This window comes from Lotus japonicus, chromosome 1 (genome assembly GCF_012489685.1).
Source record: "Lotus japonicus ecotype B-129 chromosome 1, LjGifu_v1.2".
NCBI classification, from domain to species: domain Eukaryota; kingdom Viridiplantae; phylum Streptophyta; class Magnoliopsida; order Fabales; family Fabaceae; genus Lotus; species Lotus japonicus.
The window spans coordinates 105,394,038-105,465,601 of NC_080041.1; the positions used below are offsets into that span (position 1 = coordinate 105,394,038).

Consider the following 71,564-nt stretch of genomic DNA (forward strand, 5'->3'; position numbering starts at 1 on the left):
GCAGTAGTTTCTCCAATTCTATTAAACAAAGATTCTTTAAATCATCATCATTTATATGAAGATCTACACCAAAAAAAACCCCAATAATTATCTCATGCAAATATATACATTAACATAATTTCGATAAAAAAAATTTCCAAACCTGAATTGCGCAGCTTTTTCCTCCTTTCATAAACTATACTGTCAGACAAAATTCTCCAAGACTTTTCCCACACAAATTCAGGTTGCTCATTGTGTTTGTTGTAAGCACATTACAAAGAACTTTCGGCAGCTGGGTACCTACAAAAATATATATGGTAATTAGATAATACTATCATGAACAACAGAGGAAGTTGATATAAATTTCGTGCTGTATTTTATGACAATAAAAGACATTAATTGGATGTTACACCACCTGATGCTATTCATTTGCTTCCGTAATTGCATCTAAGAATTCCTTATCATCAGCTAATAATCCTAAGGCGTAACATGCGTCACGAAATGTAGGATATTCAACATCATCCACAGTGCGAATGCTCTCCCAACTTGTGCAACCTTTCTGTAGAGTCAATAAAATTCTCAAGTAATAAAGTTCACCAACTCCATGAGGAATATATTGGAGTCTTCCAATAGATGTCCCTTTCTTCCTTGGATGCCATGAATGAGTGTCTTCATCATATACAAATGGGATGGGACTCTGCATATGTAACGCTTTTCCTTCACCATACTTACAATTGGCTTTCATCCAAGCTATAAACATAGTGTCTTTTTCAGTAGCCTTGTCTACCACGCGCTTTAAATCATCATGATCTTTAAAACAAACACTTGTTTATTTGGAAGATGAAATGTCACTTTTTTAACCGAAGGCCATTTGACATGAATAAATAATTTCAATGTCCTCCAAACTGCTTCACACGGAGTAAGGTATCTACAATCATAATATTGTTTAATTTCATCTTTGACCTCAGTCTCCGTGCAATCTTTGTTCTGATTGGATATCTCAACATTTACTCTATCCGGCCTTTGCTAACATATTTGAAGAGATATTTGATTGCATTTGACTTGTTGCAATATTCAACATTGATATGACCATTGTATAACATGAGTAATTGAGGATTATAAGGGACAACAAAACTATATCCATGCGAATACCTTTCTTGTCCACATAAACTCCAGTGTCTCTTCTTTTATAAACAGGATAACCATCATCATCAATTATAGTGCTTTCTTGGAATTTTTTCGGAAAAAATTTACTGCACTTTCCATCTGTCATGCAAGGAGATTTGTAATGTCCCGAACCACAAGGCCCATGCAACATGTAAGTAGACACAACGTTGTTTAATTTAGGATATAATATTGGGTCAGGAATCTCAGCAGAAATGCATTTATCAATGTCAGAAGTTGTTACTAATTTGTTCTCTTTAGAAAGCCATAACAAAATATGAGCATGGGGTAATCCTCTTTTTTGGAATTCAATTGTATACATACCTGGAAAAAAAACATACAAATAACTATATATACAATAAGTTATAATTTGAAAACAGTAAATAAATGGAACATACCTGCATCCAAAGGTCCGAAGATGATGCCACTCTTCAAGGTTGCTATTAAATGGTCAAGTTTGATTTTAAACACTCGACAACAACATCAGGACGTTCGTCAGCACGAACATTTCGTGGTCGCACAAATCTATCAATTTCTTTCCATGCAGAATTGCAGGTGACAGTAATGAAAAGGTCAGGATAACCATAACGCTTGCATATAGCCATTGCATCCTGACAACAATCAAACATATAGCGTTTTCCACCAATAAAGGATGCTGGGAGCACAATACGCGTCCCTAAAAAACTTGGATCAGTTTCTCCTCTAGACATTGCTTCTTCAAGGCCATTGAGAAAATCTGCTCGAATCAGTTTTTGATTATTTCTAATAAATGAAAGCCTTTGTGATTCAATCATAGTAAAGCAATCAACCACAAATTGTTGAAAAAGCCTTCTGCATAAAACCACATTCCCATACTCATTATTCCTTTCTTGAATTCTGAATGTTATGAATTCTCTCAATGTGACGCGAGGTTTCAAGCGAGAGCTAGTAGTAGCAGAAATACCAGATAAAGGAATATCTTCTTGCCAACCATCTTCGCCATAAGGAAATATCAAAGGATATTGTAAAGGAATAAACGAAGTATGAGTTTCGTGAATCCTAGAAAGGACACCATCTTTTTTGACAATAATATCACGACCAACTTCAACTGTATCAAAATCTCCTACAATAAGTGCTGCAATCTCGTCAGACGTAGGAAGGTTATATGTTCGGGGGTCCTTACCTCGCTTCCGAAAAAGTCTCAAAGCAAATGACGAAGATTCTTTCTCATTGATATAATCTCGCACTTTGCGAAATGATTTTGCTAAAACATTGTTCTCATCAATCATTTGCTTTAAATCCTCAACTAATGATATATCCAAATTCTCCGCTGTGTTCATTGAGCTGCACATGGGCCAAAACACTTGTTAAATTTCATGCCAACATATTACATGTAAAAATGATAAAAAAAGATAAATTACTATATAGAATATAAAAACTTACTTAAACGGCTTCATTCTATTGGAATTTTCATTCTGTGTGTCATAGATATAAAGTTGGGCAAATTTTGGTGATTGACCGGCTTGAGGTAATAGAGTACCAATTCTGTGATAATTTTGGCCACTCAACACAAATTGAGGGGGGCCTCCACCATTGTTCAAAGAGGATTCAACCTTCCCACCAATTGAAGTAAAGGCGAACATACTATTATATGCTCTAATATTATCCTTAAAGTGTTTTGATCGGGAATCTATACCATGAAGCAAATTATACAACAACAGTGGCGGCTTAGATATAAATGGTAAGACCACCTTTCCTTTCATACAACACCGATAGAATTCGGGATTATTAGACTGCTTACTTTTGTCTATTCGTTCTTCATACCACATCTGAGCATGGCAAATTCTGCACAGAAAAGATGCATCTCCAAGGTCTACCTCGTCTGTAAACACACAAATGAAACGTTACATTACAGCTCGGTTGAACTTACGCATGGAACCTCTATTAGATAACAAAAACTAAACAATTACCTATTAACTCAGCATCGTCGTATATGTTTGGAACATTAAGTGGAGAATTAGCAGCTGCATTGAACTCAGAAACCAGTTTCCGACACAGAGATACACCTTCCCCAGGCTTAGTCTTAACAACAGAACTCTTTGAGGAACTTGCTCTAGACTGTGCTATATTCGGTCTTTTACCAATATTTCTTTTCTTGACCTTCAGTCTGGGGGAATCACGTGTTCCTACTTAACAACATTTACACATGTTATTAACTATGAAAAGAAAATAAATTAATCATTAGCAATTCGGGACGACATACCTGTGTTGGAATCACGTTGTGGAAAATTTTCTTTGTCCATGACCAAGCAGCTTCTTTTGATTTTGACATGTTGTATTCTCCTTAACCTTGCAGCTGCACTCTGCTGGGTTATAATAATGTCTTCAGCTGCACATATTGAACATAAAATCATTTCAAAATATAACATTTATTGTCAATCATCAATCATTTAAATCATAGTAAAATGATTAGATACCAGTTTTTAGGGAACCATTGGAGTGGACATCTTGCAAAATCGAAATGTGAGTCAAATTGGAAGAAGATGTTGAATGAAACCCGCCTGAATCAAACACGGATTTCTGTGAATAATACACAATACTTCCAATTCAACCTCAAGGATATAACACGAAATTCAGATCTTACAAAATGTGCTTTTTGTATATCCCTCGTTAGGAGTGGCACCTGGAATGTTGATTGCTCTATCCAAACGCATCCCACTGGATCTTCCATCATTTGGAACTGACATGATATTTGTTATATTTGATAACAATGGACTGCAACTCATCTTCCTAGACTTTGAACCTGTTTCATTGAAATTAAGAGCATTATATAAATTAGTAGACACAGGATAGGAAATGACCAAAATTTTAGCCATTTCACTTAACACTAAAGTGGAAATCACAAATTAGAATTTATAGCATAATAAAAAGTGCATAACAACTGCAATGCTTGCCTTGCCCAGTGCTCCCACAATTTTCATTGTGAAAAATTTCTACAGAACTTCTTTTACGATCCATTATTTGCTTCCTGATACTTCTGGATGCTTTGCATAATAATGCTGCTAAATTTAGACCATTAAACTACTTGGCATGTACAAAAGTGTCTTCGTTAAACGAAAAATGGTACTAATATTAAGATGAATTCAAAGGAAGCTTATATAGCAATATGACCAAATTACCTTGGACCTTATCTTCGCCAGGCGTGTCCCTATGCACAGATGAAGAGTCCATAACAAAACTTTCCTGATTGTGCCCAGGTGAAGAATCCCCTTATAGTAATACCAGGGTATGTTGATACAATAGCCAAGAGCAAACTCCTGATGAAAATACATACACTAAACTACAATTACTATCTCCAAATTCAGAAAGTTCAGCAACAGGTGGTATGGAAAATTCATGATTCAACCTTGAAGGTCAAATATGAGTTTGTGGTTTAGATATTTATATCCATTGCCACCAATAAGTGAAACACATGATACCAAATACCACAATAGCATAGGCGAGAATATCACATCAATTGGATTTGAATAATGAAATATAAAAGCCTTTATTAAAGTGGTTTGGTAAATTACATAAAAAAAAATGTGAATGGAAGTCAACATCAAAAGTAACTCGAAATGGGCCTTTGATAGCTTAATAAAGACAAAAACTTACACTTAAGATTTAAATATACTACATAAGATTATTTAGGAGCCATTACTCTTTAAATAAAATCTGATATAAATGCTACCCCTTATATACACTGTCTTGAAGTGATGTTCTCTTTGCCATGTAAAGATACTTTTCTACTCCAAAACAACCATTTGCATGGTTTTAAGAAGAGAGTGAAATCACTTTTTCATAACACAACTTGACATTAATATTAATAATATTTTACAAACATATCTTGATTGGTAAACATAGATGACATATTCATATCGTGAAACAAACGTAGACATAAACCACTAAACAACACAACATCCTAATTCCTACAATTAGGCCAACCTAAGCCTTTCTTGAAATGTCCACACTGGACCAGATCTGGCATTAAAAACCATGCAAATAAGCAACCCAAATCCCCCTAAAAGCGTGTACAATGGCCAACAACAATCTCTACTTGAAAATCTCCACATCAATCAACCTGGATACACCATCAGTGAAGTGCATTGACATCTTCTGACCATGCTGAATGTCATGAAGTTTACAAAATTTTCTCCAACCCTTTCCAAGTTTAGTGTAGGTTTTATCTGGCCTGAAAAGGATGTTGATGTCCTTCTTAATTCCAGTTGGTCCTCTTATGACCCAGGGCTGACGTCCGTTTTGGCGAACATATTCAGCCACCTTTCGAGGTAAGTTCTAGAAAAAAAAATGAAAAAACATCATATACTTAAGGGGAAACGAATGGTATCAATAAGCCTTAGTTTTACAATTTAAATCAAACTTACATACTGACTTCCGTACGCACGGTACGGGGTCAGAGTCGTGTTGAGGTGCATGCGATACTGAGGTGGCCCTTCATTTGCTTGCACAGTTGTTCCTCCCAGGTGAGCCACCATTTCAAGCTCTTGCTCGGCCTCAACAGAAATATCAGTGCTAGAGGGTGGTGGAGCATATGGCACAAGGGCTAAAGCTTCTGACAAAGCATCTTCTTCAGAGCGGTCTATCCGGACGCTCTCGACTTCATCTTCTTCCCCCCTGACAGACCCAGAACCTTCTACAGGTGCTCGAAAGGGATCATAGCTAATCTCATTGTCCAATAAGTCAAAAATCCTCATGTGGAAATGAGATGCAGCAACCATTTGGAGGACACACCAATGTGTCTCATCCAAGCCATAGAATGAAACAACTGCACCCCAACCTTGAAGGAGAGTTGGTGTTGTAAAATCCATATTAAAGTCCACAATGTAAAGCCTCTGCAAAGGGTCTTCAATCAACCATTTGGCCCCAAGAACATTAGCCCAGTTAAGCACGAATTGTTGGTCAATCACAGCAATTTCCTAGATGCAAAAAATAACCAGAGTAAATAAATTAAAATGAAGCGTTATAATAGTTTAAGAACATGTGTTTCCCAGTAAATGCAAGGAAGCATAACGTGCAAAAGGAAACTATCATGAAGCGTTAGAATAATCAATATTTAGTATGTTCCTTAGGCACTATCATGAACCAAGCAGGTCTGGGTTAAGTCTTGAACCAAGGTTTACCAAATAAATGTCAACGTTTCAATAACAGTTATATCATGGTTTGTTTACCAAATCCATACTGAAAAAAAAAAGACCCAAAAAAATGTGTTTTGAGGTCTAAAGTGGAAATAGCATACTTCATTCTTGCGCGGTATGATACAAAGGGTACCCATGTAACCACCAAATGGAACAAAGTGAACCATGACTTGTGTGAAGATTTGAAGCACAGATTGAAAAGTAAGACCAAAAACAGCTTAATGATGCATGAAGTTAAAGTCCCTGGAAGTACCTATTTATAGGATGGTGGGCAAGTGAGGCAAAGTTTTTCCCACCAAAACGAACATAGATATCTTTAATGACTAAATCATAAGTTTTTTATAAAATAAATTATAAAGAAATTCTTATTTTGTAGATATATAATTATATAGTCTAAAAAAGATACTCATACATGCTTGGAGGATCGGATTAAGTTATTAACAATGAAGCTAACTTTTTTGAAAAAAACATATTTACATAATGATTTACTTGGAATTAATTTTGTTTCAGAGAAATATAATCATTCCACTTAAATATATGCGGCAGATATTTTTTGGGCATGTGCTATTGCTTGTGAAAAAAAGAACGTGTATAGTAAATATCAAAGATACAAAGAGTAAAGACATGAAACTAACATTCTTGCAACGTTAAATGCTCCTTTCATGTCAAACTTATCTGATACACCTGGCCAGCATTAGCAACTCTGTGAACTGATCCTAAAACATATTTTATGAGGACTATGTTCTACCCAAACCATTAAATATGTTAATCCTAAAAAATGTGATTAGATTACAAACTAAAGTAGTTTAGTGTTTGCACCGGAACCCAACCCTCTTCTGAATGTATTTATTACAGATTGTATATGCCATATACAAATTTGGAAAATAAGAATTTCAAATGAACAAATGTACAAAAGGTGAGGTTTTATCGAGATGGCAACACCTGTACATGAGCAAACTACTACTATGTCCTGTCAACAGAATAATCCCAGATTTGGGTGCTCAAGATACAGGGGTAGAGATCAAGTTGTTTGCACAAAAAAAGATCTTTCTTATGTTGATCAACAGTAGCATAGCAGAGGTATAATTACAGCCAGATCTCACCACATGAGCAAACTACTACTATGTCCTTCCAAACCGCTTGAGCCCCGTAATTTATTAAATGCTTCCTTCTACAAATAACCTTTCTATTACTTGCACCATTCTTTTAGTCTTTGCCATGATGATTATGATTAAGGCCGGATGTGATGTGAAACTTATATATTTAAGAGACCATGAGGTAGACAACCACCCACATTTATTGCGCCTGAACTACAGTTAGTGAAATTGAGAGTTTGTAATAATATGCTATCCTATTAGCGGTCCTTTAATTAAAAAAAATACACTAAGCCCTTCCATTTTACATGCGTCCTACATCCAAAATAAGAAAAGTCACTGTGCCCTTATATTACATGCTAACGTGAACTCTTGGTTCAGTTTAACATCATCACCAAATGCCAAGGTGGAAAACTCTCAGTATTTGAGCTTCCATTTAATTACTTGTTCTGAGTAATTTATAAATATAACAACAGATGTAGACATGTAGTCAAGTAGTCCATTAACAAAGTTGTACAACTAATTAAGTTCACTAAGGTCTCGTTTGGAAAAACAGCTTAATCAAGCACTTATGGTCATAAGCGCTTATGACTCATAAGCAAATTTTAAAAATCTATTGAAATAAATTAAACTTAAGCTATATATAAGCATAAGCTGTTTTTCGTAAGCTATCCTGAATAGCTTATGAAAATAACCTGAAAATAGCTTATGACAGCTCATAAGCTGTTTGCATAAGCCCTCCCAGACACGGGCATAAGAGCTTATGTTGTCAGCTAAACTCAAATAATCTCTACCAAACTGGGCTAAAGTTGGAGTCTATAGAGTTAGTGTGTGTTTGGATTTAAGTTTGCAAAATATAGTTTGAGTGAAAGTGAGTTTGCAAAATAGAGTTTGAATGAAAGTGAGTGGATTGTAAAGTGACTTATGTTTGGATGTTTTGATTTTAAAAGTCCATTTGATAAATGAAACTTGATTGGGTAATAGTAATTAAAAGCACTTATAAAATGTGTAATTACAAAAAAGGATATGAGTCAATGGAGTTAATATCACTTATATTGATTCTTTTCCTTTTTTTTTATATCTCCTCTATAGTAATAATATATTTTTAAACTCTTCCCAGTAATAAAATCTGTTTAGGTTCATGTCTTGACTCATTGTATCTCCTTCAAAGTAATAATATTTTTTAAAAAGAAAATAAAATGCATTTTAGTAGTTGAAATTTGTAAACTTTAGATTAATCAATTAATTAAGTCTTAAGTATAGTAGAACCAAAATACTTGTCACGTTTAGTGTTGGAGGTTAAAATAAATTATAAAACATATGAAAATATAAGGATAATGATACATGTTAATAGTTATAAGTTGTAAGTGTATTAAAACAATGCATGCGGTGATGATAGTGGGGCAATAATGTCACATATAAAGACACGTCAAATTTTTAAATATAGTATTAGAATTGCAACCAACTTTCATTCAATTGAAAATGGATGCTTTTTTGTCGTTGATAAAACTGGGTTTTAGGAACATAACTTGGTTGAGACAACTGAGATAAAAGTTAGCCATACAAAAGGGCACTGCGTTTTGTGCAGTCTGGAAGCACATTAAGAGGGGTAACCAGTAATATCTAGTATAACCATAGGAATTGGACACACAATGCTCCCTCTATTTGCAAATTAGTCCATCAAAAGTCTTACAATTTTGCATACTCTTTGGAGACATCATGAAATGAATTTTTAAGGACTATAATGCAATTCTAATTTGTGGACAGGGTGAATTGAAAATGTGTTTAACAATCCACAGCAACTAAAAGTGTTATTTTGCCCACACAAAATTCATTATTATCTTGTCTAGTATAGATGAGTACATGTAGTATCTAGTATATCCATAGCAATTGGACACACAATGCTCCCTCTATTTGCAAATTAGTCCATCAAAAGTTTTACAATTTTGCAAACTCTTTGGAGACATCATGAAATGAAGTTTTAAGGACTATAATGCAATTCCAGTTTGTGGACATGATCAGTTGAAAATGTGTTTAACAATCCACAGCAACTAAAAGTGTTATTTTGCCCACACAAAAATCATGATTATCTTGTATAGTATAGATGAGTACATGTAATATCAGGATGCCACTAAGTTTCATCCAGCCTAACTAAGAACAACAAAATAATCCACTGCAAGGTTCAAGCAGGAAAACTCAGTTTTCACTTGAAAAACACAACCCTTTATATACCATACCCTTGATTCAAGAGTATCTAAGTTTATAGTATAAATAATAGGCCACAGCAAGGTTCACTTGGATGGTATTAGTAGATGCTTGATTCTACTGCATACATCTCAATTTTTAATAAACCATACACTTGATTCATGGGATCCTAAATTTTTCTTAAACAACAAAACCCATTACAGTTAAGTGTGAAATGGTTTGATTACGTTCCAAGTATGATCTACATGGATTTTAAGTGTGGAATGGATATAGTGGTGTATGTAAGTACTTACATAATTGTCATCAAAATAAATTAAAGTAACATAAATCAACCATGTCCACTACAAAAGTACCTAATTGACGACGCAAAATACTACTTTCATATTTATATTGATGACCATGTCCATGGGAACTGGTATTTCTTGGAACAAACAACAGCAATTGAAATAGCAGACTGGAATTTAAAAACATAACATAGATAATAAGGTGAAAAAAGACACTGCAACCACATGTTGCTTCTTAACAACTTAAAATTACACCAAATACATTTAAAACAACTGCATCGTCAATATGATAGGTCTCAATTCTTCTACTTCCTCATCTTTGGAAACACCTTCTTCTTCCTGCCCGTCAAAACCAACACACCATCGTTCTCAGGTGAAGGACTCCTCTTAGGACTGATGATGTCTTGAGTATTTCCAGCTAGATCAATCGCTGGAGATTCCAATGACATAGCAGGTTGATTCGCAGGACCTTCCAAAGATTCTTCAGTTTGGGTGGCTTTCTCATTGGACACAACAGCAAAGTCTTCCAACAAATCCTGCAAAAATATCAATTAATACTTAATTATAACCTTGTCTATATAATGTGGTAAAGAAGGAACAATAACATACTTCTAAAAATATAAACCTTCGCTAATTCCTCATGCTTCACAGCTTCTGGATTCAGAGTAGACTGAGGGGTGAGCAGCAAACGACTTGAAGAGGCACCAACCTTTATCCCGTATTCATTAAGATCAGGACCAGCATTAGGTAAATAAACATAACAAAAATAAGGTAGAGAAACACCTACACTGTTATCTAACTGCAATGTTTTGAACTGCTCAATAATCGATTGATCAGTGCAGACACGCTTTACACGATATGAAGTCTCAAATCTGGACCTGTCAAACCTCTGACCTTGGAAATTTTTAACCTCAATCTTGAAAAGAGCAGATCTCCCAACAAAGCTAGTTAATTCAACAGGAATCCCCATCCCATTATCATTCTGAAAGTTATATACAACCAATAAAAATTTTAACTTGGCCACAGGTTGTTCGTTAAAAAAATATAATGTTGAAACATACCTTGTCACAAGCATCAACCATTTCAGAGCAAGTTTTCCCAACCAGTGCAGTGGCTTCTTTATCAAAGAGGATAAAGTTTGCACTGCCAGAATTATCTTCCACCCTGACTTGAAGACGATACCTAAACCAAATGAAATATACCATTACTATCTAACCACCCAACGTTACCATGAGAACATTTAAAATGAAGTCAACCAAACCTAGGATAGACGGCCAGCACGTGACGGTTACATCCCTCACAGAAAAACATCCTTTCATCAGCATACACCTTGCGGCTACATCTACAGGCAGTGTACCACCAATCAACACCTTCTTCAAGAGGAAGAATGGTACCATACACAACACAGACACAATCCTACACAAACAAATAATATTATCATCAAAAGTCTGGCATATAACGCAAGAGTTATCAACATTTCTCATTTGATAACAATGAGATGCAATCTCAAACCTTCTTGATTTCCCTCAAATCAGCAATAGACTTGCTAATTGTCAGAACCAGGAAATCATCCTCGCCAGAAACGGTTTTGGAATCAGACAATTGGCTAACAGAGTGCGATGCACTTTCATTGGCTTCCAAAAAACTGCAAGGAACATTGGGCAGACAATCAAGTACACAATTTCAATGACTAAAATTTAAAGTCCAAAACATAGACGCATACCTGGTTTTCAAAACATCAGCCATTGGTAGATCTGGGTCAAACAGAATTTTAGTAGTCCCATGAACATTTTGAAGGCTGTTGTGCCCCTGAAAGGATTTGACTTTAGCAAACTGTATGATCACGACAGGGTTGTTGAGTTCACCACCGCCAAGAAAATTAGCAAGCTCATCAACATAAGCTCCGAATAGGGCGCACTCAACCCTGACCCTGGAAGTAAATGTGAATGACTACATTATAGGTTCAAACGATGAAAATCAAATAATCCAAAAACTTAAGGGAAATTACCCTGCAGAATCAATCTCAATCACATTCATCTTTGATTTCTTCCCATTAGTAACAATCTCCCTCTCAACTCCAACGCCGGTTAGAATGCCAATCACATCTGCAAAACATAACCATATGGAATACGAAATTGTTAAAGGGGTGGAACACATAATTGTCATAGGCAGATAAAAGTCTAAAATGATACCAATTAGGAAAGAGGAATCATAGGTAGGAGCTAAAAGGTCAGCTAGAGGAACAAAGCTGTAGGGGAACGCATCAATAGGAAACTGGTCCATTGGGCGCACTTCAGTGTTATACATGAAACATATCTTGTAATTATGACGTGTAGTTTTATACTCCCCACTACTATCCACTAACACAAATGAGGACACACTGTAAACCTTCCCCTCAACCAGTAACTTCTCAAACTTGTACATCAGAGTCTTTTTAATACTGGCATGGATCTTGGTACCCTTCAAAGTAAAGAGGCATACAACCATTACCAACACGGAATATTTAATATTATTCTGGAAAATAAATGTATAACATAGACAAATAGACAAAACGATATCAAGCCAGTACCTTATCATCCATCAGGACAAGCTCAAGAGAAAGGGGCAACTTCGATGTGGCAAACCCTTGGCTGTACCAAATCCGGATCACCTTCACCATAATCCTCCAATGTTGCTTCCCAGAACGAAGCTCAGCAACATTATGGTAAACAGACTCCATCACAAATCACTCAGAAAGGAAGTAAAACGTACAGGGAATGGTAAGCAAATCAACGTTGGTGGGTGGGTGTGGTAGATACAATGGCCTTGTACTAAATTTATAGTTGGAAAAAAGTAGAAACCGGGAGAATCACAGAATTGGAGAATGTATTTTTTTTTTTTTTCAAATTTGAAAAGGGGGAGAAACACATGAATCACACAGAGGTAGGTAGCAGTGGGAAAATCATGGTATTTGAGAAGTATGGTGTTAAAACATCTGCTAAAGATTTTTTCCTTCAGAGGGCTGATAAGAACCCGGGGAACGGAGACACGTGGCAAACTTCTTAGAGAGCGACACGTCAAATTTTGTCCTGGTAAACGGCTTGTGCTTTGTATCTAGTATAGATAGAAGAGCATCGGCATTCTAAACCACTAAACGTTCTCTTCTCTGTGGAAACCAAACGGGTTCACCTTCTCTATTTTCTCAGTAATGCATCTTTCATCTTTCAGATTCTCTCTGACCTCCCTATCTCTAACGGGATCCACCACAATTTCACATTAACAAGCCTCCAATTCGGCTCCAGAAATTCCGAGGCTCCCTTCCATTCGATTTTAGGGATCATTTTCTTCTCTCAAGTTCCTATTCCCTAACCCTAATCAACCACCTTAATGAAATTGTGGGTTTGGTCACCACAGAGCAATATGTTGAGAAGGTGAATTCATGTATAATAAACCCTTTTCAAAATTCCATTATTTTTAATCTTATTCTAATTATTGTCCCTAACATGTTCATTGTTCCATTTCAATGCATAAAGGTTTATACAGATAGATCAAAATAGAGGAGTAAGAGTAGGAGAAGCTTCAGTAGCTACAACAAGAGTATGTTTTTGAGGCGCCATGGAAATCGAGCCACTCATCACCTCTATTTCTCTCTGATCAGGTAGGTAATCAATTCCGTTCCTCGACCTTCTACCATTAAATAGCAAGTTTGATCTGCATGATTATCCCAATTTGATGCCTACTGGAACTCGAGAAATTTGTGCCATATTTAGTTTGCGGGCACCAAATTTCAATTACAGTTAAGATCTGAATTGAAAACCATGATTCCTTTATTTGGAAAATAGCTTGCCATTTGTTATTCTATCCCTATCATTATATTAATTTCTTTTCAGTATGCAGGATATAGTGAAGGAGGCTCAATAGGTGATTCTTAAATTCTGAATGACAAAGGATTTGTTTTACTATATCTCAGCATTCAACTGTTCCTCAAGGAGTTTTGGTGAGCTTTTATGCTATCATTCTATGGTCATAAAATCCTTCCAAGTGATAACTTTTTTGTTTCAGTCCATAACTAAATTGGGAAAAATAAAACTTCCCTCAATTGTGTAACTAAATTGGAAAAAAAAACTACCCTCAATGTTATTGCAATTTGAAATTTAGTATGCCAGTTGTTAAGGACTTTGGTATATATTTCATAATGGTGTTTCTATGGCAAAAATATATTAATGTGGTCATATAACTTCTGATTTTTCTCACACACACGCTTTAGACACTCGCCCCCACAGTGTTTTGCACATACCTGTGGGCGGAGGAGGAGAGGCTGAGAGAGTTGTGGTTTACCTGTTCTATTTTCACTTATCTTCTTTTGTTATCCCTTAATTTGAAAAATAGCTTAAGATATGTTATTCTGTCACTATCATATATTATTATGGTCCCGTTTGGGAAAACAGCTTAATTAAGCGTTTATGACATAAGTGCTTATTCAAAAGCTATTTTAAAAAATTTATTAAAGTAAATTGAAAATAAGTTATATATAAGCATAAGCTCTTTTCCATAAGCTATCTTGATTAGCTTATGAAAATAAGCTCAAAACACTGGCCTAAGAGCTTATGCTATCAGATAAGCTCAAATAAGCTCTTCCAAATGAGACTTATATCTATTAATTCTGAAGCTCAACTTGTAGAGTTGCCACCTTAACCCTATTCTTCACAATATTTTCACCATGTATGCATCTTTTCTTAGTTGTCACTTCATTCATTTCCCAATCTTCTTTTTACTGGACCATATGTTAGACAATTATTAGTCCTTATTTCTATCATAGCTGGTTTTGTATTTTGCTTAGGCATATGGTATGTGCTCAGATCATTTAATGTGAACTATGAAGGCATCCCTTCTTAGTAACTTCTTCTAAACCCACATGTAAACCAAGGTGTTTCCAGGGCAGCCTCCTCAGTGATAGGAAAGCAGAGACAATCTCTACCATTTGTGCTGCTCTTTTGTACATGCTATTTCGTGCAACAATATAAAGGAATTTATGTGTTAGTAGTTAATAGTAGTGAGTGATAATGGGATGTGTATATTTTATATGATCTACTATGTTTGTGTCAATAAATTGACTTACCGTGGACCCTTTGAATGGGTGGAGTGATATATTAGTCTGTGTAAGAGTGCTCACTTTGTTGTTGACTCTCTCCATTTTGTAATGTGTAGCTTGTGTTATTCTCAACCAAAAGTATCTAAGGACAAAATTCTTTTGGTGCATCTCATTTTTTATGGAATGATGCATCTCATTAATAATATGGTGTCGGTGTTTTAAATATTGATTGACTTAACATGGATCCGGTTTTTGTATTAGTTATTGATTGAATTGTTGTACAATGTCATTTCTTTTGTTCTGTTTTTTAAGTTTGCGGAACTTCTCTTTTATATGTTCTGTCATTATTTGCAGCCGAAAGATTTTTAATTTGGTGCACCAAAGAAGGAAGTGATGGTCTTTGCTTTGATTGAGAGCCTGGTCTTGCAGAGTTGGTTAGGGACATCAAAATCCTTTTTCACATTGTCAAGGAGTTTTTCCCTTATATAAATTTTCTTAATCAATGATCAATTGTCTCTAGCAATCTCATGTTGAACTGTAATATCTTCCTCTGTTGTGGTTTTTTTATGATACTCCCTTTAAACTGTAATAGAAGATAATTCTTGCTCATAGTGGAATTGAGTATGTATAATATGTTTGCAAATTAGTTCTAAATTTAGCATAACCAAATAGTTTTACAGAACCTTTTAACACTATTTGCATTTGGATTATTTTTTAAGGAGATAGTTTTAATGGTGTTTGAAGTGAAGTTCGATTATACATTTTGAGTGTATCTGCATCCTCTTGACTAACATGTACTCCCTCCGTTCCAGAAAGTTTGTAGTTTTGGGCGTGATTTCAATATCCCAAATAGTTTGTTGTTTTAGGATACCAATGAATTTTTCCCCTTTTCTTTCCACCTATACCCTCATTTAATACATTTTCCCTCACTTATCACCTTTCATATTAACCAATCACGACTCTTCTATATTAATTACATTCTTCTATATCTAAGTATAATTTAATAGTTGCACATCATACTAGTAAAATTAAATAAGGGCACTCAGGTTAAATTATACTATCAATAATTGATTTCTTACTCCTTGTGCCACAACCTTAAACTACAAACTTTCTGGAACGGAGGTTTATGGAACGGAGGGAGTACTTTTTTTACTCAAAAAGAGATCATTTATTTCTCTTACCTGTATGTCAAATACAAGTTGAACTTAAGTGCAGACTTTAAGGAAAAGGCTTCAGATATAGGATTGAAAATTTAATACTCCCTCCGTTCCTGATCTTTTGTTGTTTAAGGTTATGCACATTGTTTAAGAGTGCAATTATTGATATATTTGTTGACATAAACACCCTTATTTAATGTTGAATTAGACTGAAGAGAGAGAATGATAGTTATTGGTTAAAAAACTTGTTAATGGTTTTGATTGGTGAAAATAAGAGTGGTAGGTGAGAGATATAATATTAAATGAGGGTATACATGGAATAAATTGAGAAAAAATGCATTGGGTTTGTAAAACAACAAAAGTTTTGAAATTTTAACCAAAAACTAAAACAACAAAAAATCAGGAACGGAGGGAGTACATCCTTATCGATACCAATTTGATTAAGCAATCTATATTGATGGATGAATGCTATACAGTTAGTTTAATTTGTTTGAGAATGAAATGAGTTTATTACTACTTTATTTTTAATGCATTTCTTTTGCAATTTGTGCTTTTTGCAACAAAAAAATTCTAATGGAGAGAGCCCTTTAACACTGCAACTATTGTAAATGTTTCTGGCTTTTGATCCAAAAAAACAGGCCCACTGTTAAATGAGTTTTAGTCGTACTATATTCTATTTCTTGAACTTACGTATTCCTACAGGTAAAGGGGGTTCGGATAAATATTGGTTGTGTATAGACCGAAATTCCCTTATGGTCCAATTCTGACTGGTAATAGATACCAGGGCTTTGCAATATTTGATTGATTACAATTTTATATATTCCATTTACTATAGAAGTTCCCAGGGAATTCATTAGAGGAATGTTTCCAATAAAAATTGTTTGTTCTTGGATATTGACAAAGAATATAAACAAACGATATATAGATAAGATATATTAAAAAATAAAAAAATTCAAAATAATAATAAATCTATTAGTATTATTATATAATAGAAATAGGATTTCTCATTTGAACAATAAAAGGGCTCGTGGATCATTAACAGGATATATAGATGTCTTTCTCATTTGAATTCTTGCTTGAGAATCATAAATGCTTTGGTGTCTCATGACACTGGTTGATCCTTACTTCAATGGACATGTAAAAGTAGAGGGAACCATTCATAATTTCCATTAGTTATCTATAGATTCAGGTCAACTAAACACAAGTGCAGGTTGAAAATGAAAGGTAACTCAACTTATGTCTTTTATCAAGTGCATCTACAAGTAAAAATGAACCAATTTTAATATTGAAATAATTGTATCCGCGCGTTGCGCGGGTCTTAGTCTAGTTAGTTTTAATTGCTGCAAAGTGTTTAGACTTCACAATTCAAAAAAATTAGTTAATCAGCCACTAATAGATTATGACACAATTGGCCAAACGAATTCGGACCATAGCACAAATAGTCGTTGAGAAGCAAGCATTTAACTAACATCCTCAAAAAGAAAAATATATTTCGTTGGCTATGATGAACACCGAGTTCAGGTACATTAGTGATGATCAGGATTGTTCTTCCTACAACTCGGAGTGTTCTCCTTGCTGTGCTTTGTGCCGGCTTAGGAGAATTGTGAAATAATAAAGCTGCCTTAAGGGGACACAAAATCCTAATAGTAGAATAATTGTGAAATAATAAGTATTGCGCGCATATAGCATAGTTCCTACATTGTTTTAACACAATCTCTAGATACACAATTAGCATTGATACAGAGAGAAAACAAATGGTCGGACAAGAGGCATAAGCTTAACCCATGACAACATATTACTGATTTGAAATATGATCGATTCGATGTCAACAATAATGAATTAATATGATAGACTTCTGCATTCAAATAAGAGCAAAATATGGCAATGCTCAGAGTAATACAACTATAACAATCAGAATACTTTTACTAAGATTGAAAACAAACATTAACATCTTCTACAATCGCAATCTAAAGTCTGATACCCCAAACATAAAAGGTATCTTGCCCCAAACACAGCAAAAAGAAGAAAGCAACTCCAAAAATGAACCATCAAAATGTGTCAACCATCTAAATAGTCATCCAAAACAATTACCTCAGGACTTCTTTCACGCTTCCTCTTGACCGTAATTGACTCAAAAATGCTTTTAACCTTTTGGAGACAGTTCTCATACACATAGGCTTCTGCTTGTTGGTTGTCATCAAGCAAATTTTCAGCTTCTACAATTGCAGCCTTAATATTCTGCTCATCTATTGGTACAATTTTAGAACTGAGATTAGTATCTTTCATAGCATTCTTCATCTTGTACACGTAATTATTCAAAGAATTCATTGCAATGGCCTTCCTCAGGAACTTCTTATCTTCAACCTCGTAATCCTCAGCTTCTTGAATTAATTTTTTAATTTCTCCTGTTGGCAGTCTTACTATGTCGCTGGTTATGGTAATCTCATTCACATTGCCATTAGTACTTTCATAAGCAGAAACAGTTAGAATACCATTTTCGTCAAAAGCAAAGCATACATCCAATGGGTGGCCACGCGGAGCAAGAGGAAAGCCAGAAAGAATAAAAGAACCTAACAAATTGTTATCACTTGCTCTTGGTCTTTCACCCTCATAAACCTCGATTTGGACCCTGGTTTGGTTATCTTCACTTGTACAGTATACCTTTGTCTTCTTTACAGGAATAGTAGTATTCTTAGGAATCACAACACTCATGATATCTCCTTTTGTTAAAATACCAAGAGACAGTGGGGTAACATCAAACAACTCCAACTTAGGAACATTCTTAATGCATTCGCTCATCAAAGCAGCTAGGACAGCTGCACCATAAGCAACAGCTTCATCAGGGTTGATTCTCTTGCACAGATTCTTCCCCTTGAAATATTCCTCCAATAACTCCAGCAATTTGGGAATCCTAGAAGAGCCGCCAACAAGGACAACATCATGTACACTATTCTTTTCAATCTTAGCATCAACAAGACACATTTTCACTGTCTCAATACACTCTTCAAATAGGTCCATGTTAATTTCCTCAAATTTTGCACGTGTCATTGATGAACAGAAATCAGTGCACTTAAATAAACCATCTACCTCAATTGTAGTAAATAAATTCCATGAGAGTGCCCTTTTGGCCCTCTCGCAAGCACTTCTCAACCTCCTCAGGGCTTTTGGATTTCCACTTATATCCAATTTGCTCTTCCGTTTAAACTCTTGAACAAAGTAGTTCACCATTCTGTTATCAAAGTCCTCTCCTCCTAGGTGAGTATTTCCAGCAGTGGCCTTAACTTGAAAGAAAAGTCCTTTAATTGTAAGGAGAGACACATCGAAAGTACCACCACCAAGGTCAAATATGAATATATTTCGCTCTCCTGCACAATTAGTTCTCTTGTCAAGGTCATATGCAATAGCTGCAGCAGTGGGTTCATTGATTATCCGCATGACATTAAGACCAGCAATGGCACCAGCATCTATGGTGGCTTGGCGCTGAGAGTCATTGAAATAAGCTGGAACAGTAATGACTGCACTCTTCACAGGTGACTCCAGATATGCCTCAGCAGTCTCCCTCATTTTTGTTAGAACAATAGGAGATATTTCCTCAGCACAAAGTTGCTTCTCCTGACCCTTATACTTAACAACGATCATGGGTTTGTCATTAACACCCCCAATAACCTTGAATGGCCATAACATGATATCATTTTGAATAATGGGATCACTAAACTTCCTACCGATTAATCTCTTAGCATCTGCATAAACAATAACAAACTGTCAACTATGTATCATTTGTTGTGGTAATTGTAAATATCTAGAGTAGGGTAGTAATAAAAGCAGAAAAAATTACCAAAGATGGTGTTTTCAGGGTTTGTAGCAGCCTGATTCTTTGCAGCATCACCAATCAACCTGTGATTATCTGTGAAAGCAACAAAGGAGGGAGTATTCCTGTTTCCTTGTTCATTGTGAATGATCTCTACTCTGCCATATTGCTCCTGCCAAACTGCAACACAAGAGTAGGTGGTGCCAAGGTCGATTCCTACAGCACATCCCTCGTCATTTTTGGCCATTTCTTTCATTCTAACAAAATAAAGTGGTCAATAGAAATGAATTGTTGCCTGGGAAGAACAGAATGGTGAGTAAACTCAAGCTCACTTTTATATCTATCAGTTTAAGGGAAAATGGAAAGGCGTGTGATAAATGGGAGTTGGGTTGGGCACCCGATCTATGGGGCTTGGCACCCCCACTTTATTAAATACGGAATTTAAAGTTCCGTATTTTCCATATTGAATACGGAACTTAAAATTCCGTACTGTATTTAAGCATGCGTGTCACATTTTCAACCACTCATTGTATACTAAAACAGATACGGAATTTTATTTTCCGTATTGATACGGAACTTTAAATTCCGTATTTAATAAAGTGGGGTGCAAAGCCTAAGGGGTGGGGCTCCAAACTCAATTCCCGTGATAAATGTAACCCATGTTTCGAGTCAGAAAGCAAATCTGTTATTTAAAACTATTTAGTAAACTCCACCCTACCTGTTTCTTTGAAGAAATTGAATCTTAATTAGTTGATGAACATTTATATCAGTGACTATTAGTATATCGAAAATAATAATGGCCAGCTTGATAAATGCATTAATTGAAAAACTGAGGCTCTTTCAATAATAGGGGTGACATAAATATTAATGGGTGAAATCCCATTGTTTGATGCATGGGATTTGTTGCAATGATAAAAATCTTAGAGCTTCACTGGCACGGCACAGCCTATTAGCTAGGAGGAGCCTTTTCTTACACTTGATTGGACCTTTTGGAGGCTCAAAAGTTGATTTGTGTCTCAAGTCCCATCTCTCACTCTCTCCTTCCTTCTTTCTCTTTTACTGATGCACTTTTATCTTTTTCTCCATTCTTTCACTCCTATTTTTTCTACGCAGCCTATCTCTTTCTTTCTTTTTTCTTTCTGTTTCATTTCTTTTTCATGGGTCACTTACGTGACCTGTTTGAGCAGAGTTTAACGAGAGAGAAATGGCATAGATGGAGTTAGAGGAGATTGTGCACTACCACCCGCGTTTGGTTTGGAGATAGTAGGGAGAGAGAGATCTGAAATTGTGGGGTCCACCCACTTTTATCAATCTTCTCAATTTGAGAAGAGAAACCGTGAGACCCAATACAATGTCAAGTCATACCCTTTATGCATTAATTGATTGTAATATAATAAATAGAATAAAAATATATGTAATGGCTTTAAATGTCAATTCACATAAAATTAATCTTCTCTCTATTCAACCAAACGAAAGGAGAGAAATTCCACATCATTATTTTTCTTCTCTCTCTCATTTATCTCTACCATAACAAACAACCTCTAAATCTACTCTATTTCTCACTTATTTCTCTCTCCTCAACTTCTCTCTTCTCTACTCTCTCTTTTTTATCTCTCTCTTCTCTACCAAACAAAGCCTTTCTTTGCCTTTCCTCTTTTTGTTTTTTTAATAATAATAAAAATATGTGAAAATAAAAGTAATGGGATAAAAAATAATAATAATAATAGAAGAAGAAGAAGGTAGAAAGGGGAGGACAAAATTGAGAATTTAGACTAACCCAACAAATGGGTGCCATTTCCAACTCCCTAATTCAAACTATATAATAAATTGACAATTAAGAAATGTTAGCTAGACTGACAAGAAGGATTAGTGATAAAGAAAGAAAGAGGTTAAAAATAATAAATTTGGGGAGTACAAAGTTATATATAAACATTTCAAGTTTCTTAAATTAACTACTAACACTGAGAAATAATTTCAGTTTATAATTGTGTTTTTTTTTTTATCTTATACTCTTATCTATATTATATAAGTAAAGCACACTTGAACCATTTTTTTTTTGAATGGCCAAAGCACACTTGAACCATAATATTAAACACATTAGTAAAAATTGCATGTATTATAATGCATTGAATAATAACAAATTATCTTTATAATAAATATATTAAATAATAAGATTAAATACTGAAGAAAAAAATTTGTATTGTCAAAAGCTATTCAACTACCTATATTAAATACTCACAAAAATACCTATATTAAATAATAATAGTTATAATTTTAAAAAATTAACTTTAGGCGACAAATATTAATAATTAAAATTAATTAATTATAAGTAATTTTTATAAAATAGATTTAAAATTAATAAGTATTTGTTATTAAATGATTATTGATAGTTAAAATTATCATAGTGTAATTTTCTATTTAACTACATATATGGTGATAAATAAATTAAATATATTAAAAACTAAGCTAATTAAATTTGGAGATATATATTAAATATGTTATGCATGTCATGTTAGTTATAAAACATAATAGAATAATTAAATTAATTTTATTTGTCAAAATAGTTTAATTTTAGAATTTTCGGCCGATAATAATTATAATTTTGATTTAAAATATGTTTTCTAATAATATTTAATATGAGTTTATAACCTCCTAAGAGGTTTATCATTGTTGCACACATCTACAATAGACTAAAAATGTATATAATATACAGTGAAGTATTTAATAAACTTCCTAAATGAAATTATATTTGATATAGTTACAATATTTCTTCATGATAAAAAATAACAATCGTTCTTAACCAACTTTCACTTTTGCACATTATTATAGTACACGAGTTTAAGAATCATTTTAACTAAGTCCTTATAATTTATTTGTGTTAACCACATGTATCCTTTACTAAGGGAATCATGTTCTACTCAAGTGTAGTGAAAGTTAAAGGTATATGCATTCCTTAAGGACGAAATCTCATCCAAAGAGTTAATTTTAACCACTGTAATAGACATTCATTAAGTTGAATGATTTGTGTTTGCAAATTGTTTTATGGGGTTTTATAATTTTTTACTTTCTATAAAACTATAAAATTTATCGAAAAAGATAAATTATTATCTTAATTCATAATAAGTTAAAAAAATATATGCTTTTACAAATTGCATATTAACTGATTAAATGCTCATTGTGCAATAAATAATATAATTTTTATACGTGTCACTAAGAATATGTTTCGACATTAAACTTTCATTAGCACACTTCCCATAAAGTTTCAACTGAAAATACTAATTTCATGGCAAAAACATGAAAGCAAGAATTAAATACTACTTGATAAAAGTCTTTTTACTTTTATAGATGATTTTACAATAAACACGGACTAAATTATTCAGCTCTAATTATCTATAAAAGTCTTTTTACTTTTATAGATGATTTTACAATAAGCACGGACTAAATTATTCAGCTCTAATTATATATTTTCATCATTTTACTTAATTTTGAGAGTGCATTACTATTTAAACATATAATCACCAAATAAATTGAAAATATTTTTTATTAAAGAAACATTAAATATAAAATATGTGCTTTACTATACTAAAAAATTAACCCAAGAGGGGTAACTCAGTTGACAATACAGACTGAGTGCGTGTGAAGAACTCTCGAGTTTGATCCCCACACAATACACTCCGGAGGAGGAATGAGGAGGCTTAATTGAGACTAAATCTCGAATCTTCTTAATAATCTACTATTCAATAATTTTTCATATTACATAAATTATTCTTACAAATAATAGACACATGACTTAAAAAGAAACCTGTATTTGAAATGTAATTTAAATATTTTCTTTAGACTATTAGAGTGTATTGGGGCCATGAGGTGATTGAGCGTAAAATATATTTAATGTTATAATTTTCACATAGAGATTATTTTCTGTTTGTTGGTTTTGACAACAGTCCTAGTTTTTCTCTGATTTAAGAGTATTCCAAATTATATTTTTGTGTTGTTGATTGCAGCCCTGCTTATTTTATTTCTTTAGTTGTATTATTTCCTAACACCTCCGAACTAAGTAGGCACAAGTCGAGAGGTTATTCCTTGAGCATTTATGTATGGTAAAAGCCAGAATCAGCTTGGTAGATTTAGGCCCCGTTTGAAAGAGCTTATTTGAGCTTATCTGATAGCATAAGTGCTTATGTCAGTGTTTGGAAGAACTTATGCAAACAGCTTATGACTTGCCATAAGCTATTTTGAGCTTATTTTCATAAGCTATTCAAGATAGCTTATGCTTATGTATAGCTTATTTTCAATTTATTTTAATAATTTTTTTAAAATAGCTTATGAATAAGCGCTTATAACATTATGACCATAAGCGTTTAATTAAGCTGTTTTTTCAAACGGGACCTTAACTAATATAAAGGAGATGAGATGATGAGTTATAGTCTTATAGATGATTACCTAAGCCGAGTTAGACAAATGAAGGCAATGTGTTTTATACAAGGGTTTGAACACGAGTTAGATCGAATTGCTGCAAAGTGTAAGTGTTTAGACATCACAATCCAAAAAAAAAAGTTAATCAACTACTAATAGATATGACTAGGGTTGGGCACCGGACGGGTTAGGTCGGATTAGGGCCGAAAACGCGGGTTGCGTCGGGTGGAAATCACCCAACCACCAGGTCCGCCGCCGACCGTCCAGTTGCCACGGGTTGTTTGGGTTCAGTTTTGGCGGGTCGCAGTTTTGGCGGGTGGGTTCGGCGGGTTGAACAATCAAAAAAAAAGAAAAAAATGGAAGATGAAGATCAAGATTCAACATTCAGAAACATTCAGAAAAAATGAAATTAAAGTTTACATTTCTCACTGGCATCCCATTACAAAAGAAAATCACAAATAACATGGAAGAAAGATTAGGATCGTTTGCATCTTCATCTTCAAGAGAGGAACCTGAGGCGGTGGTGCGGCGGCTGTTCGTGTCAACATCACGAGGGTAGGACGGACTCCGGTTGCGGCGGCAGCGTTGGACCTTAGTGAAGGAAGGGTTGCGGCGACGCTGCAGCTTCACGGTAGTGGTGAAGGCGCACGACGTCAGAGAAGGAGGTGGTGGTGTGGCGGAACACGATCAGAGAGGAAGAGAAGGAATAATGGATGGTGGTGGCTCGCGGTGGGTGGTGGCTGTGGGAGGTGGTGAAGAAGAGAAGAGAAGGGGACGGCTGAATATGTTAGGGTTTGAGAAGAAACTGAAGCTTTTAAACCTAGGGTTGAGGGTTGAGACTGGACAGGGTTGGGCTGGGCTCAATTTTTTTTTTTATATATGTTCAACGGTCGGGTTCGATCTTCATTGGGTTTTATTTCCCTGGACCGAACTCGACCGCCAAAAACCGCCCGGGCCCGTTTTTTCTCACCCGCGAACCCATGGACTGATGCAACCCGATCCGCATGACTCGGTTTGGGCTGGGCTGGTCGGTTCCGGACCGGGCCGGTTTTTTTGCCCAGCCCTAGATATGACACAATTGGCCAAACGAGTTCGGGCCATAAAACAATTAGTCGTTGAGAAGCAAGCATTTAACTAATATCCTCAAAAAGAAAAATATATTTCGTTGGCTATGTGCCTGGTCTGAGACGGCTTAGGAGAATTGTGAAATAATAAAGCTACCTAAGGGGACACAAAATCCTAACAGTAGAATAATTGTGAAGTATTGCATATAGCATAGTTCCTACAGCCACACTACATACAATTGTTTCATTTTCATAAATGCTATCTTGAAGGCTATTAAAGAAAGAAGTTTAAGTTAATTAGCTAATGAGACCTCGACTTACCTTAAGATAGATACAGATCCTTTGTTCTTTGGAGAGAAAGAGCAAAGAATGGTTACGTGACATTCCAATTTTTAATTGAAACCAATCCATGTAATGGCAGATTGTTACCATGAACAAGCAAATATGTGACCTTTGTAATTGCAGAATCAATCTTCTCTATTTCTTATGAGCTAAGCTCTGAACTAAGCCAGTCATTCTTCAATGCCTTCCTCACCTTGTAAATCTATCCAAAGCATTAACACCATGAGCATGTTCATGTTGAATGACACTAGTTACATCAGTGGCAGTGGTAGAACCCATATTGTAGCACATAGTTAGCATCAGTGTATAGTGTATTGTCTTGGCTGTCCTTAGTCTTTGACTTGATTTTTGCTGCAATGCCTGCCTCCATTAATGACAAGAATTTTTAACCCAAAATCTGAAGATACTCCAGTAGCTTAGGAAAAGAGAGAAGACAACGTTCATACTACAGGCATAAACTTAACCCAAGACAATGTATTACTGAGTCAAAATATGATCGGTTCGATGTCAACAATAAGGTATTCATACTATAGCCACCGGCATTAGAATAGGTTAAGAGCAAAGATGACATTACTCAGAATACAAATTATGACAATGTAAATACTTTTACTAAGAATGATAATAAACATTAACATCTAATTATAATCTCAATCTGAAGTCTGGATCCAGAAATATAAAAGGTACCTAGCCCCAATTACAACCTATGTTTTTCAAAATTAAATAAAAGGAGCAATAGAAGAGAGCAACTCCAGAATTAAGCCATCAAAATGTATCAAGCAAAGCGAATTTCTCAAAAGTTATATTAGTCATCCAAAACAATTACCTCGTCATTTCTTCCACGCTTTCTCTTGGCTAAAATTGGTTCAAAGATGTTTTTCACCTTGACCAGAAAGTTCTCAAACACATCAGCTTCAGCTTGTTGGTTGTCATCAAGCAAATATTCAGCTTCTATAATTGCAGCATTAACTTTCTGCTCATCCGTTGGTAAAATTCTAGAACTGATATTTGTATCCTTCATAGCATTCTTCATCTTGTATGTGTATTTGTCCAAAGCATTCACTGCATTGACCTTCCTGCAGAACTTCTTATCTTCAGCCTGGTAATACTCGGCTTCTTCAATCAATCTCTTAATTTCTTCTGTTGACAGTCTTCCTTTGTCATTGGTTATGGTAATATCATTCTTATTACCAGTGGTTTTTTCCTCAGCAAATACAGTTAGAATGCCATTTCCATCTATGGAAAAGCATACATCAAAAGGATGGCCACGAGGAGCTGGAGGGAGGCCACAAAGACTAAAAGAGCCTAACAAATTGTTATCACTGGCTCTTGATCTCTCACCCTCATAAACCTTAATCAAAACAGAGGATTGGTTATCATGAATTGTTACATAATCCTTTGTCATCTTTATAGGAATAGTAGTATTCCTAGGAATCACTACACTCATTTGATCTCTTATTATCCCCCACCCTAAAGACAGAGGTGTGACATCCAATAATACCAATTTCGGAACATTCTTAGTGCCTTCGCTCAACAGAGCGGCCTGGACAGCTGCACCATAAGCAACAGCCTCATCAGGGTTGATGCTCTTGCACAGATCCTTACCCTTGAAAAATTCTTCCAATAGCTCCTGCAATTTGGGAATCCTTGAAGAACCACCAACAAGGACAACATCATCTACACTACTCTTGTCCATCTTCGCATCAAGAAGACACTTATTCACTGTCTCCATACACTCTACAAAGAGGTCCATGTTGATTTCCTCAAATTTTGCACGTGTGATTGATGAACAGAAATCAATGCCCTGAAACAAAGAGTCTACCTCAATTGTGGTAAATGAAGACCATGAGAGTGTTCTTTTGGCCCTCTCGCAAGCAGTTCTCAACCTCCTTAAGGCTTTAGGATTTCCACTGATATCCAATTTGGTCTTCCTTTTGAACTCCTCTACAAAGTGGTTCACCATTCTGTTATCAATGTCCTCTCCTCCAAGGTGAGTATTTCCAGCTGTGGCTTTAACAGTGAAGACCTTACCTTTAATTGTAAGGAGAGACACATCAAAAGTACCACCACCAAGGTCAAATATGAATATATTTCTCTCCCCCACACAATTAGTTCTCTTGTCAAGGCCATACGCAATAGCTGCAGCAGTGGGTTCATTGATTATCCGCATAACATTGAGACCAGCAATGGTGCCAGCATCTATGGTGGCTTTCCGCTGAGAGTCATTGAAATAAGCCGGCACAGTGATAACTGCATTCTTAACTGGTGACTCTAGATATGCCTCAGCAATCTCCCGCATCTTTGTGAGAACCATGGATGATATTTCCTCAGCAAAAAGATGCTTCTCCTTACCCTTATACTTAACAACAATCATGGGTTTGTCATCAACACCCGCAATAACCTTGAATGGCCATAACATGATATCATTTTTTGTAACGGGATCACTATACTTCCTACCAATCAACCTCTTAGCATCTGCATAAACAATAACATTTCTCAACTATGTATCACTTGTCTTGCTAAATTTAAAAATTTAAAGGGGTACAGTAATAAAAGTATAAAACTTTACCAAAGATAGTGTTCTCAGGGTTTGTAGCAGCCTGATTCGCGGCAGCGTCACCAATCAACCTGTGATCATCAGTGAAAGCAACAAAGGAGGGAGTAATTCAGTTGCCTTGTTCATTGTGAATAATCTCTACTCTGCCATGTTCTTCCTGCCAAACTGCAGCACACGAGTAGGTGGTGCCAAGGTCGATTCCAATGCCACATCCCTCATCATTTTTGCCCATTCTTACAATCTAACAAAACAAAGGGTGCAAAGCTCAACTTAATGTGTCACATGAGAATCAGATTCAGAAAAATGTTTCTTCCCAAAAGCTAGCTTTGCTTATAAAAAATAAGTAAGTTTGTTCATAACAAGTGATTAGAGTTTGTATGACCAAGTGATATTAATATAACATTCAAACATGTTCACATAGCGAAATCAAACCCCAAAGAATGCAGGAAGCAACCACATACACAGGGGAGGGAGTGTCTGGCTTGCGCACTTGCTGTGATCACTCGACGGAGTGAGGGAGAATTTTGAGTTTGTGAGCGGGAAACACAGAAAAAGAAGGGAAAGAGAAAACATACAGGGGAGACTGTGGCTTGTTGGTGATTTTAGAATCATCAATGTATTTTAGTAGTAATGTGATCTACTATAGGCTGATGCAATTACGCGTTAGGCTCGGAATCGAGTCAGGTTAGTGCGGAGTGCACGCTCGGTGAGCCAACGCATAATTGACCGCGAATACGAACCGGGGTCCAAGGGGCGGAGCCCCTGGCTGCAGCCTAAGGTATCGACACAGAAAAACAGAAAACCGAATACAGTAACAGATATTCGAAAACAGAACTCTCTACTTTCTTGATCTGTTCTCTTGTGCCAAGAAGCAGATTGATTGTCAAGTATTATCCCAACAAAGATTTCGTGAACCCAGGCAATCATAGGGTCGAAATAATTTGTTCGGAAAGTGGACGCTCACGATTCTTGACTTTATCCAGGATTATCACACCCAGATTTCTAACATGGCTTGGTTAGGGTTTTTCTTTTAAAGATACATCTTTTTAAATTTTAATAACTTTTTAATTTTATCGAAATGAACGATAGTATCCATTCAAAACAAAAATGATTGGTGGACCACTCAGGCAAACATCCCAAACATCTACTTTTGTTACGGTTTTAAACCAACACAAAACATAATTTTTTATTTTTTTTTCTCGTTTCCAATTTGAGTCTGTTTAAAACAGCCACAAAAGTGGGTATCCAGACACCATGCGTGGTCTACGTATCACCACTGGATTGAAAATAAGGGTATAATACTCTTTAGTTCTTTTTTAAGCATACAAATGACATTGTAAATTTAAAAAAAGATAAAGTTGTTCTCGAATGATAGTTAAAGTGATAAGAGTTGTAAAACATATGAGTTGGATGGAGAGATCTAGGGATCAATTCATGTAGGGGGTAATTTATCTTTTCAAAGTATAAAAAAAACATGATTAAAGGTACAGAAAACCTTCACTTTTAGAGGGTATGAAAGAAATTACCAAAAATAAATTTCCATATCAGATTACACTTCTATTCTTTTACATGTAGTTTTTATTGAAAAGATTATGTAAGTAATAGAGATAAGTAGATAACCATTTTAAGTTTTTTTTTTAAAGACCGGTGACCTCCTTCGGAGACAATCTTGTTTGAGCTAGGAACATCCACATCATAGTGGGGCTAACTCTCCCAACGAGAGTTCTAATTTTAAACTCGATGTTTTATATTTGGAAATACTTAACTACTAGATATTATACCAGTGCATTGCATGGGTTTGTTTTCAACATTTTTAACATTAAATAACAATTGTTATAGTTTAAATTATTACATAAATATTAAAATAGTTTTTATTTTAAAATAAATAATAATAATTTCCCTAAACATTTCAATAATTTCAAAAAAAAATACTTTTCAATAAATAGTATTGGAGTTCTCTTTGTAAATAATTGATATTACTCAAATTTAATAATTAATATTTAATAATCAACATTGGTTCATTTTTAAAATTTAATTAATTAATTATTTAATAATGTGAAAATAATACACTCCAGTTGAAAAAAATAAGCAAATTTTTTTTAATGACATCAAAATAGTTGTTTTACCATTTTTTACCTTTTACCGAGAAAATCATTTTTTTGGAAGGGCAATCACAATTTCCCAAACAGGTTTACACATGTTAAAATTAAGAAAAATAAAGTAATTTCATCTTTTTCACCTATAATAAGATATAGATTAAGTATTATGTAGTAAATTTATATTTATTCAACTTTGGTCATAACGTTTTTTTCTCTATTAACCTTGCTCAAAATCGTTTTTACTAATATATAATAAGATCGTAAAATTATATTGAGATTGTTTCTTCAAATAAATCACACATACGTTATAGTTAATAGTAAAGACCTTATAGCTTCATTTTTTAATTTAAACAATTTTATCTAAATTACTTATTGATAACATTATTTTGTCATTAATCAAGTTTATTTTTAGTTATTTTTCCCTAATGCAAAATTCAAGTCAATTTTTATGTTTATGAATATTATTATTCAATTTAGATAACTGAATTACTTTTGAAAATACAAATTTTTTCAGTTTTTAATTTTATTATTTAATATATTAATTACAAAGAAATTTGCTATGACTTCCTTTATTTTACTACAAAGGTAGGAAGATTTTACTGCTTAATGCATTTAATTAATTTTTTATGATAATTAGATTAAAAAATAAATGACTATGACTAAAATATTTAAAAAAAAAATTATCTAATTAAACATTTTATCAAATCGTTGTATTAACTCGTATTAACCTTCCTACCTCAAATAAAAGTGTGGTTTTTTTATATTAGAGTGTCTTGTTTCATTTTTCTTCACTCTTTTTTAGAGAACTAAAGTGTTAAGTTTCAGGGGTCTTTTGTCATGTTCTATTCTACCTTATACAACAAACATGAAAATTAATTGACTAACTAATTGATCTAAAAAATGTATTGATCAGTTTTTAGTTTAGTTTAATGTATATATAATACAAAGAATTTTTTTGTTTTTTTTTGTTGTATTTATAATAAAATTTCAATTGAGTTATACATTTTAGTGGGTAGTTAAATAGCTAATGACTTAGACAAATTTATTCATTTTTAATATCAATCTTTTTTGCTTTAAAAAAACAATTTCTATAAATTATCTAATTTTTTTTAGGAAGCACAAATAAATCAAAAAATTTATTAATGTAAAGTTAGTCAATTTCAGTTATTATTATTATTTAAAAAATTTCTCTGGTAGTAATTAAAATTAAAATAATATTAATATTTAGTTTAAAATATGAGAAATTGAAAAGTTTAACAATTACTCATTAATAATTAATAATAAGTGGTTATATATTGAAAGTTGAATAAAAATTTATTTAAATTTCATTCTTTAATGCATTTAATACTTATAGCTCAAGTGAGCTTTACATATATATAGAAGATAATATTGAAATGAAAACTGAAATAGATATTTAGAGTCTATTTTATTTGTGCATTTCTTATTTTTATTTTAAAAAATAAAGTTAAAAACATTTAATGTTGATATTTAAAAATCTTTTCTATCAAAATATTTTCAGAAGTATCATCAAAATAGAAAAAGAAAGACATTTTAATTTTCATTAAAATGAAAACGATTGAAAATAGTGAGATGAAAAACGATTGTGGTACAGTGGAGGTTGGTGATGATGGTGGAGGTGGCAGTGGTGGAGGAAAAGGAGGTGACAGTGGCGGAGGTGATAGCAATGACAGTAATGGCAGCGACAGCGGTGGTGAAAATAAAAACAAAAAATTAAAAAAACATATTTCCTTCATGATTCAATATAAAATAAAATGGCATGTTTCCTCAGCAACTTTGCATGGCATTAAGATTGCGCGTTCCGCTCCTGTTTCATACTTAGCTTGCTGTTTGCATATGACAGTGTTATCTTTGCTCGTGCAACGACGCAAGAAGCACTGAAAATTAAGGCTATCCTAGCCTCCTATGAGCAAGCTTCTGGACAAGTCATTAAACTTGACAAGTCTATGCTCTCATGTAGCCGAAATGTGCTAGAGAACTGTTTTCATGAGCTTAAGCAGCTATTGAATGTAAAGGCGGTGGAGTGTATTGACAAGTATTTGGATCTTCCTACCATTATAGGCAAGTCTAAAACCCATATTTTCTCCTTTGTTAAGAACCGAGTTTGGAAGAAGCTCAAGGGTTGGAAGGAAAAGTCTCTTTCGCGGGCAGGTAGGGAGGTTCTGGTAAAGGCTGTGGCCCAATCCATTCCTTCCTATGTCATGTCATGCTTCTTATTGCCTGATGGTATTTGCTCGGATATTGAGGGTATGATTAGCTGGTTTTATTGGGGTGGTGACGTCACTAAGCGTGGCATGCATTGGTTGAGCTGGAAATCTCTCTGTAAACCAAAAGCTTGTGGTGGGCTTGGCTTTTGTGATTTTAAAAAAATTAATATGGCTTTGGTAGCCAAGAATTGGTGGTGCTTGATAAATTGTCCGGACTCTTTGCTTGGGAAAATATTCAAGGCCGTGTACTATCCAAGGAACTCTATTTTTAGTGCAAAGAAGGGATGTCGCCCTAGCTATGCATGGTCTAGTATCTTATGTTCAGGAACAGCTCTAGAGAAGGGGGGTATGTGGAAGGTTGGTGATGGAAGAAATATAAGAGCTTGGACTGATAGATGGGTGCCTGGGACCTCACCTTTGGTGTATAGTGAGTCTCTCGCAGAGGATCTTGGCATAAAGTTTGTATAAGATTTAATGGTGCAAGGTAATATTGCTTGGAATAAGGATTTACTTGAGTTCATGTGTTGTCCACCTACGGCTAAGTCTATTTTGGCAATTCCTTTGCCTATGCGGTACCTCAGCAAGATGTTTTCTTCTAGCCCTTGACTTTTGATGGGTTTTACACCACAAAATATGGGTACCAATTCTTGCAATCGGAGGAGCAAACTTTAGCGTCTAGGGCTTCCAACGTGCCATCTATGCAAGTTGCAGCTTGGAAGAAAATATAGGCAGCTCCAACACTTCCTAGATGTCGAGAAACGGGGTGGCGCGCGTGCCTTGGAGCACTCCCGGTTCGTGAGGTGCTTCATGCTCGTGGCTTGGACCTAGAACCAATTTGTCCCCGCTGCAATACGGCCCCCGAGTCGGTGCATCACGCACTTCTGTTCTGCCCCATAGTGCGAGCAACGTGGTTTGCGAGTAGCCTGGGGTTACGCTTGGAGCAAGAGCGTTGTTTTCGTGATTTTATGCTTGAATTCTTGCAGGTTGTTGATGATGAAGGGCTGGGAGTTTTTCTTGAGACCCTGTATGCGGTGTGGAGCTCGCGGAATGACTTAGTATTCAAGGACGCAAGCTCTACGGTGGACCAGCTGCTATGCCTCGACTCTCTTCTCCATCTGGGACCAGCTATGGTGGATGCCCATGCCCGTTCGCACCAGCCCCACCCTTCGAAGTGGTCACGGCCAGCTCCAGGCACTTTCAAGATTAATATCGACGCATCGGTCAACCAGGAAGGTCATGGTGGATTTGGGTTCATTGCACGTAATAGTCGGAGTGAAGTCCTTGCAGCAGCGTGTTGGAGATATGGTCCGGTCACCTCCCCAACGGTGGCGGAAGCTCTCTCTATGTGATGGTCGATGATTTTAGCCAGGGATCTTGGCTTCCGCCGGGTTGTGTTTGAAACGGATTGCTTACTCTTAACCCAAGCTTGGAAACGCAAGGGTGGTGGTTGCTCTTTTTTAGATTCTATTGTGAAGGATTGTAACTTTTTGCTATAGACTTTGATGTTTTTTCCTTATTGTATGTTCGCCGTACATAAAACTGTGCGGCCGATGCTTTATCGTCTTTGTCGTTTTCGCAAGGTGAGTTTGTGTGGATTGAGAATGTCCCTCCTCAGCTTATTGTCATTGTCCAATCTGATGTACTGGTCTCAGTGCCTCCTACTTCTTCTTAATTGAATGAGTTTTGTTTTAAAAAAATATATATAAAATAAAATGGCAATTCGGTACAAAATAAAAATTAAAAAACATATTTCCCACTACAAAGGAACTCAAACAAATTTTAGGAAGGTTGTTGATATCACGACCAAAATGGCAAATTCAGTACAAAATAAAAATTCGAAAATGAAACGAACTAGCCCATCTTGTCTATAATATGTTTAAAGATGCTCTCAAACTCCTTTAGATAAATCCTCAAGCATGTCTACTTCATGATTCATCAGGCTAATTATTACCATCAAGCAAATTTGTGGCCTTCAAAATTGTGAAATTGATCTTCTCAGCAATTCTTCAAAGCTTTCTTCTTCTTGTAAATTTTGTATTCTAAAGCATTCAATTCATTGACCTTCTCACGGAATTCATTATCTTCAGCCTGGAAAATCTCAGCTTCTTGAATCAATCTTTTGATCTCTTCAGTTGACAGTCTTTCTTTGTCATTGATTATGGTGATCTCATTCTTAATACCAGTGGTTTTTTCCTCAGCAGAAACAGTCAGAATGCCATTTTCATCAATAGAAAAACATACATAATGAGGATTGCCACGAGGAGCAGGAGGAAAACCAGAAAGACGAAAAGAACCCAAAAAATTGTTATCACTGGCTCTTGCTCTCTCACCCTCGTAAACCATAATTGAGACACAGGATTGGTTATCATAAACTGTACAGAATCCTTTTGTCTTCTTGACAGGAATGGTAGTGTTCCTAGGAATCACCACACTCATGATATCACCTTGTACATGCTTACCGAGAGATAGGGGTGTAACATCTAACAGCACCAAGTTTGGAACATTCTTAATGCCGTCACTCAACACAGCAGCCTGGACAGCTGCACCATAAGCAACAGCCTCATCAGGGTTGAGGCTCTTGCACAAATCCTTTCCATTGAAAAACTCCTGCAATAGCTGTTGCACTCTTGGAATCCTAGAAGATCCACCAACAAGGACAACCTCATGCACATTGCTCTTGTCCATCTTAGCATCAACAAGACACTTATCTACTGTCTCCATACACTCTTCAAAGAGTTCCGTGTTAATTTCCTCAAATTTTGCACGAGTGATTGATGAAGAGAAATCAATGCCACTAAACAAACAATCTATCTCAATTGTGGTAAATGAAGAACATGAGAGTGTTCTTTTTGCCCTCTCGCATGCAGTTCTCAACCTTCTCAGGGCTTTAGGATTTCCACTAATATCCAATTTGCTTTTCCTTTTGAACTCCTTTACAAAGTGGTTCACCATTCTGTTATCAAAGTCCTCTCCTCCAAGATGAGTATTTCCAGCAGTGGCCTTAACTTCAAAAAAAAGACCTTTAATTGTAAGGAGAGACACATCAAAAGTACCCCCACCAAGGTCAAAGATGAACACATTTCGCTTTTCTCTACAATTAGCTCTCTTGTCAAGGCCATATGCAATAGCTGCAGCAGTAGGTTCATTGATTATACGCATAATATTGAGACCAGAAATGACACAAGCATCTATGGTGGCTTTGCGCTGAGAATCATTGAAATAAGCAGGCACTGTAATAACTGCATTGTTAACAGTTGAGTCCAGATATGCTTCTGCAATCTCCCGCATCTTTGTGAGAATCATGGATGATATTTCCTCTGCACAAAGTTGCTTCTCCTGACCCTTATACTTAACAACAATCATGGGTTTGTCATTAACACCCGCAATAACCTTGAATGGCCATAACATCATATCATTTTCTATATCGGGATCACTATACTTCCTACCAATTAATCTCTTCACATCTGCATAAATAGCAACAATTCTCAACTACATATTATTTGTTCTGCTTAATGTAAATATTAAGAGGAGGACAGTAATAAAAAAAGTAGGCAATTTACCAAAGACAGTGTTCTCAGGATTTCTTGCTGCCTGATTCTTTGCAGCATCACCAATCAATCTTTGATCATCTGTGAAAGCAACAAAGGAAGGAGTAGTTCTGTTGCCTTGATCATTGTGAATGATCTCTACTCTGTCATATTGCTCTTGCCAAACTGCAACACACGAGTAGGTGGTGCCAAGGTCGATTCCTATGGCGTATCCCTCATCGTTTTTGCTCATACTTTCTTTCAATCTAACAAAAGAAATGATGTCAAAAAGAACTGAATTGAGGGTTGGCAAGAATAGAATGGTGAAAAAACGAAACTCAAGTTCAGTTATATATGTGTCACATGAGAATCAGCTGAATATTTTTCAAACAGGTGTGACTATTAGTATATCGAAAATAATACTAATTGGCAGTTCATCTCCACCGAACCAAGAACCTCATTCTATGTATCACTTAATAAATGCATTATTTGAAAAACTGAGGCCCTTTCATCTATGTCATCCAGCTTACTACTTTTATTGTTTTTCCTTATTTTCCATGTTGTGTTAATATGAATTTAATATTTTCGTGTCTTTACACTTTCTTCTCGTATTTTTGTAACTAATACCACTAAAGAACTGAAATTCTCTATAAGCACACATCTGATTTTGGGACTCCATGGAGGGAAGACCTTATTATATTCACTCCTAATTATAGTGCAATTAAATAATGACATACTAAAAATGAGTCATATCATTATTCATTAATGCTGACAATCAGCAAAGCAGCCAGAGGAGCTGCATCATAAGCAATACTAACTGTTAAACTTTAGGAATCATGTACACTGCTCTTGTTCCATCTTAGCATCTTTATGGAACCTATGTACAGTTTCCATTCACCATCTAAACATGCCAATGTTAAATTCCTCAAACCTTGCGCGAGTGGTTGAAGTCACTTTGTTCTGAACTGGGAATTACTGATATAGCTTTAATTGGTGTTTAACTTGGAGATGTATTGCCTTGGCTGTCCAAGTCTTTGACTTGATTTTTGCTGTAATGCATGTGTCCACTAAAATGGATGTTGAAACAGGCTTAGGAAATCTTGATGATTATATTCATTAGTGGACAATGAGGGAGAAGACCATTAACAATGGCATAATTAATTAAGCTGTTTATTCAAACGCACACTTAATCTGATTGATACTTAAAACCGCCTTTCATACACATCACCGGATGTCACACTAGAGCTCTGTTATATCTATCTCATTACAGATTGAGGCTGTTTAATTTGTTCCCGACAGGTCTGATAATGTCCGAGTCACAACATTCAATTGACAAAAGGGTGAATTACTCTACATAGATGAAATACTCAATTAAGGTGCATTTAGTTAAATAGCTTAATTAACTTTTATGTCAATGAGTGCTCTTCACATGCTTATTACAAGCTGATATGAGAAACTAATATAAAAAGTTCAAAAGACCTTATAACCTGATCATGAGCTAATTTTCTAAGCATGTCCAAATACTTAATTAAGTGCTTATCTTAATCAAGCTCTTAGAACATTACCTTATCATATTTAGTCACTATGGTTTAGATCCTTAAATGGAGCATTATTCATGTAGGGTAGATCTAATAGGGAGGTCAGGCCAAGAAAATGAAGCTTTGAGGCTTATTGAAAGCATGCCTTTGAAGATGATGAAGTAACTTGGAGAATTTTGCTTAGTAATTGCAAGATGAATGGGGATGTAGAAGTTGCAGAAAAAGCAGCCAATTCTCCATTGCTGTTGGATCCTCAAGATTCTTCTGCTTATGTTCTTTTGCCTAATGTAAATTCTTTACTATCAAAATTTCTTGGTCTTCATTACACAAGAAAAAAGGATGTCACACACAACTGCAATATTGAACTCTAGTCCCAGAATAAGGTCTCAAATGAGGTTATTAAGTTATTAATCACAAATCCATACCCCTAAATAAGTGATTTCCTTACATGAAATGCTTCATCAGTGCACTCTTTCATGATCACAATCTTCTTTGCTGTGCTTCAGCACCAAACTTCTAACTCATTTTTCATATTCCATCATCTATAACTAACCAATTAAACCCTCATCGGGTGAATCACTTCAGAAACTCACAAGAGGTCATTTACAAATTCTTCATGTGCTTGTTTGCTTTCATTGCCTTCAAGACCACAGCTACTGGAGAAGCTTTATTTGTTACACACCCCAATGTCATGATGCTTATAGTTTTGATGACTGTTCTCTTTTTCTTATGGTGACAAATTCAAGATTTTAAATTGTGGAGACAGTATTATAATTGTGCAAACACACGCACACGCGCGCGTGCAGACAGACACACACACACACACACACACACACATATATATATATATATATATAAAATATCACATTCAATCATTTCTATTTGTCACTAAGGTTTTAGCACAAGTATTACGAAACAACATTAATTCATGCATTTTTCATTTACAATATGTGGAGAAAACTCTTTAGATTGATGCATTTTTCAAAGCAACTTTTAATATAAATAGAGACATTATTTAAAGTACAGTATATATATAAAAATATGAGATTAAAAGTTAATTGACACTCAATCCGTCCATGCTTCTACATAACCCGAAATCTCCAGATACTCAACTAGCTTAGATGCAGAGAAGACAAAACAATGTGCAACAAGTTAAAATATGTTCAATTTGATGTCAACAATGAGGTATTAAATATTAATCCTGTAGCCATCTGCATTAAGATAATATGAGAGCAAAAATGGTATTACTCAGAATAAAAATTATAACCATCAAAATAATTTTACTAAGAATGATAGTAAACATAAACATCTATTGCAATCACAATCTAAAGTCCGGATCCTGAAACATAAAAGGTACCTAGTCTCTATGGTGGCTTTGCGCTAAGAGTCATTGAAATAAGCAGGCACAGTAATAACTGCATTCTTAACAGGTGACTCCATATATGCCTCAGCAATTTCTCGCATCTTTGTCAGAACCATGGATGATATTTCCTCAGCACAAAGACGCTTCTCCTGACCCTTATACTTAACAAGGACCATGGGCTTATCGTTAACACCGGCAATAACCTTGAATGGCCATAACATGATATCATTTCTTATAATGGGATCACTAAACTTCCTACCAATTAATCTCTTAGCATCTGCATAAATAACAACAATTCTCAACTATATATCATTTGTTCTGCTAAATGAAAATATCAAGAAGTTGGCAGTAATAAAATAAAATTAGAATTTTACCAAAGACAGTGTTTTCAGGGTTTGTAGCAGCCTGATTCTTGGCAGCATCACCAATCAACCTCTGTTCATCAGTGAAAGCAACAAAGGAGGGAGTAGTTCTGTTCCCTGCCAAACCGCAACACACAAGTCCGTGGTGCCAAGGTCGATTCCTATGGCACATCCATCATCATTTTTGTCCATTCTTTCTTTCAACCTAACTAAAGAAACGTTTTCCAAAGAACTGAATTGAGTCAAGTTCAGTTTTATGTGTCACATGGATGAGTGTATATACTTATTTATAGGTAGAAATTATGTCCCTAATTTAAAACCAGTTTGTAAACTCCACCTGATATTTTCTTTCAAGAACTTGGAATCCTAATTATATTTGATTGACATTTAAACCAGTGGCTATTATATCGAAAATATTGATTGCCAGTTTATCTCATCGCAACAAAACCTCACAAACTTGTGCACGGTGTTCTATCTAAGGCTAATTGAGAACAGAAAAGGCCCTCTGTCTTCTAGCCATACTAATTTTATTGTTCTTCCTTATTTTCCAGGTTGTTAATATCAATTTAACATTTTCGTGACTTATCACTCTCTTCTCCTAGTTTTGAAATCTACACCCAAGAAAAAACTTTAAAATTACTCTCAATTATTATTAGGACCCATGGAGTAGTGTATTGCATTGAAAATGTCATTTTTTCTCTTTTTGCTGGATACATATGTCCCTAGCTCCTGATAAATTAGAAATGAGTATAAACATTAAAACCAACAGATATTTCATTCAACTGAGAGCTGATATGTACCAAAAAAAAATTCAACTGAGAGCTGAAAGGTTGTTGTTCATTGAAAAGATGATATGTGTAATCAGGGCATTGAACATCATCACCGGAAAGAGTCTGTGTTTACTGAAACAGGTTAGGCAAAACTTGGCGATCATGTTCATGTGTAGTGCGCAATGAGGGAAGAAGAGCATTAACATTAGCATAAGTAATTAAGATATTTACCAAACGTACCATCGTTGTATTTGTATCTCATTTCAACTTGAGGTTGTTTAATTTTTTCACAGACAGTTTGATTATGCACATGACAAACTGGTGAATTACTCTACATAGCTTAATTACTGAATTAAGGTGCATTTAGTTAAATAGTTTAACAAATCAATGTCAATGAGTGCTCATCACTTGCTTTATCACAAGCTACTATGAGAAACTAATTAAAACCAGTTCAAAAGAGCTTATAAGCTGATGAGCTATTTTTATAAGCATGTCCAAATTCTAGGTTAACTGCTTATGTTAATGAACTCTTAAAACATAACCTTATGATTTTTTCCTTGGGAGAGCATGTTCTGATAATTAGTGTACTCCATATAGTTAATTATTCTACATCTTTGGCACGTCCAATTAAGGCTCTATACAAGCTTCGCAACCATCCTGCTATGAAACTGGTTGTTTTTGAAGAAAATGACAATGGAATTATGGAAGAGATGTACCAAAGCATGCAACACATGCTTGTGGAGGACAAATACTACTTGAGCTGGAGGTTGAGTTGAGTGTCTAAAACCATGAATAAGAGTTAACACACGTATGCACAGCCAATTAACTTCAACAATTTTAGGAAGGTTTTCGTCATCACGAACAGAACAGCAAGTTCCATAAAAGCTCTAAAATCAAAAGAACTAGCCAAACTTTGCCTACAATGTGTTCAAAAGAAGCTCTCAGTAGGTTAGGATGACATAAAAGGATACATATCGCTTTATATATGACTAATGACTAGAGTTCTTAACCAAAAATTTCCATATACTCAATTAGCTTAGATACAGAGCGAAGACAAAAGGGACAACGATTTAACATATGATCGATTCAATGTCAAGATAAGTTATTAATCCTATAGCCATCTGCAGTAGAATAAGCGAAGAGCAAAAAATGGCACTACTTAGAATACAAATTCTAATAATCAAAAAATATTTTTACTAAGAATTGATCATAAATATTAACACATTAGGAAAAGGTACCAAAACGCCAATTACAGCCTATAAAAAGAAGAAAGAACCTTCAAAAGCAAACCATCAACATGTGTCAAGCTAAGCAAATTTCTCCAAATTTATTACTAGTCATCCAAAGCAACTACCTCATCATTTCTTGCACGCTTCCTGTTAACTACAACTGGTTCAAAGATGCTTCTCACCTTGTTCAAACAGTTCTCGAACACATAGGCTTCTAGTTGTTGGTTGTCAGCAAGCAAATTTTCAGCTTCTGTAATTGCGTCTCTAACTTTCTGCTCATCCATTGGTAAGATTTTAGAACTTACAGTAGTATCCTTCATAGCTTTCTTCACTTTGTAAGTGTATTCAACCAAAGCATTCATTGCTTTGGCCTTCTTGAGGAACTTCTGATCTTCAGCTTGGTAATACTCAGCTTCTTGAATTAATCTTTTAATTTCTTCTGCTGACAGTCTTCCTTTGTCATTGGTTATGGTGATCTCATTCATATTGCCAGTGGTTTTTTCCTCAGCAGAAACAGTTAGAATGCCATTTTCATCAATAGCAAAGCATACATCAAATCGGTGACCACGAGGAGCAAGAGGAAAGCCAGAGAGACTAAACGAACCCAACAAATTGTTATCTCTTACTGCAGCTCTCTCACCCTCATAAACCTGAATCAGGACACTGGATTGGTTATCTATACTTGTCAAGTAACCCTGTGTCTTCTTTACAGGAATAGTAGTATTCCTTGGAATCACCACACTCATGATATCTCCTGTTGTCAAAATACCAAGAGACAGCGGGGTAACATCAAAGAGCACCAAGTCAGGAACATTCTTAATGCCTTCGCTCAACGAAGCAGCCTGGACAGCTGCACCATAAGCAACAGCCTCATCAGGATTGATACTCTTGCACAGATTCTTCCCCTTGAAATATTCCTCCAATAACTCCTGCACTTTGGGAATCCTAGAAGATCCACCAACAAGGACAACATCATGCACACTGCTCTTGTCCATCTTAGCATCAACAAGACACCTATCCACTGTTTTCATACAGTCTTCAAAGAGGTCCATGCAGATTTCCTCACATTTTGCACGAGCGATTGATGAAGAGAAATCAATGCCCTGAAACAAAGCATCTACCTCGATGGTGGTTACAACCATTGATGACAGTGTCCTTTTAGCCCTTTCACATGCACTTCTCAACCTTCTCAGTGATTTTGCATTACCACTAATATCCAATTTGCTCTTCCTGTTAAACTCCTCCACAAAGTGGTTCACCATTCTGTTATCAATGTCCTCCCCTCCTAGGTGAGAATTACCAGCACTGGCTTTAACTGTAAAGACCTTTTCTTTAATTGTAACGAGAGACACATCAAAAGTTCCACCACCAAGATCAAAGATGAAAATATTTCGCTCTCCCACACAATTAGTTTTTTTGTCAAGACCATAAGCAATTGCAGCCGCAGTGGGTTCACTGATTATCCGCTTAACATTGAGACCAGCAATGACACCAGCATCTACAGTGGCTTTGCGCTGAGAGTCATTGAAATAAGCGGGCACAGTAATAACTGCATTCTTAACAGGTGACTCCAGATACGCCTCTGCAATCTCCCGCATTTTTGTGAGTATCATGGATGATATTTCCTCAGCAGAAAGATGCTTCTCTTGACCCTTATACTTAACAACAATCACGGGTTTGTCATCAACACCCGCAATAACCTTGAATGGCCATAACAATATATCATTTTTAACGATGGGATCACTATACTTCCTACCAATTAACCTCTTAGCATCTGCATAAATAATAACAATTCTCAACACTGTATCATTTGTTTGGCTAAATGTAAGTATTTAGAGGAGGATAGTGATTATAAAAGTAGAAAATTTTACCAAAGATAGTGTTCTCAGGGTTGATAGCAGCCTGATTCTTAGCAGCATCACCAATCAACCTATGTTGATCAGTGAAAGCAACAAAGGAGGGAGTAATTCTGTTTCCTTGATCATTGTGAATGATCTCTACCCTGCCTTGTTGCTCCTGCCAAACTGCAACACACGAGTATGTGGTGCCAAGGTCGATTCCTATGGCACATCCCTCAGCATTTTTGGCCATTCTTTCAATCTAACCAAACAAAACCTACAAAAAAAATGGTGTAAAAACTGAATCTCAACTCTAAGTGTCACATGAGAATTAGATTTAGCTGAATATTTCTGTGCTGGTAAATATTAATTTAAAGGAATTTATCATGTACCTAATTTAAAACCATATAGTTAACTACATATGTGTTCCCGAGGGTTAACCACATAAGGGTTGGAGGGAATGAAGGGTGATAAATCCAGAGTTCAAAGCTTGAGAATTGAGTAATTTACTAACATTATTAACAACTAACATACATTTCCTTATAAATAAAATTATATTAGGGTTGTCGACCCGTGTAATTAAGATATTTTCTTTGATCAACGGGTGGTTGGATCAAGTGGTACATACTTAATTCCCCTTAAGTAAGTAAGGTTTCAGGTTCGAGTCTTGTGGATGAAAAAATTCTCACGGGAAGAGTTAGCACTACCATGATGTGGATATATTGCCGGTTCAAACAGGATTGTCTCCCAAGGAGGATTCCGTCTTTCACCAAAAAGAGATATATTCTTTGAAGAAATTGGAATTCTAATTATTTGATTAAACATTTATATCAGTGCCTATTATTCTTAGAACCATAACTTGGATTGGAATCAAACTAAGGAATGAATCTTACCCCAAAAGAAAGAATGCACGGAGCAACCACGCACAAAGGGAAGACGAGAGGCGCCGTGATCAGTCGACGGAGAAAGTGAGTAGCTTCGTAAGTTTGTGAGCGGGAAAGTCTGAAAAACAAGACGGAAAGAGACTGTAGTTACTGGTTAGGGCTTTTCTTTTAGAGAAACCAAACCATTATTTAGTTTTTTGTGTGAATAGTAAACAATATATTGATATCCGGGTATAAACTAGGATAATAGCCCGTTTCCGTGCGATGCACGGACGAGCGATTCCACGATTTAATATATTTAATTTTGTAATTTATTAAAGCGAACACATTAATTCACATACCAGTAATATACTCAATTATCTAAAATCAACACATTTTTATTATTATCTTTGTCAATATATAGGTGACACTAAAATGATTAATAACTTTAATGTATATAGAACATATGTATGTGGAGTTTTTACTGTCTTATTATCATTCATCAAATTTGATTGATTGACATTGTAAAAAACTTTACACGGTCGGTGCAGGAAACTTTTTCTCTAATAAGAATTATACAATACGGGATGCGCGCTAGAAATGATAAAAAAGAAAGTTGAGATCAAAGAGAGGCAAGGGCTGGCTAGTGGTGGAAGATTGTGGGTTTGAAGGGCGGCAAGGAGAAGGAGATGCAAAGTGGTACCCATCCAGAAGAAGGAATGAGTAAATTCTAAAATACCCCTCATGCATAGTTTAATACACTCCTAGTGCACTGGTGGACAAAAAGAAGATCCACCCTCCATAATTTTTTTTTGGTTACATAGGAAAAGATAGGCACCATAATTTTAAATGTTTTTTGAAAGTACTTATTGATAGATAAAAAGTAAAAAAAATATTCTATTATGAATTTATAAATGAAATTTTTTTACAAAACGTGTTTTCAATATTATTGTGATGCACTCATGTTTAATCTTTTTTTCTTCTTCGAGAAAATAGAAATATTAATAATAATAAAGACCATGAGACCAACCTTCTCATGAGATAGGCAAATGTTAAGGACTTCCATAAGAGATTCCAAACATAAAGAGTACAAATAGTGAAATAAAAAAGGCATAAGCTGATACAATGGGAATAAAGCTAGACTAAAAAGAGTAAAAGACATAAACTATTACAAAGGAAAAAGACTAAATAATCTTATAGAGATGATGAAAAGTAGAACCACTTCAGCAAATGGTGAAAGAGAAACCAGTAGGCACTCAAGATAACAATTGCAAGCTAGAGAAAAAACTCCTCCATTATCAAGAATCTTATATTGAGTCGTGGTTCATTACAGAGTAGAGTAGACCAGCTTCATACATCAGCGAGTTGCCACAGAGTAGAAACACAAGTATATCTCAGTAAAACCGTGTCAGAATACATCAGTAGTAAACTGAAACCAGCCCACATAAACCTTATATTGAGCAGTGGTTTAATCTCTATATGTATGTAGTCAACAAAATAACTTTACGTGAAGGATGCCCACTACACAATAATCATAATTTGTAAGATTTGAAATTGAAAATACATTACTGAACCATATCATATATGTCTATTATAAACAAAATTTTATAATCAATAATGTTTTTAAATTAATAAAATTTTATATATTTTTTACAACGGAAAGGTAAATTACACCCTTCAGGAATTAATTTCTAGACCTCCTTCACTCAACTCATATGTTTCCTATCTCTTACCACTTTAACTATTATTCGGGAACTAATGAAATTTATATAAAAAAAAAATATAGATATGAAATAGTGTTAAATGTATGTAAAAATAATATAACTTGTTATTTCTATTGGAATTTATTCATGGATTATACCATTACTTTTAGATTATAGCAAACTTACTTTTATTGTTAGGTACTAAACAGTTCTCAACTCTAGTTTTCAAATTTGGTATTTTTATTTTTTAGAAAGAAAATATTTCAAAAATATAAATAGTAGAACCAACTTAAATTTAGGACCGGTGGTTAGCATTCCTAAAGTAAAATTAACTAAAATAAAAGCTTCACATATATTCCATACAACTCTACACGAATTGTATGTCCAAGTCAAAATCATGACTAAGTTACAATTTAAATCACCAATACCAAATAGCACCTGAATAAAAGTTGTTCTCCATTTTATGTTTTTTTTAAATCAATAAAATCATAATAATATCCTAATAGATGATATTACCACTAAGCGATGGCCTGCAAAGTCCATACCAAACCAACATATGATCATGATCATATAAATACAAAATATACAATATAAAAGTATATAAAATCACCTATTAGAAAGTCAGATTCACCAAGTGTCATCCCAATTAATGCAGCACAGTGCTTCAATGATAAACCAATACTTTGAATCGTCTCACCAGAATCAGGCACAACCTTTGTCCGGCTATTAAATACTATCTTGAACCCATGCTCAGTGGCACGAAATGCACCGGAGTTTGAAATAACATTAAAATAAGTTATCCTATATACACTGCCCTCAACCAATTCACCTCTAAACTTTTTTAGCATCCCTTTCTTAATGATGCCCTCAATTTTCACACACTGTAAAACAGAAATCAAGCATCATATACATGTGGAAACTATAACATGACTAACTTCAAACAAATGACAGTAATGATATACAACCTCTACATCAATAAGCACAACATGGATAACGTAAGGTTTTGAGGGTTCACCAACTGGAAACATATCCCAAACACGAAGAACCTGAACCTTCACTCTCCAAGTATCTTTTTTAGGATCGATCCCAATGCATATGGAACGAAGGGGATTCAATGCTCCAGCCATTAAAACCAGCAAGAAAATACAACAGAATATGAAAATGCACAAATAAGTTTGGATACTACAACCCCAAACAAAGGAACAACCAAGGATGAGGAAAAATAACAAAACAATGGTGGTATTTATAGATAGCTTGAGATGGAGATTTAATATAAAAAATCAAGAACCCATAACTCTACCAGTAGATGGTCATTGGAAAAGGGATAGGTTAACTATTTGTACAATCAATCAATCAATCAATGAGTCAATTTAGACAAGGGGATTGAACAAAGAAGTTAGAGAGAAGATAGCTCTTTCTACAAATCAAACAAAATTCCATCTCATACACTGTCAGTGATTGTCAATCAAAATTCAAACCTGCTGACTGATTCTGCATCAAGTACTTGCGCATAAGCCGCTCCATCTCTCTGCCATACACTCTGCCAAAACGCGTCTGGAATAGAGTTGATTGAACTATGTGAAGGATGATGGAAGTCTGTGATCTTATTGGAAACGTGAAGAATTGAATAAAAGAAGCTAACCTGTTGCTACACGATTGGCTCCACCGTTCCATCCCGTACAGTCTCATCTGACATGAACCAGCAACGCCGTACAACGATGAAGTGTGTCCTGCGATGATATCTTCCATGACCTTCTCTTCTTCTTATGGCTCTTACCTAATCCGATCAAAAATTGGACAGAGTACTGTCATGAAGGTTGCTTGAGACGCATCACTCACGCTGCATGATTGAACTTCAAACCCTCATGGGTCCAGACAGTGGCGGAATCAGAAATTTTGGGAAGCCTGGGCAAATTTTAAAACCACAAATTCACACGCCACAATATATAAATAGTTATAAACCGAAATAAAAAAGACTTGTCATTTTACCAACAAAAGTATAGCTAATTTGAGTTTCATTTCGTTAGATAATACAAGATAAGAAAAAGACACGTCCAATAAGACAACACAAGATAAGAAAATTTAGATAAATACCTAGTTTTTTTTATGAATATTAATACTTAGTTTAAAATAAATTAAAAATTATAACTAAATTAGTTTTAACAACTATACATATATTATTAGTTCAAAAAAAAAACTATACATATACTATTTTATTTTCTTATTAACTTATATGAATAATTTCACTTATTGTAATTTTTGAGGTTGAGCTTATCATTCACTTATTGTAATTTTTTCGTTGTAACTTTTTATTCATTGTTAATAATGTTTTTTTTTTGAACTCCATTGTTTAATAATGTTAAAATACATCATTTCATGAATGTTTTTGTCAACCATAAAGTCCAACAGCTGAACGAAAAATGTGGTTTTTAATTTTTACAAAAAAGTCCAGCTAACTTGCGTACATCAGCAACAGTTTTTTTTTTCACGAAAGGTGGGTGATATTCATTTACTTATGTGGATATAGATGGGCCTTGACTCAATTGACCAAAGAAACCCTAGTTTTTAAGTTGTCTTCTTCCTATTCTCATGCTCATGTGCCGCACAACCATGTTTCTTCTGTATTTGCCTTGCTGCGTTCCTGGACAACACGATGAAGGTGGGAGTCACAGTTGGTTTAGATCCTCAAGCAGCGCCTCACCCACACCGTCCTCACTCACCCACCGTCGCCGCCTCACTCACTCAGCCTGTCAGCCACACCCACGCCTCACCTTCAAATTTTGCCCTTTTTCTTTACTTTTTTTTGGCCCCAAAGATGATCTGGTCTAAAGAAAAAATTTAATTTTTTGGCCAGAGCCTGGGCATAGGCCCAAGCTCGCCAGGCGGTGAATCCGCCCAGAAACCCTAGCAGCCACCCTTTCTTCTCTTCTCCTCTGAGCTGCATCTCTGTTCTTCTTCTGAATCTCTTCTTCTTCTTCCTCTCTTCTTCTTCTCGGTCACAACCTCTCTGGCCCCAAACGCTCACATCTTCGGTCCTAATGCCTCCAAACGCCCCGATCCACCACCAAACAACCCGATCCGCCTCAAAGTCCACGCTCCGGCCAAGACCCGCCACGATCGGGTCTCGCAAAGGAAGCTCCTTCGGTTGATATTCATCTTTGGAATTCAATGATTTTCTCTTTTCTCTTGTTATGGCCGGACTGTTCCCTATTTGAGCTGGATCGATCGTAACAAAAGATGCAATTTCTCTACCGTAGGATAAAAATAAATAATGAATGGCCAAGATGCAATTTCTCTTATAAATAGTGCTTTTCAAACAGCCCATTAAGTAGATGTAGATAACAAAGTCATTTTGATTTTTTATGTAAAAAATATTCTATACTTAACAAATCACATTTTAAAGATTTGAGAAAATTATTATTTTTGTTTAATTTAAATAGTTGATGTGAAATATTTTTAAAATCTGATTCATTAATTGACAGAGTAATTTTACATTTACAGAATATATCTTTTTACAAGTTTCTCTATCTTTTTATTTGATGACAAAATCATGTAAAAATATTAGAAATAACTATTTTAAATTTGAACTCGATCTTCTAATCATTGTTTTAAAACTCGACTCAATCATCGACTGTTGTTAGGGCTTTTCTTTTAAAGAAACAAGTATTTTCATCTAATTTAAATAGTTGATGTGATATATATTTTTAAAATCTAATTGATATGAAGGGATTTTCATCCCCTCCCCTCATAAAAATTGAACCAAACAAGTGAAGTTTTAAAAAAAATCTCCCTTCTCCTTCCACCATCCTCCAACCAAACAATATGTTCTAAAACTGTGACTCTGTGAGGCGAAGGGAAGGAAGGATCGGGAGGGGAGAGAATGAGAAAATGTGACTCTTGAAGCGAAAGTGAGATCCCGTCAAATGTCTACTTACCTAACCCAAAGTACGATTAAGTTTGGACTACACTTCACCTAAAATCTAAACCAACCTGACTCATAAGCATCCTCAAATATTTAAGTTTCAAAAAAAAAAACTTAAATATTTATATTGTTTTTTTCAATTAAATATCTAAACCAACCTGACTCATCAAATAAAATAAACGTAGGTTTAGTTTTCAATGACAGATAAACATTTCTATAAGGCTTACATTTGGTCTCCCACAAATGACTTTCGTAAAAAAGTGGTTCGTAAACTATTTTTATTGCATTCTCCGTCCTCCACGTTTTCTCCTTTATAACAGTTAATCCTTCAGCTCTTTTCCGTCAAAAAAACAAACAGATCTCTCCTTGGCTGATTTTTAATGACGTGAACAACACTAGGAGTGAGAAGAGGAACATGTGAAAGGAACGTGATCTTCTACAAAGATTAAACATGGCAATTGAGTTAGGAATATTTTCACGGCAACCATTCAATAGCATTATGACTTGAATATTTTCATCGTACAACAACATCAAAATTACCAAACATCACTCCATAATTTCACACCACAATCCACATACACCAGAAATTGACCTACACAAATTCTAAGACCAAAGTCTATGCCCTGATCATAATCCTCCAGAAATTGACCTACTTATTGATCATAATTATGGTAATGACCAAATTAAACAACAGACTAGGCATGTGATTGTTTTCTTCATGATTGCGTTCTTCCTCGATAACAAAGCAATAACCTTCTTGTTCCTTGAATTTCTCACATCATCAAACCATTCAAAGAATTTGCACACTCTCCTACCATATGAACCTGCAAAAACCAATTTAGCTCCATGAAGCACAGTGCATAGAACACACGTTTGTGCATACTTTGAAGAGACCACAACCGTAGAATCTCCCTCCAGGGTTCTCCCTAGTCCACGAAGTCGGCGGAGGAGCTTCAACTCCACACCCACATACTTTCACCATTCTTCACCTCGAATCTGAAGACCTAGAAGACATTTCACTTCCTCCATGCGAGGCTGACCTTCTGCGTTGCGAAATACCTCCCGTTCCAAGCGAACCATCCCCTCCATCCTAGCAATTTGATGAACCACACCATAACCACCCATAGCTAGGTTCTGGTGTTGGAGAATTGAGATTTTGGAAATTTTGAAATTTGAGGATTTTGGGGCTGAGATCAAGTGTCTCTCACATGTCCTCTTCTCACTCCTAGTTTGTTCATTTCATTAAAAATTAGCCACATAAGAGAGCTTCGTTTGTATTTTGATGGAAAAGAGTTGAAGACCTAACTGTGATAACAGGAGAAAATGTGGGGATGGAGAATACAATAAAAATACTTTAGGGACCACTTTTGCACGAAAGTCATTCGTGAGAATCAAATGTGCTATTAAGCCCTGTAGAAATGTTTCTCTGTCATTGAGAAAAAAAATTGTGTTTATTTTAGGATAAACTTTGATATTATATTTACACATATATATATTTCCTTTATTTAGCCATTTTCTTCTTAGCTTAGTCATTATTTTCATATCGTACCTTTTCTTACCGCTCAATAGTAATACATAAGAGCTTTTTGTACTATTTGTCTGTTTTAGTAACCTACTTTGAGAAACAAAATCTTTTTTTCGAGTAATAATTTTTAATTAGAGTTATTGCACTGACTTATTATCCAAGTCATGTCGATGTCTCTCGTCCAACTAATTGAAGTTTACAAGTTACAAGTAGCATACTGCTATACTACTTACTAGATATTATACCCGTGCGTTGCACGCGTTTATTTATAATATTTTTTAATATTATATGAAAACTACTACAGAGTAATTATATAAATATAATAGAAAAAATTTAGACTTTAGACATCTAAATAGAGAGTATCATAGTTTGTTTGATGCATTAAATTGCTTGTATTATAGTTCGCTTTAAGTAAAAAATTGTATTACTGAAATTTAATAAATTTTTGGGCGAGTTTGATTTTAATCTCTCTAAGGAAAAATTACGTTTAGTGGCATTCATTCTTACAATCACTGGCAGTTTTTGACTGCTACTAAACGTCATTTAGACATTTATCCTCAAAAGAACTAAAATAAAACTCGCTTACAAACTCAGGGATTAATTTGACCATTACCCTAAAAATATTTGAAAAGGAAAATATTATTAATAACTTAAGAAAACTTGAGGAAATATTTTTACTACTATATAATAGACCAAAAAACACATTTGAAAGTATTTTTTCAAATAATGCACGCATGCGATATATTTAATAGTAAATATCTTATAGAGACTTATTTAATTTTTAAACTATTTTTCTAGAGTGTTCATTAATTAATTTTATCTAGACTATTATTGTTTTCGACCACAACAAATTATAATTATTTTAGACTATTATTGAATTTAAATAATTAATATTTTCTACATATAAATATATTTATTAATTTTTCCCTCAATTTATGATTGATAGTTAATATTCTAACTATTTTTAAAAAACTACTTTATAAATTATTCTTTGGTATAAGAAACTGAAAAGTTGACAATTCATACTTAATAAAGTTAATAACATAAAATATTCATCAATAATTTATAAATATCATTATTCAGACAAATCACAAGTAAATTTAAAATTATTTTTTAAAATAACACGCAACTACATTATAGTTAATTTAAACAACATACAGATTTTTTCATATTCTAAATTAAATTTCAAAATATATATTTACAAAAAGCATTCAACCATTAACTAATTTCAATATCTAACATGTTTATTTTACTTAAAAGATATACGTTTGTTGCTATTTTTGTATCTTTTATTTTTTTCAACCTTATGTTGATAATTAATTGAAATGAAAATAAAAATAAAAATTTAATTAATCTTGCCAGTAATGTAGAACTCAAGTCAAATATTCTGTTATATATAATGTCGAGATATTAATCATTTCGACAAAGGAATAATTACAACGACCGAAAACAAAGATCGCAAACAAAGACTTCAAACACAAACAACGACCGATGTATATAAAACTTATTAACATGATATCTAACTTTAGTATTTAATTTGTTATTTATACATAAAAAGTAGTAATAAGATTTATTGGTTAATTTTTAAAATTCATGAACTTATGAATAATAATTAAAATTAAAATAATAATTTTAATTTTAGCATATAATAATTTGAATTTTTAGAATTAGTTATAAATGTAAAATTTATTTTTACTATATATTTTTATTAATGTAAAGGTAGTCAACTTAAATTATTATTATTATTACAAATTTGTCCTCAAGTTATAATTAATAACTAAAATTTAATCAATATCAAAAATTATTTTATAATATGGGAAATTGAAATTTTTAATAATTATTAATTAATATAATGAATAATAAATTAAATGTAGTTTGTTTTATTTTTATATTTAATTATTAAATGTATTTAATGCAAAGGTAAAGTAATCAATGCAAAAGTTCAAGTGTGCTTTATTTATTTATTTATATATATATATATATATATATATATATATATACATACACTTCTTGCCTTCAAACAGGCAGACCTGGATGAAGTTCCTCAGGGACTTATCAAATTACCAAACAAAACCTGGGCCAGCATCGCAGATGAAGATGATGACCAGGATCTCCAATCTCTCCAAACTAGTCTGATATCCAATCTGTTAAGAGTATTCCGATCAACACTGTTATTCACAATTCCAGGAATCAATGGAGAAAAGAAACCAAACTCTATTATCCTAGGGCCACAGCCCCTGATATCCTATTAGAAGAAAAGTCTTCTAATTTCAAAAGTTTTAGCGCCAACAATGTCTATGAATGGAACATTGATGGTATATATATATATATATATATATATATATATATATATATAAGATAGATAGATAGATAGATAGATATATAGAAGATAGATAGATTTAAAAGTATTTTATATAAATTACTTATTATTAATTTTAATTTTTAATATTTGTCAAATGCAAAGCTCAAGTCAATTTTAAGTTTATGGATGTTGTTATTTAATATAAGTAGTTGAATAGTTTTTATTATATAATTTTTTTTCAGTTTTTAATATATTTAATATTTTTTGTTATTTTTTAATATATTTAATATAAATGTATAGTAGCTTTATGGTTTAATGCATTTAATACATGCAAAACCTCAAATCCCCTTTACATATATACTAGGTATTATACCCGTACGTTGCACGGGTTTATTTATAACATTTTTTAACATTATATAATAATGATTATAGTTTAAATTATTAAATAAATATAAAAATAGTTTTTATTTTAAAATAAAAATAATAATTGTGTTCAACATTTAAATAATTCCCAAAAAAAAGAATTTCAATAGTATTGGAGTTCTCTTTGTAAATAATTAATGTTACTCAAATTTAATAACTAATATTTAATAATCAGACTTTGATCATTTTATAAATTTAATTATTTATTTTTTTAATAATGTAAAAAATAATACAATCCATTTGAAAAAATAACTAAGAAATAAGTTCTTAATACCATCAAAAAAAGTTGATTTACCATTTTTTATACTTTTTACTGAGAAAGGAATTTTTTTGGAAGGGCAATCTCTATTTCCCAAACAGGTTTACACATGTTAAAATCGAGAAAAATAAAGTAATTTCATTTTTTCAACTTTGATAAGATATAATTAAATAGATTATGTATTATGTAGTAAATTTATATTTATTCAACTTTGGTCATAACCTTTTTCTACTAAGCTTGCTCAAAATCGTTTTTACTAATGTATAATAAGATCATAAAATTATATTGAGATTGTTTCTTCAAGTAAAACACACATATGTTATAGTTAATGGTAAATAACTTATAGCGTTATTTCTAAATTTAAACTATTTTATCTAAATTATATATTGATAACATTATATTGTCATTAATCAAGTTTAATTTTTGTTATTTTCCCCTTATGCAAAATTCAAGTAAATTTTTCAATTTAGGCAGTTGAATTACTTTTGACAATACAATTTTTTTTAGTTTTTTATTTTATTATAATATAATAATTACAAATTTTTTTTTATATATTCCTTTATTTTAATACAAACGTTGGAAGATTTTACTGCTTAATTATTTAATTAAATTTTTTATGATAATTAAATTAAAAAATAAATGCCTATGACTAATATTTTTTTTTGAAATATTTTGTATCAAAATTAAATATTTTATTAATTTATTATATTAACTCGTATTAACCCTCCAACCTCAAATAAAAGTGTAGTTTTTGTTTGTTAGAGTGTCTTGTTCGTTTTTTTTCCATTCTTTTTTAGAGAACTAAAGAGTTATGTTTCAGGAGTCGTTTGTCATGTTCTATTCTACCTTATACAACAAACACGAAATTTAGTTGGTAGTTTAACAACTAATTGATTTGAAAATTTTATTGATCAGTTTTTAGTTTTTTTGTTACAGTAGGAAATAGATAAGTTTTTAGTTTAGTTTAATGTATATAATACAAATGATTTTTTTTGTTTTTTTGGTGTATTTATAACAAAATTTCAATTGAGTTGTACATTTTAGTAGTAGTTGAATAGCTAATATTTTAATTTAATTTATTTAATACAAAGGAAAATTTTAATACAAAGGTTTAAAGTAACTTTTACATTTTAGTAGGTAGTGTGAAAAATAGTAATAAGTTTTATTTGTTATTTTTTTTTTAAATCCTCAACTTATGATGAATAATTATTATTAAATTAATTTTAATTTTAAGTTTAATATATAACAAATGAGAAAGTTTTACGATTAGAAAGAAGTATAAAAGATTAATATTAACTATCTAATATTGTTATTAATGTAAAGTTAGTCGATTCCAAATATTATTATTACTTAAAAATTTCCCTCATATGTAATTAATAATTAAAATTTAAATAATACTAATATTTAATTTAAAATATGAGAAATTGAAAAATTTAACAATTAATAATTAATAATAAGGGGATGTATATTGAAAGTTAAATAGAAATTTGTTTAACTTTATTGTTTAATCATTAATGCATTTAATACTTATAGCTCAAGTGAGCTTTACATATATATATATATATATATATATATATATATATATATAAGAAAGATGATCTTACGTGAGAAAATGAGAATAAATCACGACCGTTAGATCTAATCATGAATGGTTCAGATTAAATCAAATTAATGGCAATGTGATCATTTAAAAAAGTCATGTGACTTTTTAAAAACGTCACATGACTTAATGTTTTAATCTAGATCATTCATGATTAGATCTAACGGTCGTGATTTATTCTCATTTTCTTACATAAGATCACCTTTCTCATAAGATACATCCCATATATATATATATATATATATATTTTAGTGTGTAATATGATTTATACACACCTTACTTTCTCTTTCATCTCATTTCTACACATTTTTTTTCTATCTCTCTACATTTCATGTCACATCACATATATATCATATCACTTTTTTTTTTCTTTTTTTTCTTCTTAGTCATGCAAGCTAGAGGTGGAAATCATATATAAACAAAACTTATTCCTTAGACCATATACAATGGTGGTTGAAAAATGATGTTGAGGATTGTTGAGAGAGTTTAATGGTTGTTGAGGATTGTTGAGAGGAGAGAGGGAGAGGAGAAATGTTGAGGATTCTCAACAAAGTTGAAAGAAGCTCCCCTGCCACGTGGCGCGAGCTGGTTGGTGGCTCCGGATTTCGTTTTCCCTTATCTTTTGAACTCAATTATTTCATCAAAAAAATATTTTCTGGAAAAAAAATTTATACCAAAATTCATGATTTTTTTTTCTCTATAAATAGAGACTTGGTTCGTTTGATTTGGACACAGAAAAAAAAACCAAGTTTTTTCACTCTCTTATTATCTCTCCCACCATCTTAGTGAAGCACATCTGGGCAAAGTTTGGAATGTCTCAGGATTGAAGATGATTTGTATCGTACTAATTACGTTATTTGTGTGTTGTGTGCTTAGTTTGTTGTCTTGCATTTTAAGTTATTGTGTGCTTAGTTTGTTGTCTTGCATTTTATTTTAAGAAAATAAAATAAATTCTTGTATGCTTAGTTTGTTGTCTTGCATTTTAAGTTAAGAAAAAAAAAGTATAGTCTATATTTAAAAAAAAAATTAAATTGTTAAGTGTTTATTGTTTTAATTTAATTTAAATCGATAATTGTTATTTTATGTAATCATAAAAACAAAAATATAAAATTAAATAAAAATGTGAAATAAAAAAGTGGTGGGGTAGGGTGAGTGGTGAGTGGTGGGGTAGGGTGTTGAGAGTTAAGTAAAATCATTGGAGTGGGTAATTGTTGAGAGTGTGTTGAGTTGGAGAGAGAAGATGATGTGGAGTGTTGGGAAGAGAAAAAGTGGGGTTGAAAAAGGGTAAACAAAACATTTTTTCGTTGAACCATTGCTCATGGTCTTATGTTAGTTGGTGGATGTGTGCTCTTTGAATAGTGATTGAGGGACTTGGAAGCATGCATCTGGGTGTGATCGATGTTGACATGAACATATATATTCTATATGTAATGAAGCCATGAAGGTATGTGTGAAGCATGCAACTAGCTAGCTAGCACATGAAAGGACGGTGATGGCATGCGAGCAAAGCTGGAAAGGGGAGCACAATCAATCCTTTCGATCGTGACCCGGGCCCAAATGCAAAGGCATGCATGCATGCGGACATATATATCGTCAAAATGTATGCAATTTGCACTTTGCGGCTCACACATGGATCAAATCATCATGCACGCCGACACCACTTTGAAATCTTTTCTTTTTGTCCTCGGTCAAGCTTTTTACTTTTGCCTATGTTGGAGTAACTTATACTATTAATTAGTTGTCTTTTTCTTTTAAAAACAGTGTTTTGGTGCGTTTTACTTCTATCATCACCACGGGTTAAGGCCGGCCTCTGAAATCATAGTTCATCACTATATGAACTAACATATATATGTTCACTCCTCAACACCTTAATCACACTTAAAAATTTTCAACACCTTCCCTCCTGAAGAGATTTGTCTCACAGCTAAAACATCATGTACATTTTTTTTTTTTATCAGTAACTGAATTAATACATTGAATAGAAGCATTGTACTTCAATCCCAATTACAAGAAACAAAATAAAACACAATATAGGGCAAGCAACTATTACAAATGATAGAACCAAAAAGACAATAGCCTAAAGCAAGATAATCACGCACCACCAGCCAAGAGAATAGACAACCTTGTTCATCGCCTCGTCGTGCCCTTGCATCATCAACTAAGGTAGCGTTTGGAAACTGAACAAAACGGGACAGAACGGAACAGAATAGAACCTAACAGAATAGAACGGGACAAATTTTTTATGTGCACCATGTTTGGTGAATGGACAGAACATGACCACATGATTAATTACATGCATACCCCTATCATATTTAATGTTTTGTTAAACATAAAAAAATAAATTAAATAGAATAACTTGTATACAAATTAACTTAAAACTTTAAAAATTAGAATTATTGTAGTTTGTAATAATTTTTTATCAATAAAATTATAAATTTATGAAAAATATGAATAAATATTAATTATCAAGTTAGTTGCATAAGTTAAATAATTATAGATAATTCAATTTATAATTAAATAAATTTATAATAATATTTAAATAAAAAATATTCAAAACAATAAAATATACGAAAATATAGCGTCAAATGACTTTTTTAAAATTCGTCAAAAGAATTCGTTTTTGATGTTTATATTCCATGTTCAATTGATATTATATGGTGCAGTATTTCAATTCGTCAATTGATATTATATAGTCCGAAAATTTTGTGAGAAATTAATTGATATTATGTGTAGGTGATTATAAAAAGCATGAATTGATAAGGAGATACTGGTAATAAATTACGGGTAGTTTTGTCTTTTTATTTAGTGTTCTGTTCTGTTCCCTTCCGTTCCACCCTTTTTCAGAGAACCAAATTGTCCCGTTTCAAGAGTTTTGTGTCCCGTTCCGTTCCATACAAAATACATAACAAACACAGAACGAAACCCGTATGTCCCGTTCCGTTCCTTTCGCATTTGTCTACCAAACGCTACCTAAATCTTCACCACATGCATCCAACAATTTTGTTAGCGACCGTCGGTAACTCAAAAATATACTCCTCCATTTATTTAAGTCACTTTTATGATTTTATTTAATTCTCTTCAATTAAGAAAGTTAATTAGTATCAATAAATTTATAAAAAAATTTATTAACTTTCCTAAATGAATTTCTCTATCTACTTTAACTGTCTATATACTCCATTTTCTCTCGATGTTCACAACTTTTCAAATTTCACCATCTCTTTCATACTCCCTCCGTTCCTTATTAACTGTCCACTTTGAAGAAGAAAAAATTGTTCTTATATATCTGTCCACTTAGAGTTTCAAAAGAGCATTAAATGATGTTTTTCCAAGACAGTTAAATAGGAACGGAGGGAGTATTAAATATGATGGTATATTTGAAAAATTATTTTATACTTCCTAAATATTCGAAAACGATATTTTAAGAACAACAAACTTTCACAAAAAGTGACTTATAATAAAAAAAACACATTGAAGATTTAAATTGTGCTTCTCTAAGAGCATGTTTGGATATGAGTTTTGTCAATGGAGAAACACTTAATTAGCACAATTTCTAATAAAAAAATGTATATTTTCTATAAAAAAAATATAGTTAGATTGGATAAAATGAATTTGACATTTAAATCTAAGTGACTAAGGCCCCGTTTGGAAGAGCTTATTTGAGTTTATCTCATAGCACAAACGTTTATGTCAGTGTTTGACAGAGCTTATGCAAACGTCATAAGTTGTACCATAAGCTGTTTTGAGCTTATTTTCATAAGCTATTCATGATAGCTTATGAAAAAGAGCTTATGCAGTTATGCTTATATAGCTTATTTTTAATTTATTTCTATAAAAAATTTAAAATAACTTATAAATAAGCGCTTAAGTAAGTTGTTTTTCAAAATGGGACCGAAGTGTAATACAAAAGATACCCTTACTCCTCTATAGTCTATACAAAAAGAAAAGATACGGCGTGTCTTTCTTTTAGCCACTTGCAATTGTGTGACTTGTGTCACTATCATTATTCCTTTGATGCCATGAAGCCACTTATTTCCACATCAACTCGTAGTAAAAATAACATGGCAAGATCTGAGATATGGATTTTCTCTTGTAATAAAGTGAACATCAAAATTTCCCCTTTTTATTTAAAACTGAATGAAATTCATTATTTGCAAACTCATGAATTACACTGGTTCCATAAAATTAATATAAATAAACACTTTTAACAATAGAAATACATTACACTACTTTTAGTATAAAAATTTAAGGTCTTTCAAAAAAAAAGTAGAAAAAGGGAAATGATTTAAGAATGTTTTTTTCAAAGAAACAAGCGAATTAGCCATTTTATCCAATCAAATTCGTCCCTGAATGATAGCTCAAGTGGTAAGAGCTAGGGACATAAGGATTGAGTGAGATAAAAGGTGAAGGGCCCGAGTTCGAACCCGGACGAGGGATTAATTTACTAACACTTCTAACAACTAACATTTGCCTAAAAAAAATCTAATCAAATTCATTATTGTATGGTTAGTGGGTCCCTGATTTTGCTCCAATAATACTAAAGAACTCTATTCTTGCATTTTGTCGGATTCTCAAAATTTAAACGAGACTCAATCAAAGTTAATAAAAAGAAATTTGTGAAAAAGAGCAGACCTTAAATTTAATGAAGAATCATGAGTCGACTTTTTTATAGCATGGTTTTCAGTTGTTAAATTTCCCATGTATAAGTGGGTTCTATACCAGCACTACTATGACCACAAGATCATAGTACTAACCTTCCTTAACATATATAGTAGAACAACAAAAACAAAAAAGTGGATCCTAGAAGGGATGGAAAGTTTGCACTATATTCAGAAGCATCAGAGGCGAAAGAGGAGGATGAGTTGTTTGATGCTTATAATTATGCATCTTCAGACACTGACATGTCTGCAATGGTTTCAGCTCTTGCTCAAGTCATGGGAACTACCAATCCGAACCAACACATGGTACAATCAACCTCCTTTCCTGTCTCAACCATGGTCAATGAAGAACCTCAGCCCCAACCTCTTCTAGATCAAGGTTTGCTTGCAATATAATATAGTAGTATTATTCATTCTTATATAAATTAAACTCTAAAATTGGTGTGTTTTGTTTCTACTTTTGTTTCTTGATTTTACCTCAATTTAGCATGTTTAATTTTCCTAAAAAAGACAAATTAAATTATCTTTATGAAAAACTTCTATAGTTTTTTTATTTCCAAAAAGAACTTTTAATTGATCTTTATAGGAAAATTGAAATATAGGTAAATGATTTGTTGACATATAGTGCAAACATTGAACACACATCGAGAATGTGAAGAAAGATTAGAGAGAAAATTAATGGATGTGATATATAATAGAAGATAGAGATGATGAGAAAATAATGCCTATTGAGTGTCTACTACGGGTGGAAATGGGCTAGGCTAGGCTTTGAGAGGTCTAGCCCAAGCATGCATTCAGAACTCGCGACCCAAGTCTTGAATGTGGCATTTCGTAGGCTAAATTTTAAGGTTCGGGTCTGGCCTTCTACGAGCAATGGCTTGACCTATATGAGCCTCTTCGAAAACCAACTTACCTAATAATATCCTCTTAAAGAGGCTAATAGGCTAATAGGCCTTAGGGTTAAAGGTAGCGGAAGTCTTTACACCTATCATTGCATTTATATTTTCAATTTATATACAAACACAAACTGGATGTTGCCACCACATTGAATCTAAATTAAAACTAAACTTCAAAGACAACATGTTTGATACAAGGTAAATGGCCCGGCCTATCAGGCCTAATAGGCTTTTTTGTAAGCCTAGACCTATATCTTTTTAGCTAATCAAGCTTTTTAAAAAGTCTAAGCCTAGACTTGTCTAAGACTAGACTTTTTAGCAAATAAACTCGGCCTAGGCCCGATCTTTGGTAGGCTAGGTCATAGGCCCCCGACGAGCCGTCCGACCTATTTTCACCCCTGTTGTCTACATCTACATTATTTGTAATATGAGTAAATAAAAATAAGTTCCATTAGTTTATTCTAATTTATGTAACAATTTTTTTGGCATTAATGAGAGAAAAAGATTGGCTGACACCCTTTTGCGCAGGATACAATCAACCTGGAGTATATGGAGTTTAATAAAAATAATAAACTTTGCATTTTGTGAACGTTAAAACCGTCATAAATTACCGGTGTTAATGATGCCTATTGCGATCCATTAATGAATGACCACAAAAGGATAAATTCATTTCATTCCAAAGATACATATAAAGGCGATTCTATGGTGTACCATATTAAAATTTGGTCCTCCATTAACCATATTTTTACTTGTTATGAAATATTATATTAATCGTAAAAAATACATTATATATTATTTGCAATCCTTCTTTTGTATTAAAACATAGTCACAATGTATGCATGTGTTGATAAATAAAGAGATCACAAAGAAACCAAGGTACAGGGGAGTGAGACAGAGGCCATGGGGAAAATGGGCAGCAGAAATCCGTGATCCAAAAAAAGCTGCTAGAGTCTGGCTAGGAACCTTTGAAACAGCAGAGGATGCAGCCACTGCATATGACAAAGCTGCACTCAAGTTCAGAGGCACAAAAGCCAAGCTTAATTTCCCTGAAAGAATTCAAGGGAACACTGATGCTAGCTATGTGGTACAACAAGGTTCAGGAAGCAGAAATGTTATTTATACTAATGATGCAACAACTAGTGCTAGTAGTGCCATAATTCAACATGCACATGCTCATGATATTAATGCTCTTCCTCCTTCATTGTCCACTACAAATGAACATGATCACCAAGTTTTCCCAAACCTGTTTCAGTATGCTCAGATTCTTTCAAGTGATGATGCTGAACTACCTTATTACACATCCCATCTTTTCAATCAACAACAACTGCCTTTTAGTTCTCAGTTTTCTACCAATTTGTCTTCAACTTCATCTCCCTCATCCTACTTCTACAACCAGCAGCAACAACAACATGATGAAGAAGGAGATGATGTCACCATGAGCAGTAGTATGTAAAACTTTTTAGTTTTGGTATAGAAATGAGTCAAGTTTTATGTCTCTTAATTACTTAAGCTGGCACAAGTCATGGATCTTACAATTCATTTCAGATTTAATTATGAGTAATGTCATGACTCATTTTTAATCATATCAGGAGCTAGGGACATTATGTATTCAGTGAAGAGAGAAAAAATGTCATTTTCCATTGCAATATTAATTTGAAGTTAATATTTAAGGACTTTCTTCAATGGGGTCCAAAAATTCAGATGTCTACGTTAAAGAATTTTTGTTTTTCTGGTTGTAAATTTCAAAACTAGTATGAGAAGAATCAAGAAAGTGAAAAGTCAGAAAAATATTGAATTGATATTAACACATGCAACCTGAAAAATAAGGAAAAACAATACATCAAGTACTGTGCTATATGACATAGATTATAGAGCCTCTCAGTTTTTCAACTAACACATTTATTAAGCGAAACATAGAATCTGTGCACACATGAAAGGTTCTTCGTTAAGTGGAGATAAGCTGCCATTTATATTTTCGATATAGAGATAATCACTAGACACTAGCTAGTACTATAATTGCTCATGAACTATTCAGATTCCAATTTCTTCAAACAAAATATCAGATCGGAATTGGCTGACGTTATGACTTCTTAGTGGAAATTAATGCATCATAGAAAGTATTGATTGTGTAAGTTTGGTCAATTTTTTTTTTAAGGAATGGGTCATTTTAAGTTTTGAAAAAGTTAGTTAAGTACAATATTTTTAAGAGTATTGAGTAGGGGTTTTTCCAGTCTAGTCTAGATTGGTTCGGTTTTGAGGCGAAAATCAATCCGATCCAATCACTTCGGTTTTGTCTCTTCATCATCCAATTGGTTTTTTTCTTTTTTTTAAGTCCGAACCAATCCAATCCATTTTTTTTCTGAAATAAAAGTTTATTGAAAAATATTAGGAAGCATGAGAACATCTCTCTCATGTGAGCTACAGCAAAGGTTCAGATAAAACCCACAATACATCCTTCCGACCACATCCCTGATTTGCCCAGAAATCTGTCACAGTGTTTCCTTCCCGCAGAATATGTTGAATACCTACACAAGAGATCAAATGTCACAGTTAATCTATTTGATTAAAAATTTGTTCTAGCTTCCACAGCCTTTTATTGCCATCCAAACTCCAACCAATTGCCAATGTTGAATCACTTTCAAAAAGCACGATATGACAATTATGTTGATAACAGAATAATAGAGCATTGAGAATAGCATGTACTTCCGCCTCATATGCCCACAACACACCTGCTGATTTCGAGAAATACCCCAATATATCACCATCAGAATTTCGCAATACACCACCAATACTTTAGGGCCATAGCTAGTCTCGATTCCCAAAGGAAATAGCAACTGCTCAATGGTCTGAACAACTCCATTCCAAAACAATTTGTGACACATTAGAAGCAAGCATTAGAAAATCCTCTGAAACAAACCACCGGTCTAATCTACTCCAAACACCATTATTCCGAGATGAAAACCATATTCTGCATTTTGCAATGGAAAGTCCACCAAGCAAGCATCATAAACAAAATCCTTAAAAACATGATCTCCCTCCCCTACACCATTAGCATTTTCCTTTCGCCATCATTCAGGACCGTATTAAAGTCACCACCCAACACTATCCCCCCCTTATGACCCCGCATCAAACCCAACAAATCATCATACATAATTTTTCTTTCCTCCCCTGAATGCGGACCATATACATTGACTAACATAATCAGAACATCTATACAAGTCAGTTTTACAAACAAAATTCAGAGAACTCGCCAAATCTTGCAAAAAATTACTTTCAGAAAGCCCACTCTCCACATTATAGTCAATCCACCTGCTGCCCCCGCTGCTGGAACAACCATAATTCCCTATATTTAGAGAACTCGCCAAATCTTGCAAAAAATACAATTTTTATCGGTTTGGATTGGATTGGATTTCGGTTTTTCAAAGACACTGTAACTATATGAACTATTTAAAGTTAATTTGAATCATATAACATCAAATTACAAGTCTAAATAATGAGAGTTTTGAATAAAAAACTAAAAAAAGTAAAGATAATCACCAAAAATCTTAAATATATTACCACATTCTTTATTCTTGGCTCATTACCTCTAAAATAAGAAGAAGAAAAAAGTTTAATCCTACATAGTGGATGACATATTTTTAATTATATGTTCACTTTTATGCATATTTTTTCAATTGTTAATTGAAACTCTATTTACCTAAATATATCTTCATAAATAAGTACATGACATATAATAATTATAGAAATATTTAAGGACATATACATGTAACTATGAATGATTTTATATTTTTTGTAAGCATTCATTTTGGATTGGATAGGTTTGGTTTTGATAAACAAATCCAAAATTCAATCCAATCCAATGAAAATTTTTGGTTTTTCTAATTTTGGATCCGTTCGGTTTTCGGTTTAATTGGATTTCAATTTTTTTGATCGTCTTTTCAGCTTTTATTGGATTGGATCGGTTATGAACACCTCTAGTATTGAGTAATGATTTAGTTAAACTTCACTTTCTCTCACATTTTTTTTCTACACATTTTTTTCCTATCTTTATCTACCTTTCTTGTTACATCAAATATCATATCACTCATTTCTCTCTTTTTTCTTCATACTTACCTAAGTTGGAAGTCGATAAAAAGTGGGAAGAAAACATTATTCTAAGGTAGCGTTTGGTGACAGAACAGAACAGAACAAAACTGTAAGATCAAGTTTTGATCGAGTAGTACAACTCTATGTTTTGATGATTACAAGTTAACATTTTAGTATGAACAATTTTGATACTCTAACGTGTTTTTCTGAGTGTGCTTTTACAAGCTCTGACCTTAATCCAATCTCACACAAATCAGAAGCACTGTGCTTAAAGAGTGTCCCAAGCAACTCTTTCGCAATCTCTATGTTCAGTCTGAACAGTAGAAAAGCTTCAGAAGATCTAAAGTCAATCAAGCTCTGATGTGGACTCAGTCACTCGAAGTTCTGAAGATCCAGACGTTCTGACAACTCAAACACTCTGAAGGTTCAGATGTTCTGATGGTGTAGAAGACTCTGAAGATCCATAAGCTGAAAAGTGGAGACTCTGAAGTCCAGAAGAAAAATGGCTTTGAAGACCAAGTACTTCGCTCTGAGTTCAGAATCAGAAGATACAATGGTCAGAGGATCCATGCTTCCCTCTGACTCTGATCAACGAGCTTCACAAGTTCCAACATGAAGCATTCCTCTGATCAGAAGTCTACTAGGTTAAAGGTCAAGTCACTATCCAAAGTACAAAAGCAAATGTACTATCCTGACGACCTACCTAACATTCTTAGCCACAGCAGAAGCTGGAATTTCCAGAACTGCCCTCCAACGGTAGCATTCCCATGCAGCGTTCAAACCCTAATCCTTGGAGTATAAATAGAGGCTGAAGATTGAAAGATGCGGTTGGAAGAATCTCACACGCGCAAGCTATATTCAAACTTTCTAAGCATTCCTTCATCTCTGAATTCATTGTGTTTACTACAAGCTTTTTAGAAGCAATCTCTTTGTAAACAATTCTTTCTTAAACAGTTGTTTAGGATACCTTTAGGAGATCAAGGTTGATCGGATCCTAGAGAAGACTAAGAGAGTGAATCTTAGTGTGAGCTAAGTCAGTGTATTGTTAGTCACTTGTAGGTTTCAAGTGCAGTTGTAACATTTACCTGATTCGTGGATTGCCTTCATTCTAAGAAGAAAGAAATCACCTTAACGGGTGGACTGGACTAGCTTGAGTGATTCATCAAGTGAACCAGGATAAAATCCTTGTGTGCTTTTCTATCTCTTATCTTTAGCACTTTATTTGTTAACGAAAGATTTGATAAAATCTTAAGGTGGAAGTTTTATTCTGAAAACGTTATTCAAACCCCCCTTTCTACCGTTTTTCATACCTTCAAAAACAAGATGGAACAAGATAATAATGTTATGTGTGTTGTGTTTGGTAACTCTGAGTCATTAGAACATAAGCATAATTTTAATTACATATAGAACTCTGATAAGTTAATTAAGATTGTGTTTATTTCAGCTTAAAAGGCGATTCTATGAAAAGCTGAAATATATATAAAACTGAAAAAAAATGTGATTTTTTTTTTCTAAAATAACCTAAAACAAAAGAACTATGTACAAGAATATTCATTGGGAGAAGTCTTGTCGAATACCTGTAAAGAGAAGTCCTTGATACTTGTGGTTAGTGAAATCTTGGTGCAGCTAAGGACTGGACGTAGCTGTAAGATCAAGTTTGGATCTAGTAGTACAACTCTGTTTTGATGATTACAAGTTAACTATTAAGTATGAATAATTATGGTGCTCCAACGTTGTTTTATGAGTGTTCTAATGACAAGCTATGACTCTGGTCTTATTTCACATAATTCAGAAGCACAATACTCAAAGAGTAACCTCTGCAACGCTTTCGCACGTACTATGTTCAATCTGAACAGTAGATCAAGCTTCAGAAGATCTGAAGATTATAAAGCTCTGATACGGATTCAGCTCACTAGAAGCTCTGGAGGATCAGAAGCTCTGAAGGATCAGAGGCTCTGAAGGATCAGAGGCTCTGAAGGATCAGAGGCTCTGAAGGATCAGAAGCTCTGAAAGTCCAGAAGCTGAGTAGTGAAGACTCTGAAGTCCAAGAGTAAGCTGGCTCTGAAGACCAAGTACTTCTCCTCTGATTCCAGAAGCAGAAGGTACAAAGGTCAGAGGATCCAAACTTCCCTCTGACTCTGATCATCAAGCTTCACAAGTTCCAAGATGAAGCATCACTCTGATCAGAAGTCAACAAGGATAAATGTCACGTCGCTATCCAAAGTACAAAAGCAATTGTACAATTCCTGACGACCTTACCTAACTGATTCAGCCACAGCAGAACCTGGAAATTCTAGATCTGCCCTCCAACGGTAGCATCTCCATGCAACGTTCAAACCCTAATCCTTGAAGTATATAAAGAGGCTGAAGATTGAAAGATTTCGCCTAAGAAATTGTTCACGCAAAGCAATATTCAAAATATCTTCTTAGCAATCTTTCTTCAAATAGAACTAAGTGTGTTTACTATTAGCTTTCTAAGAAGCATTTCTTTGTAAACCCAAAACCTTCAAACAGTTGTTTGATTTACCTTTAGGAGATCAAGGTTGATCGGATCCTAGAGAAGACTAAGAGAGTAAATCTTAGTGATAGCTAAGTCAGTGTATTGTTCGTCACTTTGCAGGTAGCAAGTGCAGTTGTAACAAAACTCTGATTAGTGGAATACCTTCATTCTAAGAAGGAAGAAATCACCTTAACGGGTGGACTAGATTAGCTTGAGGGATTTATCAAGTGAACCAGGATAAAATCATTTGTGTGCTTTCCTTAACTCTTATCTCAGCACTTTTATTCTTGGTGGTTGAAGAGATTTATTTAAATCTCAAGTGGGTCGAGTTTTTAGTTGTAAAACGCTATTCAAACCCCCTTTCTATCGTTTTTCATTCCTTCAATTGGTATCAGAGCGCAAGTTCTGATTACCACACCTAACAGTATTCAGTGATCAGGGCCGGTGTGAAAAACTAAAATGGCTGCCATCATTGAAACGCAAAAAGATGTCTACAGTGCAAAGCCTCCTATGTTTGATGGGCAAAGATTTGAATACTGGAAAGACAGGATTGAAAGCTTTTTTCTAGGCTTTGATGCAGATCTCTAGGATATTATAGTGGATGGCTACGAGCGTCTAGTTGATGTTGATAGTAAGAAGATCTCCAGATCAGAGATGTCTGCAGAACAAAAGAAGCTTTACTCACTGCATCACAAAGCTAGAACTATTCTTCTAAGTGTTATTTCTTATGAAGAATATCAAAAGATCACAGATCGTGAGTATGCTAAGGGTATCTTTGATTCATTGAAGATGACCCATGAAGGAAACAAGAAGGTGAAGGAGTCAAAGGCGTTGGCCTTAATCAGAAAGTATGAATCCTTCCAAATGGAATCCAGTGAGTCCATTGAAGACATGTTCTCGAGATTTCAGCTACTCATTGCTGGAATTAGACCTCTCAACAAGAGCTACACAACTTTTGATCATGTCATGAGAATTCTTAGAGGCCTTCCTGAAAGCTGGATGTCTCTGATAACTTCCTTGGAGCTCACAAGAGATGTTGATCAGATGAGTCTGGAAGAACTAATAAGCATACTGAAGTGTCATGAACTGAAGCGTGCTGAACATCAGGATCAGAAGAAGAAGTCTATAGCCTTGAAATCCAAATCTGAAAAGGCTAAATCTCTTCAAGCAGAAGAAGAAGAATCTGAAGAAGCCTCTGAAGATTCTGATGAGGATGAGCTGACTCTGATCTCCAGAAGGCTTAACCGCATCTGGAAGCACAGGCAGAGCAAGTACAAAGGCTCTGGAAAGAATAAAGGAAATAATGAATCTTCTTCTGGTCAGAAGAAGTCTTCATCAAAGGAAGTCACATGCTTTGAATGCAAAGAATCAGGGCACTACAAGAGTGATTGTCCTAAGCTGAAAAAGGACAAGAAGCCAAAGAAGCATTTCAAAGCTAAGAAAAGCCTCATGGTGACTTTTGATGAATCAAAGTCAGAGGATGTTGACTCTGATGGAGAAGTTGTTGAAGGACTCATGGCTATTGTCAAGAACAAAGAAGCAGAGTCAAAAGAAGCAACTAACTCTGAATCAGCATCAGAGGAAGATCCAGACTCTGGCGATGAAAATGAGGTATTCGCTTCTTTCTCAACCTATGAACTTAAATGTGCTTTGTCTGATATCATGGATAAATATAACTCTCTCTTGACTAAGCATAAAAGGTTGAAAAAGGAATTCTCTGCTGTTTCTAAAACTTCTACTGAACATGAGAAAATTATTTCCGAGCTGGAAGAAAATAATCATGCTTTAGTTAACTCTCTCTTGACTAAGCATAGAAGTTGTTGCATGGGATGCCTCTGATATAAAAAATGAATCTAAATATGAAAAATTCTTTCAAAGATTCATAGCTAAAAGCGTAGATAGAAGCTTGATGGCTTCAATGATCTATGGCATAAGCAGAAATGGAATGAGTGACATTGGCTATTCTGGACCAAGTAGAAATGAGCCTCCTGTGCCTAAGGTCAAACCTCTGCATGAACATTTTACTATTTTGCCTGAATCATTGCATGCTAAAGTTGCTAAACCCTCTCGTAAAAAGGGAACTCCATCTATGCTTAAATGTCATGCTCAAATCCCTTTATGTTATCATGTTGAGAAACCCAAGGTCATCAGAACCTTTGGGGTAACTAACAAGAAAGGACCCAGAAAATGGGTACCTAAGGATAAGATTATCTATGTTGCAGATATCCTTGATCGCTCCACTAAAACACCAATCATGGTATCTGGACAGTGGATGCTCGCGTCACATGACGGGAGAAAGGCGTATGTTCCAAGAGTTAAAACTTAAGCCTGGAGGTGAAGTTGGCTTTGGAGGCAATGAGAAGGGTAAAATTGTTGGTTCTGGTACTATTGGTGTTGATAATAGTCCATGCATTGATAATGTTCTGTTGGTAGATGGCTTAAATAATAACTTACTGTCTATAAGTCAATTAGCTGACAAGGGTTATGATATAATCTTTAATCAAAAGTCTTGCAGGGCTGTAAGTCAGATTGATGACTCTGTTCTGTTTAACAGCAAGAGGAGGAACAACACTTATAAGATCAGACTATCTGAGATGGAAACTCAGAAAGTAAAGTGCCTTCTGTCTGTTAATGAAGAGCAATGGGTATGGCATAGATAGTTAGGGCATGCCAGTATGAGAAAGATTTCTCAGCTGAGTAAGCTTGACCTTGTCAGGGGCTTACCCACTCTGAAGTTCTCTTCAGATGCTCTTTGTGAAGCATGTCAGAAAGGCAAATTTACAAAAGTCTCCTTCAAGACAAAGAATGTTGTTTCCACCTCAAGGCCGTTGGAACTTCTGCATATCGACCTTTTTGGACCAATGAAAACTGAGTATATATGTGACAAAAGATATGGGATGGTCATTGTTGATGACTATAGCCGCTAGACATGGGTAAAATTTCTATCCCGCAAGGATGAGTCTCATTCTGTGTTCTCTACCTTTATTGCCCAAGTGCAAAACGAGAAGGCTTGCAGAATTATGCGTGTCAGAAGTGATCATGGTGGAGAGTTTGAGAATGACAAGTTTGAGAGACTGTTTGATTCCTATGGAATTGCACATGATTTCTCTTGTCCTAGAAATCCTCGACAAAATGGGGTTGTTGAGAGGAAGAATAGAACTCTTCAAGAGATGGCTAGAACCATGCTTCAAGAAACTAACATGGCAAAGCACTTCTGGGCTGAGGCAGTAAACACAACATGTTACATTCAGAATAGGATCTATATCAGGCCAATTCTGAATAAGACTCCTTATGAACTGTGGAAGAAAGTAAAACCCAACATTTCTTACTTTCATCCTTTTGGTTGTGTTTGCTATGCTCTGAATACTAAGAATATATTACATAAGTTTGATTCTAAATCTTCTAAATGTCTATTACTTGGTTACTCTGAACGATCTAAAGGTTTTAGAATTTATAATACTGATGCTAAAACTATTGAAGAATCTATTCGTGTTAGATTTGATGATAAGCTTGACTCTGATCAGTCAAAGCTAGTTGAAAAGTTTGCAGATATGAGTATTAATGTTTCTG

At 34.1% G+C, this 71,564-nt stretch overlaps 4 protein-coding genes, 1 long non-coding RNA gene and 2 pseudogenes across 7 annotated transcripts; 2 read left to right on the forward strand and 5 right to left on the reverse strand.

Moving 5' to 3' along the window:
* Nucleotides 1–10,030: 10,030 nt before the first annotated feature.
* On the reverse strand, nt 10,031–12,907 carry LOC130728747 (replication factor A protein 1-like). The gene is made up of 10 exons (XM_057580312.1): nt 12,470–12,907; nt 12,093–12,360; nt 11,909–12,005; nt 11,624–11,830; nt 11,413–11,545; nt 11,162–11,316; nt 10,962–11,082; nt 10,688–10,882; nt 10,526–10,609; nt 10,031–10,436 (listed from the first exon to the last, which is right to left on the reverse strand). The coding sequence occupies exons 1-10, from the start codon at nt 12,617–12,619 to the stop codon at nt 10,206–10,208; spliced, it is 1,641 nt and encodes a 546-aa protein (XP_057436295.1). The 5' UTR covers nt 12,620–12,907; the 3' UTR covers nt 10,031–10,205.
* A 128-nt stretch (nt 12,908–13,035) lies between these two features.
* Nucleotides 13,036–15,602, forward strand: LOC130728749 (uncharacterized). 2 transcript variants are annotated; one of them, XR_009015767.1, is made up of 4 exons: nt 13,036–13,310; nt 13,413–13,537; nt 13,770–13,876; nt 15,326–15,602. It is a non-coding gene; the product is annotated as an uncharacterized LOC130728749 (long non-coding RNA). The 2 variants fall into 2 exon arrangements; XR_009015768.1 differs by having other exon boundaries at nt 13,037–13,310; nt 13,777–13,876.
* A 2,487-nt stretch (nt 15,603–18,089) lies between these two features.
* On the reverse strand, nt 18,090–20,183 carry LOC130728746 (heat shock cognate 70 kDa protein-like). Its single transcript, XM_057580311.1, has 2 exons — nt 19,964–20,183; nt 18,090–19,868 (listed from the first exon to the last, which is right to left on the reverse strand). Exons 1-2 carry the CDS (start codon nt 20,181–20,183, stop codon nt 18,187–18,189), a joined length of 1,902 nt encoding a protein of 633 aa, XP_057436294.1. The 3' UTR covers nt 18,090–18,186.
* Nucleotides 20,184–25,897: 5,714 nt separating this feature from the next.
* LOC130717147 (heat shock 70 kDa protein 18-like) lies at nt 25,898–36,413 on the reverse strand (annotated as a pseudogene).
* A 2,480-nt stretch (nt 36,414–38,893) lies between these two features.
* LOC130717154 (heat shock cognate 70 kDa protein-like) lies at nt 38,894–39,615 on the reverse strand (annotated as a pseudogene).
* Nucleotides 39,616–41,370: 1,755 nt separating this feature from the next.
* Nucleotides 41,371–47,201, reverse strand: LOC130728750 (heat shock cognate 70 kDa protein-like). Of its 2 annotated transcripts, XM_057580315.1 has the most exons (5): nt 46,792–47,201; nt 46,437–46,707; nt 44,154–44,262; nt 43,294–43,537; nt 41,371–43,196 (listed from the first exon to the last, which is right to left on the reverse strand). In XM_057580315.1, exons 4-5 carry the CDS (start codon nt 43,511–43,513, stop codon nt 41,527–41,529), a joined length of 1,890 nt encoding a protein of 629 aa, XP_057436298.1. In that variant the 5' UTR covers nt 43,514–43,537; nt 44,154–44,262; nt 46,437–46,707; nt 46,792–47,201; the 3' UTR covers nt 41,371–41,526. The 2 variants fall into 2 exon arrangements, with proteins under 2 accessions (XP_057436298.1, XP_057436297.1); XM_057580314.1 differs by having other exon boundaries at nt 46,437–47,201.
* Nucleotides 47,202–60,495: 13,294 nt separating this feature from the next.
* LOC130728751 (ethylene-responsive transcription factor ERF113) lies at nt 60,496–63,116 on the forward strand. Its single transcript, XM_057580317.1, has 2 exons — nt 60,496–60,891; nt 62,266–63,116. Exons 1-2 carry the CDS (start codon nt 60,756–60,758, stop codon nt 62,859–62,861), a joined length of 732 nt encoding a protein of 243 aa, XP_057436300.1. The 5' UTR covers nt 60,496–60,755; the 3' UTR covers nt 62,862–63,116.
* The last annotated feature ends 8,448 nt before the right edge of the window (nt 63,117–71,564 follow it).

Bases quoted from the DNA above. Each gene is read 5' to 3' on its own strand.
- LOC130728751 (XM_057580317.1), top strand. From the start codon at position 60,756: ATGTCTGCAATGGTTTCAGCTCTTGCTCAAGTCATGGGAACTACCAAT. The intron at 60,892-62,265 runs GTTTGCTTGCAA...TGATAAATAAAG, and splicing joins CCAACCTCTTCTAGATCAAG to AGATCACAAAGAAACCAAGG.
- LOC130728750 (XM_057580315.1), bottom strand. From the start codon at position 43,513: ATGGCCAAAAATGCTGAGGGATGTGCCATAGGAATCGACCTTGGCACC. The intron at 43,197-43,293 runs GTAAAATTTTCT...TTATTTATGCAG, and splicing joins CCCTGAGAACACTATCTTTG to ATGCTAAGAGGTTAATTGGT.
- LOC130728746 (XM_057580311.1), bottom strand. From the start codon at position 20,183: ATGGCCAAAAATGACGAGGGATGTGCTGTAGGAATCGACCTTGGCACC. The intron at 19,869-19,963 runs GTAATTTTTTCT...TTGTTTATGCAG, and splicing joins CCCTGAAAACACCATCTTTG to ATGCTAAGAGATTAATCGGT.
- LOC130728747 (XM_057580312.1), bottom strand. From the start codon at position 12,619: ATGGAGTCTGTTTACCATAATGTTGCTGAGCTTCGTTCTGGGAAGCAA. The intron at 11,546-11,623 runs GTATGCGTCTAT...TGTTCCTTGCAG, and splicing joins GCTGATGTTTTGAAAACCAG to TTTTTTGGAAGCCAATGAAA. The intron at 11,317-11,412 runs GTTTGAGATTGC...TTGTTTGTGTAG, and splicing joins ATTTGAGGGAAATCAAGAAG to GATTGTGTCTGTGTTGTGTA.